A 72,089-nucleotide genomic window follows, 5' to 3' on the forward strand; every position below is an offset into this window, starting at 1 on the left:
GCCTCGTCCAAAAAGAGGAATTTGTGATGGTTTTCATCAGTATCCAGCTCGATCACCCTCTAAAAATATATTTTGGAAAGAGAATTACTGATTACAATTATGTAGAATTTTTTGGGAATTTCTCACAACAGGCATATTGAAAATGAACGTACTCAGTCCTCAGTTGCTTCACTCTGCATTTCTTTCAAAAGGTACACGGTATAGCTGTTTTAGAGACACCTGGTGCCTTTTCAGCATGAGTGTAATAGTCGGCAAACGTATGGTTTCCACATGGTTGAACATGTCATCATTGTCCAAGATGTCCTGCCAAATTTCTGTAAGGTAAATATAATTTCTGGCCCAAGCCAAATTGACCACAGCCCGCTCCTGTTGGTCAGTCAAAATTTGGCCTAGTTTCAATTCTGCAGGGACAATTACAGTAAGAATACATTTAGTCACATCACCTACTCTGTGGTACATACTGCCTTGCAGTAGTCATTTGACAATTGAGAGGAGCCTAATGTTTAGTGCATGCTGAAGACTTATCGGTTCTCATTGCGGATGATGATTGAGGCCACCGTTGATCTTCTGAGGATTGGTTGACTCAATGTAGCTGCTGTAACCTGCTGTAACCTCAGTCATTTTTATTTATTTATTTTATTTCACCTTTATTTAACCAGGTAAGCAAGTTGAGAACAAGTTCTCATTTACAATTGCGACCTGGCCAAGATAAAGCAAAGCAGTTCGACACATACAACGACACAGAGTTACACATGGAGTAAAACAAACATACAGTCAATAATACAGTAAAAAAAAAAAAAAAAAAACAAGTCTATATACAATGTGAGCAAATTAGGTGAGAAGGGAGGTAAAGGCAAAAAAGGCCATGGTGGCAAAGTAAATACAATATAGCAAGTAAAACACTGGAAATGTTTTATGCCATGATTTACTACATGGTCTACAACTATTGCTCGGATTTCATTGGACATTCTTTGCTGTTGCTGCCGCTGTCTTGGTCCATGTCCTCTAACACATTCCCCCACACCTCTCGAACGAGGCCCACGACCACCTCTCAGAAGAGGTGCTTGTCCCCTGCCATTCAGTTGATCACCATGTCTTCCTCGTCTTCCTCCTCCCACTGCTTGACCTCTATTGTGACCTAGATCACCTGCCGGCTCCATGTTATCGCTATGTTGTTGTAGGTGGATGCCACTCATTTCACTATATACTCATTTCACAATGTGAAATCAATCATCAGTAACGAGTTGGCAGTATTGGAAAAACAATTACAAGGGCCTGCATACATACACTCACCAGCCACTTTATTAGGTACACCTGCGCGTTAACGCAAATAGCCTACTCCTTCGAAAAGCGAATCATGTGGCTGCCTGCCACTCAATATATAGAGTATATAGAGTAGAGAACTTTAGTTGTTGTTTGACCAAGATGTGTAATCTAAGCAACTTTGACCGTGGTATGATTGTTGGTGCCGCACATGGTGGTTCCAGCATCTCAGAAACAGCTGCCCTCCTGGGAGTTTTTTGTGCCAAAACACCTTGCTAATGAGAGAGGTCAGAGGAGAATATCCAGACTCATTCACGCTAACAGAAAGGTCACAAATGCTCAAATAACAGCCGTTTAAAACAGTGGTGTGCAGAAGGGCATCTCTTAACGTACAACACCGTGAATAATTCAGGCTGCTGTTGAGGCAAAAGGGGGTCCTACCCAATACTAGATAGGTGAACCTAATAAAGTGTACAGTAATGTCAAATCTAAAAACATGGTCTAGAAAAGAGACAGTGTCTGATAAAGAATGATGATCAAATATTACACCCATAGATAATGTAGTCCAATTGGTTCATGTTCCACTGTAATTGGTGTCAATGGATCTCGTTATCCTGAAACTTTTGTGATCTTATCATGGAATATTGTTTGTCAGTTTAAAACTATGCATTAAGAGTAATGCAACAGTTACTTATCATTTTGAGCAGTTGTATCAATTGATAGATCATTGTAATGAAATGAATAGTCATCTCAGATATAATGTGTGAATTGCATTTTGAAATGGTAATACTTTGATGTTAAGTGTTGTCATTTTGAACAGGTGATTTTAGTTCAATGAACAAATGATCTTAGTTTTATGTGCATTGTATCCAAGCAATTGGAAAAAGTGTTAGAGTTTTGAAAAATGTGCATTTTGATCATTGTTTGTGAGTTTTGTGTCGAGAGTTTTGAAAAATGACACCAAGGTTCCGAAATTAGTGCCAGAGTCATTGTAAAAAACTGCAAACATATCAAAATACATTTTCTATTTTAGATTCTTCAAATTAGCCACCCTTTGCCTTGATGACAGCTTTGTACTCTTGGCATTCTCTCAACCAGATTCATGAGGAATGCTTTTCCAACAGTCGTGAAGGAATTCTCATATATGCTGAGCACTTGTTGGTTGCTTTTCCTTCACTCGGGCGGTCCAACTCATCCCAAACTATCTCAATTGTTTTGAGGTTGGGTGATTGTTGTCACGCTCTGACCTTAGATATCTCTGTTTTCTTTATATTTTGGTTAGGTCAGGGTGTGACAAGGGTGGGTATGCTAGTTTTTGTATTGTCTAGGGGTTTTGTATGTCTAGGGGTTTTGTAGGTCTAGGTAATATGTATGTCTATGGTGGCCTGATATGGTTCCCAATCAAAGGCAGCTGTTTATCGTTGTCTCTGTTTGGGGATCATATTTAGGTAGTCATTTCCCTTTCCCGGTGCCACCTGTAGCAGTCCCACACACCAGGCCTCCAGTGTGCCTCCACAGTCCAGTACATCCTGTTTCTGCTCCCCGCACTCGCCCTGAGATGCGTGTCTTCAGCCCGGTACCACCAGTGCCGGCACCACGCATCAGGTCTCCAGCGCGCCTCCACAGTCCAGAGCTTCCGGCGACAGTTCTCAATCCAGAGCTTCCGGCGTTAGTTCCCAGTCCAGAGCTTCCGGCGACAGTACCCAGTCCAGAGCTTCCGGCGACAGTACACAGTCCAGAGCTTCCGGCGACAGTTCGCAGTCCAGAGCTTCCGCCGATGTTTCACAGTCCGGAACCTCCAATGACGGGCCACAATCCGGAACCTCCAATGACGGGCCACAGTCCGGAACCTCCAACGACGGGCCACAGTCCGGAACCTCCACCGACGGTCCACAGTCCGGAACCTCCACCGACGGGCCACAGTCCAGAACCTCCAACGACGGGCCACAGTCCGGAACCTCCACCAACGGTCCACAGTCCGGAACCTCCACTTACGGGCCACAGTCCGGAACCTCCAACGACGGTCCCCAGCCCGGGGTCTCCAGCGACAGTTCTTAGTCCGGGGCCTCCAGCGAGGATCCGCAGTCCAGAGCCTCCGGCGATAATCAGCCGTCTGGTTCCACAAAGGCGGAAGGATCAGCGTAAGGAGGGGGGACTGTGTCCAGTAACGGAGCTGCCACCGAAGGTAGATGCCCACCCGGACCCCCCCCCCCCCTATAGGTTCAGGTTTGCGGCCGGGAGTCCGCACCTTTGGGGGGGGGGTTACTGTCATGCTCTGACCTTAGATATCTCTGTTTTCTTTATATTTTGGTTAGGTCAGGGTGTGACGAGGGTGGGTATGCTAGTTTTTGAATTGTCTGGGGTTTTTGTATGTCTAGGGGTTTTGTAGGTCTAGGTCATTTGGATGTCTATGGTGGCCTGATATGGTTCCCAATCAAAGGCAGCTGTTTATCGTCGTCTCTGATTGGGGATCATATTTAGGTCATTTCCCTTTTGTGTTCGTGGGTTCTTGTCTATGTGTAGTTGCCTGTCAGCACACATTTGTATAGCTTCACGTGTCGTTTTGTTATTTTGGTTAGTTTGTTCAGTGTTCATTCTTATAATAATAAAGAATTTACGCATACCACGCTGCGCCTTGGTCCGATTCATACGACGAACGTGACAATTGTGGAGGCCAGGTCATCTGATGCAGCACTCCATCACTCTCCTTCTTGGTCAAATAGCCCTTACACAGCCTGGAGGTGTGTTGGGTAATTTTCCTGTTGAAAAACTAATGATAGTCTCACTAAGCGGAAACCAGATGGGATGGCGTATCGCTGCGGTATCCATGCTGGTTAAGTGTGCCTTGAATTCTAAATAAGTCACAGACAGTGTCTCCAGCAAAGCACCCCCACACCATCACACCACCTCCTCCATGCTTCACAGTTGGAAACACATATGTGGAGATCATCCTTTCACCTACTCTGCGTCTCACAAAGACATGGCGGTTGGAACCAAAAATCTCAAATTTGAACTCATCAGACCAAAGGACAGATTTCCACCGGTCTAATGTCCATTGATCGTGTTTCTTAACCCAAGCAAGACTCTTCTTCTTATTGGTGTCCTTTAGTAGTGGTTTATTTGCAGCAATTCGACCATGAAGGCCTGATTCACATAGTCTCCTCTGAACAGTTGATGTGTGTCTGTTACTCGAACTCTGTGAATCATTTATCTGAGGTGTAGTTAACTCTTATGAACTTATCATTTGCATCAGTGGTAACTTTGGGTCTTCCTTTTCTGTGGCGTTCCTCATGGGAGCAAGTTTCATCATAGCGCTTGATGGATTTTGCGACTGCAAATATTTTCCAGATTGATTGACCTTCTTATATTAAAGTAATGATGGACTGTCATTTCTCTTTGCTTATTTGAGTTGTTCCTGACGTATGGACTAGGGCTATCTCCTGTATACCACCCGTACCTAGTCACAACACAACTGATTGGCTCAAACGCATTAAGAAGGAATGAAATTCCACAAATGAACTTTTAACAAGGCACACATGTTAATTGAAATGCATTCCAGGTTACAACCTAATGAAGCTGGTTGAGAGAATGCCAAGAGTGTGCAAAGCTGTCATCAAGGCAAAGGGTGGCTACTTTGAAGAATCTCAAATATAAATACATGTAACAATTGTTTGGTGACTGTATGATTCCACATGTGTTATTTCATAGTTTTGATGTCTTCACTAATAGTAAATAGTAAAAATAAAGAAAAACCCTTGTGTCCAAACTTTTGACTGGTACTGTATGTCTAGGCGTGTGGGTGTGTGAGTGTGTGAGTATGCATCCTCCAGCACTAATGGTCACAGCGGCCTCAACACACACACAAACACCTCTCCCTCGCAACCCACTTGCACCAACCCCCCCACCTCTGTCACATCAGGAATGCACAGGCACGTTCTGCCCTTAATGTTTTGCCCCGTTTCCACTGATTATGCAGCCCACGCACTCATTTAAATAAACTTGATTGCTTTATTTCTACGTGTGTGTCTGTATTTCTCTGCCGAAGATGTGTGTACGTGCGTGGATTTGTGTGCCGCCGTAGCTGTCTGTTTATTATTATATCATAAAGTCTGCATTTATTCTAATAAGGCCTGTAATGAATTGCACCATTAGACCGCTGGGTTCAGGAATGCTCACCGCCGGAACCACAGTGATTGCCCATTCAGGTTGTTCACCCTGTTTCTTAAAAGAGCCTGATTCTCATTATCATTTTTTTCAGTAACTTCCCATTTAATTAAAAAATGGCGATCATCCATACTCAGTTTGTTTCTCTATATGTTTTGCTTCAGGAGTGAACCTTTCCAGCCCAGTGCCCGTTTCCTCTTTGGTTTAAAGACACTGCTCTCTGCCTGTTGTTGGAACTGCACTTCAGGAAGACAAATAGAGAAAGCCACCTGGCTGGCTGAGTGTGGTGCTCCAGTTTTACAGATTAACCTCCTACATACTGGTCAATTTTCCATCAAAGCTGCATTTTAGAACTGTGTCAAATGCAGATGATTAGGAGGAAAGGTTAAGATGTCAGGATATGTTTTAGGATGTCCACTCTGTCTCCAAATCAAACACAGTTATTCACTTCTTCAAATGCATTAGCGACTGGTATAATTTACAACAGGACAACATTAATTGGTACAGTTGTACTTAAAATGAACCTTCTGTGAATGAAGAAGTACCATGCAAACAATCAGATGAATACCAACACAGTCAAATAATGACGGAAGAACGAGAGGGAAAATGAGTAGGTAGGAATGTTCAGAATGTGAGGTCAGTGAAATGCCACAGCATCACCAGCATCTGTCCAGTGTAAAATATGTCCGTTACCTCCGATAGGATCAAAGCAACTGCATCGTTCTATAGACTGTCTGTACTCGATGATGCAACTTTAATCCTTGTTTTTTTCTCTCTTCCGAGGGAGTTTGTTTTCTCACAGTTTTGCAATTAAGCAAGAATCTCTTTTGAAGTGAATGCCCCCCCTCTCTCGTCCTGGCTTTGTTTCTTCTTATTTAAATGAGAGCATAGCGACCTGGCATACCACACCATATTGAGCCCACTGAGTTTATACCACTGCTGCAGAACGTAAACTAAGGATGCTTCATTAGTAGCCTGGCACTTTATTAATCCTTAACTCACACATTCACACACACACACACACACACACACACACACACACACACACACACACACACACACACACACACACACACACACACACACACACACACACACACACACACACACACACACACACGCGCGCGCACACCCACACACACTCACTCCTGTCTCTTTGTCTGGTTAAGGCTTAAGTTAACAAATAATGAGGTCCTCGGTTGTTCAAAGGACACTTAAACCGTAATAAGGACCAACTAAGGAGGGTCTCTGTGTGTGTCCTGGAAGGGGGAGTAATTGGTTAAAAAGGATGAAGAACCCCAGCTTTTGCCAACCGCCCCTTTCTGTCAGGGACCACAAAGAAACAAAGAAATATGCAAAACAAAACAAAATCGAAAAAGAAAGGCAGACAGTAGCCACCCCCATCTTGAAAACATATGCAGGCACATGCTCCGGCATTCTATTGTCTTAACTGCTGGCCCTCACTCTATAACTAACTCTGTCCCTCTGACAACTTTCTCGGCGGGGACATGGAGACGCCCCCACCAGAGGCGTGGGAGGGGCGGGGGTCAGGGGGGTCAGGTTGAGGGATGTGTTTTGGCAAAAGGAGCACGCTTCATTAGGCCTTTTGGCTCAGGGTTCATTAAAACTCCAGGAGAGGAACATTCCAGGATACTATTAACCAAGCACTCCTCCTGAAATGCTGTCAGGACCAACAGATTTGAATCATCATGTGTTAACCCCCCCCCTACACCCCCCCACCCTCTCCTCCTCTACTCCAGCCAGACCCTCTATTCTATGCGCCACCACGGCACTGCACCCTGTCTTACTATCCTCCCCAGACAATAGGCTCCATCTGTTAGGCAGCTCAACTTTCCCTGGCAGGACTCTGGGGGGCTGTGAGGCTGAGAGCTGAGCCCAGTACGGCAGGCGGAGGGGTGACAGTCACCTCTCAGACACCTCGCTGATGACGGAGGGAAGAAGGGAAGGAGTATGTTCTAACGGTTCAGTGAGGCCATGGGGGAAAGAGATAATTATATTTTTGACGGGGTGGGGGTGATGGAGTTAGAGAGGGAATGAGGGAGACAGGGAAGGAGAGAATGTGTTTCTAGGGTGGTGAAGTTAGAAAGGGAGAGAGGAAAGGAGGGAGTGAGCTTTGGGTTGGAGTGAATTGATGCAGGGAGAGAGGAATAAAAGGAGAGAGGGAAAGAGGGAGTAGGTCTCAGGGTTCGGGGTGAGGTGAACCACCAGGGTCCCATCATAGATCCAATAGCCGACAGCTGCTGCTGAGGAGAATATAAGTCATGCAGCTGTAACTGGGACCAACACTGGCACTATAATCACCAGGAACGGGAGTTTACTAGTCTATTCGTTCAGCTATACTCAAAACATATTGGACAGATCATTAAAAAATACACCACAGCACTGTTCTCAATACCAGTGTCAAGGGACTTGATATCCACTTGACGCGGCTTGTTTTTACATTACTATATGTCCTCTATATATGCACCGATATACCAGCTATAGTAGAGATGTAAGGGAATGTAAAGTCCAGGGTATTTAGTTGGCAGTGTGCAGTTGGATAGGTATAGATGCATGAGGCCCTGTGGTGCCATCGGCCGGGCTGATTATGTGGGCTCCATGCCTGGTCAGTTTTAACTGGAGGAGATTAGAGAGAGCAGGAGAAGGGTTTAACCTCGTTTGGATCTCTGATATGTTAATTAAAATGGATTTCTGAAAAGGGGATGGAGGGATGGGGAGGATGGCAAGCTCCACCTCAGCCGACCCAAAACCCATCTGTTGGCTGAGGTAGGTGTGGGTGCACAGGCGCGTGTGTGTGTGTGCACGCGTGTGGCCAGCGGAACAGAGATGATAGGCCATACAGCTTATGTTATTAAAGCGCCATTTTACCTCTTAATCGCTTTTTTGGATCCATTCGACAACGTTTCTGCCCCTGCTTTGTTATCCTCCCCATTTTTAGCTTTCCTGGATTTAACTCAGTTGCATCCATCCATTTCCTAATCCCTCTGTTTTATCAGTGACACTCTGAGAGCAACCCTGATCATGTCTATCTCTGTCTATCTGGGTGGGTTATTGCCTGGCCTGTCAGACCCTGATCATGTCTATCTCTGTCTATCTGGGTGGGTCATTGCCTGGCCTGTCAAACCCTGATCATGTCTATCTCTGTCTATCTGGGTGGGTTATTGCCTGGCCTGTCAGACCCTGATCATGTCTATCTCTGTCTATCTGGGTGGGTTATTGCCTGGCTGTCAAACCCTGATCATGTCTATCTCTGTCTATCTGGGTGGGTTATTGCCTGGCCTGTCAAACCCTGATCATGTCTATCTCTGTCTATCTGGGTGGGTTATTGCCTGGCCTGTCAAACCCTGATCATGTCTATCTCTGTCTATCTGGGTGGGTTATTGCCTGGCCTGTCAGACCCTGATCATGTCTATCTGGGTGGGTTATTGCCTGGCCTGTCAAACCCTGATCATGTCTATCTGGGTGGGTTATTGCCTGGCCTGTCAAACCCTGATCATGTCTATCTCTGTCTATCTGGGTGGGTTATTGCCTGGCCTGTCAGACCCTGATCATGTCTATCTCTGTCTATCTGGGTGGGTTATTGCCTGGCCTGTCAGACCCTGATCATGTCTATCTGGGTGGGTTATTGCCTGGCCTGTCAAACTCTGATCATGTCTATCTCTGTCTATCTGGGTGGGTTATTGCCTGGCCTGTCAAACCCAGATCATGTCTATCTCTGTCTATCTAGGGGGTTATTGCCTGGGCTGTCAGACCCTGATCGTATCTATCTCTGTCTATCTGGGTGGGTTATTGCCTGGCCTGTCAAACCCTGATCATGTCTATCTGGGTGGGTTATTGACTGGCCTGTCAGACCCTGATCATGTCTATCTGGGTGGGTTATTGCCTGGCCTGTCAGACCCTGATCATGTCTATCTCTGTCTATCTGGGTGGGTTATTGCCTGGCCTGTCAGACCCTGATCATGTCTATCTGGGTGGGTTATTGCCTGGCCTGTCAAACTCTGATCATGTCTATCTCTGTCTATCTGGGTGGGTTATTGCCTGGCCTGTCAAACCCAGATCATGTCTATCTCTGTCTATCTAGGGGGTTATTGCCTGGGCTGTCAGACCCTGATCGTGTCTATCTCTGTCTATCTGGGTGGGTTATTGCCTGGCCTGTCAAACCCTGATCATGTCTATCTGGGTGGGTTATTGCCTGGCCTGTCAGACCCTGATCATGTCTATATGGGTGGGTTATTGCCTGGCCTGTCAAACCCTGATCATGTCTATCTGGGTGGGTTATTGCCTGGCCTGTCAAACCCTGATCATGTCTATCTCTGTCTATCTGGGTGGGTTATTGCCTGGCCTGTCAAACCCTGATCATGTCTATCTGGGTGGGTTATTGCCTGGCCTGTCAAACCCTGATCATGTCTATCTCTGTCTATCTGGGTGGGTTATTGCCTGGCCTGTCAAACCCTGATCATGTCTATCTCTGTCTATCTGGGTGGGTTATTGCCTGGGCTGTCAGACCCTGATCATGTCTATCTCTGTCTATCTGGGTGGGTTATTGCCTGGCCTGTCAAACCCAGATCATGTCTATCTCTGTCTATCTAGGGGGTTATTGCCTGGCCTGTCAGACCCTGATCATGTCTATCTCTGTCTCTCTGGGTGGGTTATTGCCTGGGCTGTCAGACCCTGATCATGTCTATCTCTGTCTATCTGGGTGGGTTATTGCCTGGCCTGTCATACCCTGGATCGTGTCTGTCTCTGTCTATCTGGGTGGGTTATTGCCTGGCCTGTGAAGATGTAGATATTCATGTGTCTGAGACGGGCCGCAGCTGACGGGCCACTAAATAAAGAATGGGATACACAAGGCTGGGCAAAACACATCGTCTTCTCTGACCTCAAATTTAAATATGATCCCCCTTCGCTACCTCCATTCCTCCCTCCCTCCAATCTTCCCTCCATCAAACCCCTGCATGGTGATGGATGGAGCGGCAGAGACAGCGAGCGTTAAAGTTTGTGGGCCGTGGACCGACGGTGCTGCATGAAAATCACTGGCGTAGAGTAAGCACTCGGAATTGGATGAGAAAGACAGGGAGAGAGGGGGGGAAAGAGGGAGGTGTCAGCACTTTTCTTTCCATACATTTCACTCAGCTGAAGAGAGTCTTATTAAAAGTGACCTAATAATATTGTGGTGGTGATCCCCAGCCAGCCTCTAACATCGTCACATCACAAAGGAATCTACTACCATACTTCCTCTAAGAATCACTGCAGCGTAGCTTAGCTGGCTTGTTCTGAGACTCTGGCCTGATCATATGCACCACTGGTATCCATATCACTTGAATTGAATTAGCGTTATACTTGGAATGTTCTTTGTTTATTTATAAAATAAGACATACTGTATTGTCCCCAAAGGGATATTTGTCATTTGTCAAGTCATATGTCTTTTAGTTTAGTTTATTAATTCGACCATTTTAAAAAACAAGCACACATAAAACTTAAAAGCCATACATGCACATGAATAAAATCATTGAGGATAACACACCATAAAGTCTGGGACTTATTTCCATTGTGGTCCTCTTGAGACAAGATGGCTGGACAAGATCGAACACAGTATGGCAGTGAAATAATAAAACATAAACATAAAAGAAGAACATCTATCTCATCATTCCAGTTACATCATAGGGGTTATTCATACGGGCACAGAAGACATCAAACATATTTTTACTTTATGTTTAAAGCTGCCCAGAGAGGACGTTGTTTTTATAGACAGAGGCAACTCATTCCATTCTGAGGCTCCAGTATACAAGAAAGTACCTTCCCAGCATTACTCCTGAACCTGTATAACCACACATCAGCAACACCTGATCTGGTGCTGTGATTGTGTGCATCCCTAACATGAGGAAAGTAATCACTTAAATATCTGGACGCAGGACCATAAATACTCCTGTAAACCAAACCTAGTCTAATCTGGGACACCCTAGCCTCAACAGGCAGCCAGTTTAGTTCCTGAAAGCAGCTCCTGCCTATGTGAGTACGTGGACTCACCTTCAATACTACCCTGATCAACTTATTCTGGGCTATCTGGAGCTTCCCCTTCATAAATTTAGATAAGCCCCCAAACCAGGAAGTATTATTATAGTCAAAATGGCATTACATGAGGGCAGTAGCTAGCACCTTCATGGAGTCCTTATCAAGCAACTTGGACTTTCTAGCCAAAACGTAGTCCTGGCATTAACCTTCCCTAGCACCTTATTGGACATGCTCACACCTCCCAAGCTTCCATCAAGGATACATCCCAAGTAGCTAACAGAGGTTTTAGTAGTCAGCACCTCACCCCCTAACTCCACTCTGATTTCAGACGACCTACACAATTTAGGTCTGGATCCAAAAATAATTGCTTCAGTTTTCCCTAAGTGCAGAGATAGCTTATTATCTCCAAGCCATTTGCTAGTGTTAGTAAGCTCTGTGCTAAGTATGCTCTCCAACATTCTGTGAGACACCAGAAGTGTAGAGTCGTCCGCATAAAGAAAAAGAGGGCAAGAACAAGCAGCATCTTTCAAATCATTAATATACAATAATAACAGCAGAGGCCCAAGAACACTGCACTTTTTGTTTGAACCTTTATCTAACTAGGCAAGTCAGTTAAGAACAAATTCTTATTTTCAATGACTGCCTAGGATCAGTGGGTTAACTGCCTGTTCAGGGGCAGAACAACAGATTTGTACCTTGTCAACTTGGGGGTTTGAACTTGCAACCTTCCAGTTACTAGTCCAACACTCTAACCACTAGGCCACCCTGCCGCCACTGTGCATAGCCCATCTGTAATATAGCCCATCCAACTACCTCATCCCCATTCTGTATTTATTTATTTATCTTGCTCCTTTGCACCCCAGTATCTCTACTTTGCTCATTCATCTTCTGCACATCAATCACTCCAGTGTTTTAATTGGTACATTGTAATTACTTCGCCAACATGGCCTATTTATTGCCTTACCTTCCTTATCTTACCTCATTTGCACACACTGTATACAGATTTTTCTACTGTATTAATTGACTGTATGTTTGTTTATTCAATGTGTAAAACTGTGTTGTTGTATGTGTCAAACTGCTTAGCTTGATTCTTGGCCAGGTCGCAGTTGTAAATGAGAACTTGTTCTCAACTAGACTACCTGGTTAAATAAAGGTGAAAAATATATATATTTTCTAAATATGTCACAAGCACAGTCATGCACTCCCCAGCCCAGACCCAGAGCTAGCACATTATAGAAGTGTTTAAAGTTTAGTCCTGCATCTTGGCCCTGCCTCCTACACAACGTCTCAGAAGAGGCTCAATAGCCAGATCTTTCAAAAACAAAGTAAAGTCAAATATCAAAGTATTAATATCTGTATCGTGTTGGTTGGATTATCATTATCCTATTCTACTAATTTTAAAGTTATTCTGTTTGTTTAGTATGTTGTTGGTTCTATTTATGTCATACTTGAGTTTCATAAAAATAACTCCAGTCAAGTTATCTGATGAAGTCTCACTCACTTCCCCCCCACACACCTTTGCATCATGCTCCCTTCACCAAGGTTGCCATCGTAACGTTCTGTGGTGTGTTCATTCAGACGTTTGCAGCCTTGCTTCATACACAGGGTGTCATAACAGGGTCAAAGTGCAAACAAACACTTGACCTTCCTTTTGATTGGTCCACCAAAACGGAAGGTGGTGTGTTATTTAACATGCTGATGTCGAGCATCTGACTCACAATATCAATGTATTTAATAGCTGTTATGCACAAGCTTGTTAGGGGGCTTGGGATAAATGGAACAGATTTGGGGAATAATCCTTCCCCAATCTGGCAACCACAGCTGGATGTCTCAACCTCCCCCGTCGCCCCCCTCGATTCTTCCAACACCGCCACCCACGTAGCCACCACCGCCACCCACACACGCACATGTGTGCGCACACACACATCCTCCTCTTCAACCCCCTGACTCTGACCAACACAGGACAGGAACAGAAAGAGAGATATTGAGAGGGATAGAGAGACAGAGATAGAGGGTAAGGGAGAGGAAGAGGGGTCAGGGAGAGATATAGGGATAAAGAGATAGAGATTGGAACAGGAGTCAGGGAGAGATTTAGGGATAGAGTGACAGAGATAGAGGGTAAGAGAGAGGAAGATGAGTCAGGGAGAGATATAGGGATAGAGAGGCAGAGATAGGAAGATGGGTCAGGAAGAGATATAAGGATAGAGAAACAGAGATAGGAAGAGGGCCAGGAAGAGATATAGGGTTTGAGGCAGTGGATGTCTGATTGGGTTCTCCCATTTCCAAATCCCTCTTAACCCAGATAACCATGGCCCCTCCACCTACTCAAACATGGCTGGGTCACAAAAGGGAATTAGGATGGAAACCCTAGACACACACACACACCCACACACACACACACACACACACACACACACACACACACACACACACACACACACACACACACACACACACACACACACAGACCCTCTTGGAAAGATAAAACAGCTTCAAGTCCCTGATCCCGGCACGTCATACCGAAACTCAATGTCCTCCAAATCCAACAAGAGAATCCAACAAGCTTTGCTACTGCAGATTAACTGACTACCTGTGCCAGATTGCCTACGCTCTGATCCATGTGGTAGGGGAGAGTGGGGTAAGTTAGGCCAAAGGGGTAAATTGAGCCACCCTTGTTTCTGGAAAGCCATACACAAAATTGGAGTCTGTGAAGGAAGAATTCACATTGAAAAGGTTGTAAGTAAGTTAGGTCCAAGGTTTCATGATGCTTGTATCTAAACCAAAGCAGATACTTTTAAGATTGTTCTATACATCAGTTGGGGTCTCTATCAGATTCAATATAAGGCCATAAACCTTCGTAGCATGAAAGTGCATCCTTGTAGCTGTGTGGACTAATATAGTCAAAATGTTTGCCTTGGGTAAGTTGAGCCAATGGCCATGGTGTAAGTTCAGTCAATGGTTGAGCCAATGGAAAGTTGATCAAATTGAAGTGTTTTTTTCCCCAGGCGTAATGCAAGGAATTTTCGCTGGCTCAACTCAACTTGTGCCAAGAGTGCACGTTTTTTTGGACAAGCTATGTTTTCCAAACTGTAATCTTTACATGAATTCTGAATATTTACAGGGATACACAACATCCTGAAATATATTTAAATACCTTTGTTAGAAAGAATACTAAATTTCCCCTGAGGGAGTGATGCTGAATGTAAAAAATGTCTCCACTCTCCCCTACTATGGCATAGTGACGTCTGGCATGTAATCATACTGCCTTCCTCTTTCCTCTCTGGGTTATTTAGGCTGTCTCAAGACCTTTAGCTCCATCTCCTGTGGCTGCTTGGGAGCCAGATTGACCAGGAAAAGCATTGTGACCTTGCCGTCTGACACGGAGCGTAGCGCCACACAGATACGCCAGCTACAGCTGCTTTAGCAGGGCAACAACAGCACAACAACAAATAGTAGAAGCAGGTTAGCCTGTTGTAATTAGTGGTAGGCCAAAAGGGTCGGGATGTAATTCTTTAGCTCAGGGAATGGAGAGACCCAGAGGCCCCTGTGGCGGGCCCTAGGAGACCCTGTAGGGTCACGCGGGGTCGTTTTTCATTAAACAGGCTGCCCTAAGACCTAGAGGGCTGAAAGCGCTATTGGTAGAGATCCCATATTGGATGTTGAACATACTGTATCTGTCTGTCTCTGCCTCGGTCTGTCTTTCTGCTCTAAGCCGATCGGCCCAAGCTGCCGCCGTGTGCATTTCATAATTAAACTTTTTTTTGGGGTGGTGACAAGTGGCACGCTCTGATCTGTTACGTTACAGTCACTGATCAAACTGTTACCATAACACCCCTGTCACACACACATCACACACAGGCAAACACACACACATGCGTGCACACACACACACACATACAACTTTCTCTTTCTCTCTTATTGCCCTCCTTTTTCATTGCAGTGCTTATTGATTTACCCCATCTCTGCTTCTGACCTCAGGGCCGGCCCTACATTTCTGGAGGCCCTAAGCAAGATTTAGTTTGAGGGCACCCAACTTCGCAGGTAAACTATTTTAGTGGTGTCCTTCTTGATGGCAGAGATAAGAAATGTTTTCAAGTGAATTTCCTGCAATTCTACACATTTTGCCATGGGTTGGAGAGAAAATGTTGTATTTTTAAAACTAATTTAATGGAATTCTACCAATTTTGCCATGAAGCGGACAGAAAAAGTTGCAGTTTTAAGGTCCACTGGGCACATGCCCTGCGTGCCTGGTCAGTCATTTGGTCATGATTACTACAAGGTGTAGATAGCTGGCTATATTAACTTACCAATTAAAATATGTTTTGCTGACATGGGCAAATTGAGCGAATGTCAGTGACTGACATTACAAGAGAAAAACTGCTGATGCACAACCACATTTCGAAATTGCACCTTGTGTATTCTATTATTCTAACTCTCAACAGTAAGTTGAGACCCCGACTGAGATCCCATACATATTTTTGGGTTGGGGTACCCCTAGCGGCCGGGGGTCCTAAGCGAATGCCTGCCCTGCTTTGCATCTGAAGACTTCCTGTTCCCTTTTCTTTTTTTAACAACTTGTTCATGTCAATCATCTCTCCTATAGAAACTCCTTTCAGTTTCTCTCTCATTCCTTTCATTCCTTCTACTCCTCTCTCTTCTATCTTGCATTTTCCTCCTTATTTCTCTCTCTCTTTCCATCGATCCCTCGTTTCCCTCTTTCCATTACCTCTTTCCATCGTTCTTGTCTGCCTTCCTCTCACTATTTTCCCTCTACCCCTCCCTTCTGCATCACTCTTTTTTCTCTCCATCTCTCTGTCAGGCCCAGTCTCTCTCTCCTCTCCTTCTGTATAGCTGCAGAGGCTCCTGCGTTAGCCATGTTGCTGACAGTGCTGTTTGTGTGAGCAGTGAGCTCCTCCATGGCCTCCCTCGCCTCCCTGCCTCCTTCCCTATCTACCCCCTCCATGCAGGGGAATTAACCTTTCAGCCCTGGGTTTCTGTATTTAATGACTGTCTAAGGGGCCACCTCCAACTACATGGCCCAGCTGTTGGCATCTGCCCCCCCCCCCCCCCCACGAACACACACTCGCACACACACACACACACACACACACACACACACACACACACACACACACACACACACACACACAGCACACTAGAGGGGCTCCGTGCCGCTGCCCTCTCTTTATTACCTGTAGAAGCTGTGTTAAGCTTATTAACACCACAGACAATGCCTGCTGCAGAGGGTATATTCCTAATGCATGGCTGAGTACATAATGAATGTACTGTACAACGGCCGTAGGTGAGAACTGTATAATGTATGCTGTCTTTACTGTATATGGTTGAATATGGACTGAATACTGCAGATTGTACATAAAACGCACTAAGTGGGGTCTATCCTAAGGTCAAATATAAAATACGTACTGGTAGTAAAGAAATGTGACCTTTGAGTTAGTGTAGAAAGGTTCCAATAAGCCTCCCAATCTCCAGTCACCATTCACTTTCAGGTGTGTACGTTGATATTAAAAGGATTTTATATATAATAAAGTATACACCAGAAAGTGAATGGTGACTGGAGACTGGGAGGCATATTGGAACCTTTCAGCACGAAATCAAATATTCTGAAGTGCAAAATGAATTCAGTGTAAAGTCTCCAACTCTACAGCAGCGCAGCTGAATCCCCCCAGGAGTATTCAGTATATAAAGTAAAGTGGATACTTGCTGTCCGATGCATTATGTATGAGCATAAATGTTACAAAACGGGCTGCAGTGGAGACATCCATGTTGCCTTCGTATCTTTGAAGGTTCCCTTGCTCCCTCAAACCCCAGACACTGAGTTCTGTAGTCTCCCTCGGAAAGGATGAGCAGGGGATTCACTCTCTCCTGCTGCTGCAGCTGTATATTACAACTACATTGTACAGGCATATTGAAGATTTTCATCAGAAATGTAGGATATTCTAGTAGACTTGAAATGATATTGCTTCCGTATGTACCCACCGTCCCTAGGCTATATACTCCCTATCCCTAGCCTATATACTTCCTATCCCTAGCCTATATACTCCCTATCCCTAACCTATATACTCCCTATCCCTAGCCTATATACTCCCTATCCCTAGCCTATATACTCCCTATCCCTAGCCTATATACTCCCTATCCCTAGCCTATATACTTCCTATCCCTAGCCTATATACTCCCTATCCCTAACCTATATACTCCCTATCCCTAGCCTATATACTTCCTATCCCTAGCCTATATACTTCCTATCCCTAGCCTATATACTCCCTATCCCTAACCTATATACTCCCTATCCCTAGCCTATATACTCCCTATCCCTAGCCTATATACTCCCTATCCCTAGCCTATATACTCCCTATCCCTAGCCTATATACTCCCTATCCCTAACCTATATACTCCTATCCCTAGCCTATATACTCCCTATCCCTAGCCTATATACTCCCTATCCCTAGCCTATATACTTCCTATCCCTAGCCTATATACTCCCTATCCCTAACATATATACTCCCTATCCCTAGCCTATATACTTCCTATCCCTAGCCTATATACTCCCTATCCCTAACCTATATACTCCCTATCCCTAGCCTATATACTCCCTATCCCTAGCCTATATACTCCTATCCCTAGCCTATATACTCCCTATCCCTAGCCTATATACTCCCTATCCCTAGCCTAAATACTTCCTATCCCTAGCCTATACACTCCCTATCCCTAGCTTATATACTCCCTATCCCTAGCCTATATTCTCCCTATCCCTAGCCTATATACTCCCTATCCCTAGCCTATATACTCCCTATCTCTAGCCTATATACTCCCTATCCCTAGCCTATATACTCCTATCCCTAGCCTATATACTCCCTATCCCTAGCCTATATACTCCCTATCCCTAACCTATATACTCCCTATCCCTAACCTATATACTCCCTATCCCTAGCTTATATACTCCCTATACCTAGCCTATATACTCCCTATCCCTAGCCTATATACTCCCTATCCCTAACCTATATACTCCCTATCCCTAACCTATATACTCCCTATCCCTAGCTTATATACTCCCTATCCCTAGCCTATATACTCCCTATCCCTAGCCTATATACTCCCTATCCCTAGCTTATATACTCCCTATCCCTAGCCTATATACTCCCTATCCCTAGCCTATATACTCCCTATCCCTAACCTATATTCTCCCTATCCCTAGCTTATATACTCCCTATCCCTAACCTATATACTCCTTATCCCTAGCTTATATACTCCCTATCCCTAGCCTATATACTCCCTATCCCTAGCCTATATACTCCCTATCCCTAACCTATATTCTCCCTATCCCTAGCCTATATACTCCCTATCCCTAACCTATATTCTCCCTATCCCTAGCCTATATACCCCCTATCCCTAACATATATACTTCCTATCCCTAACCTATATACTCCCTATCCCTAACCTATATACTCCCTATCCCTAGCTTATATACTCCCTATCCCTAGCCTATATACTCCCTATCCCTAGCCTATATACTCCCTATCACTAGCCTAAATACTTCCTATCCCTAGCCTATATACTCCCTATCCCTAGCTTATATACTCCCTATCCCTAGCCTATATTCTCCCTATCCCTAGCCTATATACTCCCTATCTCTAGCCTATATACTCCCTATCCCTAACCTATATACTCCCTATCCCTAACCTATATACTCCCTATCCCTAGCTTATATACTCCCTATCCCTAGCCTATATACTCCCTATCCCTAGCCTATATACTCCCTATCCCTAACCTATATTCTCCCTATCCCTAGCTTATATACTCCCTATCCCTAACATATATACTTCCTATCCCTAACCTATATACTCCCTATCCCTAGCTTATATACTCCCTATCCCTAGCCTATATACTCCCTATCCCTAGCCTATATACTTCCTATCCCTAACCTATATACTTCCTATCCCTAGCCTATATACTTCCTATCCCTAGCCTATATACCCCCTATCCCTAACCTATATACTTCCTATCCCTAGCCTATATACTTCCTATCCCTAGCCTATATACCCCCTATCCCTAGCCTATATACTTCCTATCCCTAACCTATATACTCCCTATCCCTAGCCTATATACTCCCTATCCCTAGCCTATATACCCCCTATCCCTAGCCTATATACTCCCTATCCCTGCCTATATACTCCCTATCCCTAGCCTATATACTCCCTATCCCTAGCCTATATACCCCTATCCCTAGCCTATATACTTCCTATCCTTAACCTATATACTTCCTATCCCTAACCTATATACTCCTATCCCTAGCCTATATACCCCCTATCCCTAGCCTATATACTTCCTATCCCTAACCTATATACTCCCTATCCCTAACCTATATACCCCCTATCCCTAGCCTATATACCCCTATCCCTAGCCTATATACTTCCTAACCCTAACCTATATACTCCCTATCCCTAGCCTATATACTTCCTATCCCTAGCCTATATACTCACTATCCCTAGCCTATATACTCCATATCCCTAGTCTATATACTCCCTATCCCTAGCCTATATACTTCCTATCCCTAGCCTAAATACTTCCTATCCCTAGCCTATATACTTCCTATCCCTAGCCTATATACTCCCTATCCCTAGCCTATATACTCCCTATCCCTAGCCTATATACTTCCTATCCCTAGCCTATATACTTCCTATCCCTAGCCTATATACTTCCTATCCCTAGCCTATATACTTCCTAACCCTAACCTATATACTCCCTATCCCTAGCCTATATACTTCCTATCCCTAGTCTATATACTTCCTATCCCTAGCCTATATACTTCCTATCCCTAGCCTATATACTCCCTATCCCTAGCCTATATACTTCCTATCCCTAGCCTATATACTTCCTATCCCTAGCCTATATACTTCCTATCCCTAGCCTATATAGTCCCTATCCCTAGCCTATACACTCCCTATCCCTAGCCTATATACTCCCTATCCCTAGCCTATACACTCCCTATCCCTAGCCAATATACTCCCTATCTCTAGCCTATATGCTCCCTGTCCCTAACCTATATACTCCCTATCCCTAGCCAATATACTCCCTATCTCTAGCCTATATGCTCCCTGTCCCTAACCTATATACTCCCTATCCCTAGCCAATATACTCCCTATCCCTAGCCAATATTCTCCCTATCCCTAACCTATATACTCCCTATCCCTAGCCAATATACTCCCTATCCCTAGCATATATACTCCCTATCCCTATGCTATATACTCCCTATCCCTAGCATATATACTCCCTATCTTTAGCTAATGCAAAAAAAAAGTGAGGCATCACTTTTTTGTTGTCAGCTGGTTTCTTGTGATCTATTTTTCCTTAAGATTACCCCCTAACCCTCATACACACTCCTCTCTCTCTTCCTCCTGTGTCTTTCCCTGTCTATGAAGAGGAGAATACAGTACATGTGGAGTCAGAGAGAGGGAGAGTCCTATTGGCATTCTTTCTCATCCACGCTGCACACTTTTGTTCCAAGCGGCATCGTGAGATCAGGCGAGACATAGAGAGTGGCTCCGGGGCCTCGACGTTGCTCAACAGGTAAGCACACCTCTTCTCTCTCTCTCATGCAAATCCCTACGCATATTCAAAGACAGTGACTTCTTTATGAGAGATGCACTGTCTCTCTTACTCTTTCTCTCTCTCACTATCGCTCTCTTTTTCTCTCTGTACCTCGGTCTCTCTGTGAGCTCTCAGGAGACAGATAAGGATGAGTCAGTGGAGGTTTGAAAGGAGGTCTTCTCTCCTTCTGTCTCTCTTTTTTCTCTCTTCCCATCACTTTGAGAGGTTTAACTTTCTCTCGAGGCAAGTGACATGTGAGGGAGTCAGAGAGAGAGACACATTGAGTCGAAGTTGACGACTCTGCAGAGCAGAAACAGAAACCGAGCCAAGCAGACAAACACTCTGCTCAGGATTGTGAGAAGAGCTTCTCGGAGACATGCTGTTCAGCTGCCACTGTAAATTGCTGGACAAGGCTGATGCAATCTGGCTCGTCCACCTGCCCGTCCTTGACTTGGCTTGAAGTTTGCGCTGTCTATTTGCATCTGGACAAGCAGGCAAGCTCACCCAGGCAACGCTAATCAGACTGTCAGAGGACCACCATGTTTTCATGCACAATTAATGATTTGGATTCGATTTAGCCGTGTGGATAACCTAATCTGCATCTTTGGCCTATAACTGATTCTGCTGGTGAGTGTCACTGGGGTAATGGGTTCACAACAGACCTCCCCTATGAGGCACTGTAATTGGGCCCACAGGTTAATGGTGAGATTGGCGGTGTGTGGGCGAGACTGATATTAAGATGTAGGACCATATCTGAATTGCATGGTTGCATGAGGTTGAGGCTTCATTTTCTGCACATTGAGTGATTTCATGGGGTTTCGCATCAAATTGGTCCAGGATTGAGTGTATTGAGTCGTTTGATGATGTTATGAAAGAAGCCATTAAAAATCTACCTGTCGGGGTCACGCTCGATGCCTCTGCTCTCTCCAATACCCTGGAGGGGAGAAAGCCTGTCTTGTCTCCGAGAGCGAATCAAATTTCGAATCAAACTTTTTCATTTGCATTTGTGGAAAGCTAGTGAGGGACAAGGTCAGAAACTGTAGTAGCAGTGAAGGTAGAATATCTACTGACTTATACAGGAAAGTTACAACGCTTATCCTGGGTGGTCAATCTCATCCTGACTCATACAACTCTATTGTTGTCAGTGAAATACAGATTATATTATACAGTACAAGGTTTTTCTAGACAAATAAATTACTTAGTTTGATAGCACTTGAGTAAATGTGGAAAAATTCAAGGAGTGTGAGTACTTTCTGAAGGCACTGTAGATACTGAATGAATGTAATTGTTCATGTATTCCATTATACTGTGTGCATGCGTGCGTGTTATGAAGCTTGTTGAGGTAGTTCTGGATAATGACAGAGATCTGTGCAAGGACAAAAACTTGATTAGCAGCCAGGGCTGAAGGCCTGCTTTTTAGTTGTTTGTGTCTCATATTGTGAATTTTGAATATGTGTTTGTGTGTGTGCTTGCGCGCATGTGTTCATGTGTGCATACTCGTGTGTATGGTTTTCTCAGGTAGCCTAGTGATTAGAGTGCTTGGCCAGTAACCAATAAGTCTCTGGTTTGAATACCTGAGCCGACAAGGTCAAATATCTTCCGATGTGCCCTTGAGCAAGGCACTTAACCTACCAAAGCTGACCCTGGAAGTCAACACATTTCACTGCACCTATCTGGTGTTTGTGACAATAAAACATTAACTATTTATCTTTTGGATGATTGTTTTCTGCGATTGTTTTGTGCATTCATTTTCATTCTAACATGAGTTTATCAGAGCCCATCCAACAGACACAGCCCAGACCCAACCCCAAAATAAACATTGTCAAGGACAACGAAACTAAACAAAAACACACACTAGAGAATGAACCAATCCTCCATTTTGTGCACGGACCTATTTTCCCAATTAATTAAGCCCTGTGTTTGGGTTAGCAGTGGTGGCGGTAGTGCGGGGAGGGGACGGGAGGTCAGAGTCAGTAGGCTGCAGCTCTTTTCATTAATATGTCCGGTAGAAACATGTTGAGTCATGTAGCCTTCCTCTCCAGACCAGACCTCTCTGCCTCTCTGACACTCAGCCAGACCTATCCAGACCTCTCTGCCTCTCAGCCAAGTTGGGCCCCTGCAGTTCTGTAGTTCTGCCGTCACAGCACCCGCTCCCACAATGGAAGAGGGAAGGCATGGGGAGCTTTCATTACACATATAGAAACCAACCAGCCAGCACTTTACTCTCTCTGGTATTTAGATATTGGATGCAAGGCAAAGGGCAGACTGGGATGGAAAATAATGTATGAGGAAAATCAATTCATGAACATTGGTCGGGGTTGAAATGCGTATGGTGTTTTAAAGGGGAAATCAGCAGGTGAAATTAAAACAAATCAGTTTACATTGATGTTGTTTACATACACTGGAGTAAAACAAGCTTCTATTTTGGTTTCTGAGGGGATACAACAGTTGAACCAAGCTCATGAGGTGAAGTTATATTGAATGAATATATTCTTCAAGAGTCTCTGGGTACATATCAGTAAGCCCAAAAATGTATATACATACAGCAACTGCAGATTGCCCCTTTAAGGGGTCTATTAGAAAGGAGGAAAGGGAGGTAGAGAGAAAGAGTGAGAGAAAGAAAGAGGGAGAGAGAGAGAGTGAAACAAAGAAAGTGGAAGTGTGAGAGCGAAAGAGAGAGAGAGAGAGAGAGAGAGAGAGGCGGGGGGAGGGCAGATTAGTTTTTGAGAGCTCAGAACAGACATCTAATGTGGTGAAGGGGGAGCAAATTGCCCTTGTGTGTTTAAAGTGCATGTTGGGGGCTCTGAAATACACTGAGAGCCAGGAATAATTGAGTGTGAGCTAATTCTTATCAAAGCCTGTTGGAGTGCAACTAATCGACTGAGGGGAGATGCCTCAAAGAACCGTTGCTTTTAATTCAATTTGTTTATTCAGATGAGAAAATGTTTAGTTTTCAATCAAGTAAATCACTATTATTTGTTCCATCCGCGACAGATAAATTGATTGATTGCAAACTAACTTAAAATGCACATCGGATCCCTTTCCAAAAGAAACAGGCAGAGGGGGAGAGTTAGATTAGAACAGAATGTAATGGACGTAGACATAGTGTTACTCATGGATTTAACTCAAAACTGTTGATGGGTTAATTCACTAGTGCATGCAAGAGTCATCCAATGATCAGTAGCCAGGTTAGTCTGTCTTCACCAACATAGCTAGCTACAATAGCTAGCACAATATGTGGCTATGGCTTTGAGAATACTTTGTATGTGCTCGGTAACTCAAAACTTGACATTGAGTCAACTAAGCCTTGACTAACTCAACTTTCACCAACATTGACAAACAGTTCACTGTCTGTCTGCTCTGTGATTTGTCGTTTCAGGATTCCGCAGGGCCTGGATTAAACGATTGGAGCCTGAGGTTTGAGATGGGTTTGTCATCAGCAACATGCTTCCCAAGTCCACTTCTTCTTCTCCTCACTCTGCAATGGGGAAAGAAAAACAGCCACAAAGGACCTATTGTCACCTTTCGAACTCAGCAAGGTCTTCTGTTAAGTTACACACCATTACTCTAGTCTATAGCACTGTGCTCTCATTGACTTTATGAGAGGCATAACCTAGAGCTCTGTTCAACTCAATGGATGAGTTTGCATCAAGGTTTCTGTGGACTGTTGTAGTGTTGTTGATAATTGTATGCAGCACAGGAATTGTTCCTCGCTAATACCCTTTGCTCTTCACTTACCTTGCATTGCACACTTCTGGCATTGCATTGTTACTCATCGACAATCACATTGATACAATTGGACATTGCGCTAAGGCCTCGCCATTACCATTCTAGCCCATTACGCTGCCTTGTCAATGGATCAGCTGGTTCTCAGAAGAGCAAAACCAACTGAATGGGAGCAGAAACAGGACAGCTTAACGACAACACATTGTCAGAAGAGAAGGATGCTGTGACGACTGGCTAATCGTTTTCTCAAAATACACTGTCGAATCACCAAGCTGTCAAAGTTGTTGTTTTTCCAACCGTCTGTTTACTGCTGCTGGACCTCCTCAGACAACGACAATCTGTTCGGATTATTTTGTAAATCATATTAGAAAATGGTGGCCGTCAATCAACAGGAAATCACACAGTACTTGTAAGCCTTTCCTCTGTGAAACAAATACAGTTACAATGCTCATAGCATCATTATGCAGTTACAGCACATTTACTGACACATACAGTAAATCACCTCCAAAATAAAATCTAACAATCACAACCAATATTTATCATCCAAACTAAATCTGTTAATGGAACAGATCCCACTGTACTGCTGGCATAATTATTTCAAGTTAATGAGGTCTGATAGCATGGCTTTACATTTACATTCTCTCTCTCCTACCTTTGAAAGCATCACAGAGAAAAACAGAGAGACAGTGTACAGTAAGTTAACAGGTGACAGGTATCATCTTCGCATGACCTCTACTTGCTTTCTTTTGACCCTGTCCAATGTTTTTATACTAAAAACTTCAACTGCAATTATTACAGATGCTTTTTACAGTTGTTCAGCTTATACTCCAGAGTATGGCTAGCATCTGCTTCTAACTTGTTGCAACAGCGAAAGGCCATAGAGTTTTGTGGGCAGCATCAGCTCTATAGCATAATCCCAAGCCATTATCTAGTTCAAATAGACGCCAAACCCTGGATCGGGAAAGGAAATCAATGGCCTACGGTGTTTGCCTGTCTCACCACTTCCATCCCCCATGCACCTCTCTAGGCAGTGGCAGTAGAAGAAGAGAAGAATCCATTTTGTTCCTGTTTGTCTTTCAACTTCCTTTTACTGCTCGTTGGTACACAAAATTGTTGTGTATTCATTTATGTTAACTGATATGCAAATATGATTTTGTGGCTGTTTGTTTATATGCGACGTCTATAATGCTCAATCTTGCCCTTCACGTTTGATGTGAGGTGACTGATGTCCCCTTGATCTGAGAGTTTTCCCTCTCACTCACGTTGCCGAGGCGCAGCCGAGCATGCAGTTCGCAAACAACTTTGTGATTGGCTCAAAGAGGGTCAAGATTCAAACAACCTTCCAGAATTAGGCGGTGTAAATAGCTGCTCTCCTCTCCACTGCATAGTTTAAAAATAAGATGCATGCTTATATATTAGGGCCCCTAATTAGCATAGGACTTTGCATGCAGAGCTACAATCTCATTACCTTGTGATCCTGGTCGCATTGTTCTAGCCTCCACCTCACTCACTCACTACCAGGCTGGCTGAGTGGCAGTAAGGTTACCTTCCAGCCACCAGTGCAGTGTACCGGAGCGTTTCACTTTATACAGGGAGTGAGGGATTGCCCACCCCTACCTCCTGACACCCCCACACCACATACAGTATGACAAACGAGGGCATTAAACCAAATATCATTACTCTCATCTGTAGGAATTAGCCGAAGGGACATCGACAGTGAAGAAAAAGCAATGGGTGAAAGAGGGCTCGGTCCCCCCCCCCCCTCGCCCTCTCTTCCTTTCCATTCATTATCTCTTGGACCGAGGAGGGGTTTAATTCGTAGTAATTACATTATTGACTCATTTGTAGGGCCGAACTGCTCCAATTTCCCATCAATAAAACATACGATGTGATGAATAAGGTGGCCCGACTACCATGTTTATTTGAGCTCTCATCCCCTGCCTTCCTAACTTTCCCTTCTTCCTCTCCATCCTTTCACCCTCCTCCTCTCCCTCCATCCATTTTACAATCCCCTTAACCCATCCCTCCCTCCTTTCCCTCTTTCCTCTCCATCCTCTCACCATCTTTCATCCTTTCCCTCCCTCTCTTCTTAAGGTGTGGTGGAGTTGGGGGCCCAGCAGGCGTTCAGGACCCAGCCCAAGAACATGACGGTGCGTGCGGGGACTACGGTGATGCTGAGGTGTGAGGTGCTGAGGCCCTCAGGGGCCGTCCAGTGGGTGAAGGATGACCTGCTTCTGGGTCCACAACAGAGTCTGCCGGGGTTCCCTCACTACAGCCTGTTGGGGGACCCTAAGAGAGGTGAGAGCCCAGGGAGGGTTGGGGTTAGAGTTAGAGTTAGGGTTGTGGTTGATGGTTAGAGCTGAACCAGGATGTGGACTTAAAGCTAGGGTTAGAGTTATGGCCAGGGTTGAGCCGGGCTGTGGACATGAAGCTAGGGTTAAAGTTAGGGTTGTGGTTGATGGTTAGAGATGAACCAGGCTGTGGACATGAAGATAGGGTTGTGCTTGATAATTATAGATGAACCAGGCTGTGGACATGTAGCTAGGGTTAGAGTTAGGGTTGTGGTTGATGGTTAGAGATGAACCAGGATGTGGACATGTAGCTAGGGTTAGAGTTAGGGTTGTGGTTGATGGTTAGAGATGAACCAGGATGTGGACATAGCTAGGGTTAGAGTTAGGGTTGTGGTTGATGGTTAGAGATGAACCAGGATGTGGACATGTAGCTAGGGTTAGAGTTAGGGTTGTGGTTGATGGTTAGAGATGAACCAGGATGTGGACATGTAGCTAGGGTTAGAGTTAGGGTTGTGGTTGATGGTTAGAGATGAACCAGGATGTGGACATGTAGCTAGGGTTAGAGTTAGGGTTGTGGTTGATGGTTAGAGATGAACCAGGATGTGGACATGAAGATAGGGTTGTGCTTGATAATTATAGATGAACCAGGCTGTGGACATGTAGCTAGGGTTAGAGTTAGGGTTGTGGTTGATGGTTAGAGATGAACCAGGATGTGGACATGTAGCTAGGGTTAGAGTTAGGGTTGTGGTTGATGGTTAGAGATGAACCAGGATGTGGACATGTAGCTAGGTGTAGGGTTGGTGTTTGCATTAGGGTTGAATACAAAGTAGGGACATTTTAATAGTAGGGGGAAATGGGTGGGAAAAAGTAATATATCAAAATTGGGTAAGAAATAATGACAGGGAAGCAGAAAATGATAACACACATGGGTAGGAGCCCAAGACAAAATGTGCTTTTACAGCTTGAGCAGACGCAGTATACAAGCTACAAAATTAAAACATTGAGTGGTAAACAACCCATAGGACAAGATGAACATGAGGAATATGTCTGCATTATGAGCACAGAGATGCAGTCGCAGAATGAAGGCCTACAAAAGCCACACAAACAGGTCAAAAGGGCCAAGAGTTCAAGCATTGTGTTGTTGCTCTAAGAAGTGTGTGAATTTGATGGTTTTCTTTACTGTGACATATTTCAAATGACAGGTTGTTCGCTGTGAGGGTGAACGGTGCATCTGTCAGCTTTAATTGCATTGGCTGTAAGACAGACATAGTAGCAGTAAGCCTACACTGTTTAGCCTTGATATGCATAGAGGACACAGTGATAGGCCTAAATGAAGTTACCATGGGGACCTGATGGTAGTGGCTTAGCAGAGGACGCCTAAACAGAGGCCATCTGTGACTACAGAGACTATGTGAATGTGAAATAGCCTCGCGTGTACCGCCATTGTCCCCCTCAGAAGTGAATAAAGGGAAAATGAAAGAGGCAAGAGAGAGAGAAAGTGATGGAGATAGAGAGAGATGTCAGCAACACATTTAGACCAACCAAATCAAGAAAAAACAAAAAGATAGTTACTTGACACATTGGAAATACATTTTTTTTTAAACAAGCAAACTAGAATGTTATTTGGCCCGAAACAGAGATTACACAGTGGCAGAATACCTGACCACTGTGACCGACCCAAAATTAAGGAAACCTTTAACTATGTACAGACTCAGTGAGTATAGCTTTGCTATTGAGAAAGGCCCCCGAAGGCAGACCTGGCTCTCAAGAGAAGACAGGCTATCTGCACACTGCCCACAAAATGAGGTGGAAACTGAGCTGCACTTCCTAACCTCCTGCCAAATGTATGACCATATTGGAGACATATATTTCCCTCAGATTACACAGATCAACAAAGAATTCGAAAACAAATGCAATTTTGATAAACTCCCAAATCTATTGAGTGAAATACCACAGTGTGCAATCAAAGCATCAAGATTTGTGACCTGTTGCCACAAGAAAAGCGCAACCAGCGAAGAAATATATTGATTCTTTTGGAAGGAGTGTAATGTTTACTGTTTATTTTTATTGTCTATTTCACTGTTGTTTATTATTATTTCACTCACTTTGGCAATGTAAACATACAGTACCAGTCAAAAGTTTGGACACACCTACTCATTCAAGGGTTTTTCTTTATTTGTATTATTATAATAGTGAAGACATCAAAAATATGACATTAACACATATGGAATCATGAAGTAACCAAAAAAGTGTTCAAGAAATCAAAATTTACTTTGAATTTGGGATTCTTCAAAGTAGGCACCCTTTGCCTTGATGACAGCTTGATGATGGCAATCTTGGCATTCTCTCAACCAGCTTCAACTGGAATGCTTTTCCAACAGTCTTGAAGGAGTTCCCACATATGCTCAGCAATTGTTGGCTGCTTTTCCTTTACTCTGCGATCCAACTCATCCCAAACCATCTTTATTGGGTTGACGTTGGGTGATTTTGGAGGCCAGGTCATCTGATGCAGCACTCCATCACTCTTCTTCTTTGTCAAATAGCCCTTAAACAGCCTGGAGGTGTGTTGGGTCATTGTCCTGTTGAAAAACGAATGATTGTCCTACTAAGTCCAAACCAGATGGAATGACGTATCGTTCCAGAATGCTGTGGTAGCCATGCCGCTTTAGTGTGCCTTGTATTCTAAATAAATTACTGACAGTGTCACGAGCAAAGCATCCCCACACCATCACACCACCTCCAAGCTTCATGGTGGGATCTACACATGCGGAGATCATCTGTTCACCTATTCTGCATCTCACAAAGACACGGCGGTTGGAACCAAAATTCTCAACCAAAAAATCAGACCAAACAACAGATTTCCACTGGTCTATTGTCCATTGCTCTTGTTTTTTGGCCCAAGCAAGTCTCCTTATTATTGGTTAGTGGTTAGTGCTTTCTTTGCAGCAATTTGACCTTGAAAGCCTGATTCACGTAGTCTCCTCTGAACAGTTGATGTTGACATGTGTCTGTTACTTGATCTCTGTGAATCAGTTATTTGGGCTGCAATTTTTGAGGCTGGAAACTCTAATGAACTTATTGTCTGGAGCAGAGGTAACTCTGGGTCTTCCTTTCCTGTGGTGGTTTTCATGAGAGCCAGTTTCATCATAGCGCTTGATAGTTTTTGGATTGCACTTGAAGAAACATTCAAAGTTCTTGACATTTTCCGGATTGACTGACCTTCATGTATTCAAGTAATGACGGACTGTTGTTTCTCTTTGCTTATTTGAGCTGTTCTGGCCATAATATGGACTTGGTATTTTACCAAATAGGGCTATCTTCTGTATACCAACCCTACCTAGTCACAACACAATTGATTGGCTCAAACATACTAAGAAGGAAAGAAATTCCACAAATTAACTTTTAACAAGTCACACCTGTTAATTGAAATGCATTCCAGGTGACTACCTCATGAAGCTGGTTGAGAGAATGCCAAGAGTGTGTGAAGCTGTCATCAAGGCAAAGGGTGGCTCCTTAGAAGAATCTCAAATATAAAATGTATTTTGATTTGTTTAACATTTTTCTGGTTACTACATGATTCCACATGTGTAATTTCATAGTTTTGATGTCTTCGCTATCATTCTACAATGTAGAAATTATTCTACAAAATAAAAAATAAAGATAAACCCTTGAATGAGTAGGTACGTCCAAACTGTGTGTTTCCCATGCCAATAAAGCCCCTTAAATTTAAATAGAGAGAGAGAGAGAGAGAGAGACCGTCGTACTCTAACTGTTGTCTCTAACTCCCAACCAACACTGATAACAAGCTTAAACACCCTCCTTTCCCCCAATCCCCGTCTACTCCCACAGAAATACCTAACTGCAGCTTAACTGCATGAGTAACGTATTCTTAAAAATAGGGAAACATCAAACAAAAACATTTAGAGTATTATTTGCAGGATCCGGATATACAGGCAGGCCTGTGCTTAGAGAGAGAGAGAGAGAGAGAGAGAGAGAGAGAGAGAGAGAGAGAGAGAGAGAGAAGGATAAAATAATGTAGCAGGATCCGCACATGGCGTGTATAAAAAGTAATCGCCAATTAGAAGGCAATCCTAAATAAGAGCATGGCATCTGCTCATGATCAACCAGCACCGAGCCACATGGTGCTATTCCACGGTGCCATGGCTGTCGTGAGACACAGAACACTAGCAGACTGGCACACGTGAGCCGACAGACATTCAGATGCACACATATTCACAGACACTGATAGGCAGACTGGCACGAACACACACACACACACTCACACGCACGTGCACACGCACACACACACGCTCTGCTCTGCTCTCCACTGAAACTGGGTCAATGGATAAAAGAACAACAACCACACACACAGACTGATGAACACACAGACACCTACATTTGCACTCACACACTTATGCATACACACATACACATATTCACACAAACAAAGAGACAGATATATGCTTGTGCCAAACACATACTTAAATACTATAGAAACAAAAACACAAGCGTCAACACTTGACACCACTCAATGATTGTCACCATCAGTGATGTCTGTTGGCGCTGAAAGACCTATCACACTCTCTCACACACACACACACACACACACACACACTTGGCAAGTTGATTGCGGCATTTGTGGTGAGTAATTTCAGGAAAGAGGAAAATGAAGTCTTCCCTCTCCGCTGTATGATAGCATAGATGTGAAAATTGCTGCTGGTTGGTATTAATTATCTTGCCAACTTTGATGATGAGTCCTTTTTTAGGACTGGGAGGTTGTCACACCAAGATGCTATTTTATACATGTTAGTACACTGTGAGTCAGAGAGCGACACAGAGCAGGAAAAAGCCTCCCAGACCCTAAACATCCTATAATACACACGTTTTATGACATCAGTCAACATATTAACCCGTGGATGGTGAAACACTATCAACACTATCAACACTTTTCTGTCCTCCTCAATCATTTACATTTACATTTAAGTCATTTAGCAGACGCTCTTATCCAGAGCGACTTACAAATTGGTGCTTTCACCTTATGACATCCAGTGGAACAGCCACTTTACAATAGTGCATCTAAGTCTTTTAAGGCGGGGGGTGAGAAGGATTACTTTATCCTATCCTAGGTATTCCTTAAAGAGGTGGGGTTTCAGGTGTCTCCGGAAGGTGGTGATTGACTCCGCTGTCCTGGCGTCATGAGGGAGTTTGTTCCACCATTGGGGGGCCAGAGCAGCGAACAGTTTTGACTGGGCTGAGCGGGAACTGTACTTCCTCAGTGGTAGGGAGGCGAGCAGGCCAGAGGTGGATGAACGCAGTGCCCTTGTTTGGGTGTAGGGCCTGATCAGAGCCTGGAGGTACTGAGGTGCCGTTCCCCTCACAGCTCCGTAGGCAAGCACCATGGTCTTGTAGCGGATGCGAGCTTCAACTGGAAGCCAGTGGAGAGAGCGGAGGAGCGGGGTGACGTGAGAGAACTTGGGAAGGTTGAACACCAGACGGGCTGCGGCGTTCTGGATGAGTTGTAGGGGTTTAATGGCACAGGCATGGAGCCCAGCCAACAGCGAGTTGCAGTAATCCAGACGGGAGATGACAAGTGCCTGGATTAGGACCTGCGCCGCTTCCTGTGTGAGGCAGGGTCGTACTCTGCGGATGTTGTAGAACATGAACCTACAGGAACGGGCCACCGCCTTGATGTTAGTTGAGAACGACAGGGTGTTGTCCAGGATCACGCCAAGGTTCTTAGCGCTCTGGGAGGAGGACACGATGGAGGTGTCAACCGTGATGGCGAGATCATGGAACGGGCAGTCCTTCCCCGGGAGGAAGAGCAGCTCCGTCTTGCCGAGGTTCAGCTTGAGGTGGTGATCCGTCATCCACACTGATATGTCTGCCAGACATGCAGAGATGCGATTCGCCACCTGGTCATCAGAGGGGGGGAAAGGAGAAGATTAATTGTGTGTCGTCTGCATAGCAATGATAGGAGAGACCATGTGAGGTTATGACAGAGCCAAGTGACTTGGTGTATAGCGAGAATAGGAGAGGGCCTAGAACAGAGCCCTGGGGGACACCAGTGGTGAGAGCGCGTGGTGAGGAGACAGATTCTCGCCACGCCACCTGGTAGGAGCGACCTGTCAGGTAGATCGCAATCCAAGCATGGGCCGCGCCGGAGATGCCCAACTCGGAGAGGGTGGAGAGGAGGATCTGATGGTTCACAGTATCGAAGGCAGCCGATAGGTCTAGAAGGATGAGAGCAGAGGAGAGAGAGTTATCTTTAACAGTGCGGAGTGCCTCCGTGATACAGAGAAGAGCAGTCTCAGTTGAATGACTAGTCTTGAAACCTGACTGATTTGGATCAAGAAGGTCATTCTGAGAGAGATAGCGGGAGAGCTGGCCAAGGACGGCACGTTCAAGAGTTTTGGAGAGAAAAGAAAGAAGGGATACTGGTCTGTAGTTGTTGACATCGGAGGGATCGAGTGTAGGTTTTTTCAGAAGGGGTGCAACTCTCGCTCTCTTGAAGACGGGAGGGACGTAGCCAGCGGTCAGGGATGAGTTGATGAGCGAGGTGAGGTAAGGGAGAAGGTCACCGGAAATGGTCTGGAGAAGAGAGGAGGGGATAGGGTCAAGCGGGCAGGTTGTTGGGCGGCCGGCCGTCACAAGACGCGAGATGTCATCTGGAGAGAGAGGGGAGAAAGAGGTCAGAGCACAGGGTAGGGCAATGTGAGCAGAACCAGCGGTGTCGTTTGACACGAGGATCGGATGTCGTCGACCTTCTTTTCAAAATGGTTGACGAAGTCATCTGCAGAGAGGGAGGAGGGGGGGGGGGAGGGGGAGGAGGATTCAGGAGGGAGGAGAAGGTGGCAAAGAGCTTCCTAGGGTTAGAGGCAGATGCTTGGAATTTAGAGTGGTAGAAAGTGGCTTTAGCAGCAGAGACAGAGGAGGAAAATGTAGAGAGGAGGGAGTGAAAGGATGCCAGGTCCGCAGGGAGGCGAGTTTTCCTCCATTTCCGCTCGGCTGCCCGCAGCCCTGTTCTGTGAGCTCGCAATGAGTCGTCGAGCCACGGAGCGGGAGGGGAGGACCGAGCCGGCCTGGAGGATAGGGGACATAGAGAGTCAAAGGATGCAGAAAGGGAGGAGAGGAGGGTTGAGGAGGCAGAATCAGGAGATAGGTTGGAGAAGGTTTGAGCAGAGGGAAGAGATGATAGGATGGAAGAGGAGAGAGTAGCGGGGGAGAGAGAGCGAAGGTTGGGACGGCGCGATACCATCCGAGTAGGGGCAGTGTGGGAAGTGTTGGATGAGAGCGAGAGGGAAAAGGATACAAGGTAGTGGTCGGAGACTTGGAGGGGAGTTGCAATGAGGTTAGTGGAAGAACAGCATCTAGTAAAGATGAGGTCGAGCGTATTGCCTGCCTTGTGAGTAGGGGGAGGTGAGAGGGTGAGGTCAAAAGAGGAGAGGAGTGGAAAGAAGGAGGCAGAGAGGAATGAGTCAAAGGTAGACGTGGGGAGGTTAAAGTCGCCCAGAACTGTGAGAGGTGAGCCGTCCTCAGGAAAGGAGCTTATCAAGGCATCAAGCTCATTGATGAACTCTCCGAGGGAACCTGGAGGGCGATAAATGATAAGGATGTTAAGCTTGAAAGGGCTGGTAACTGTGACAGCATGGAATTCAAAGGAGGCGATAGACAGATGGGTAAGGGGAGAAAGAGAGAATGACCACTTGGGAGAGATGAGGATCCCGGTGCCACCACCCCGCTGACCAGAAGCTCTCGGGTGTGCGAGAACACGTGGGCGGACGAAGAGAGAGCAGTAGGAGTAGCGGTGTTGTCTGTGGTGATCCATGTTTCCGTCAGTGCCAAGAAGTCGAGGGACTGGAGGGGAGGCATAGGCTGAGATGAACTCTGCCTTGTTGGCCGCAGATCGGCAGTTCCAGAGGCTACTGGAGACCTGGAACTCCACGTGGGTCGTGCGCGCTGGGACCACCAGATTAGGGTGGCCGCGCCACGCGGTGTGGAGCGTTTGTATGGTCTGTGCAGAGAGGAGAGAACAGGGATAGACAGACACATAGTTGACAGGCTAGAGAAGAGGCTACGCTAATGCAAAGGAGATTGGAATGACAAGTGGACTACACGTCTCGAATGTTCAGAAAGTTAAGCTTACGTAGCAAGAATCTAATTGACTAAAATGATTAAAATGATACAGTACTGCTGAGGTAGGCTAGCTGGCAGTGGCTGCGTTGTTGACTTTGTAGGCTAGCTGGCAGTGGCTGCGTTGTTGACACTACACTAATCAAGTCGTTCCGTTGAGTGTAAAGTTTCTACAATGCTGCTATTCGGGGGCTAGCTGGCTAGCTAGCAGTGTTAATTACGTTACGTTGCGTTAAAAGAACGACAATAGCTGGCTAGCTAACCTAGAAAATCGCTCTAGACTACACAATTATCTTTGAAACAAAGACGGCTATGTAGCTAGCTATGTAGCTAGCTACCATCAAACAAATCACACCGTTGGGACTGTAATGAAATTAAATGAAAATGTGATACTACCTGTGGAGCGAAGCGTAATGCGACCGGAATGCGAAAGTTCTATTCAGTAGACGTTGGCTAGCTGTTGGCTAGCTAGGAGTGACTCCTACGTTAAGGACGACAAATAGCTGGCTAGCTAACCTCGGTAAATTAAGATAATCACTCTAAGACTACACACTCTAAACTACACAATTATCTTGGATACGAAGACAGCAAAGACAACTATGTAGCTAGCTAACACTACACTAATCAAGTCGTTCAGTTGTTGGGGCAGATAACAGACTCAATACACACATGTACAAACAACATGACAGATCTGGAGTCAGACTTCTTACACCACACAGCTATCCCTCTTCGTTGGTTAGTGTGTGTCTGCTACTTTCTAACCCTATGTAGCCTAATGGTAAATCAATAGGGCATGAGATCAAGTTGCAAGCAAAAATGTCCCCGAATTCGGGTACACGATGCTAAAGAAAATATTGAATGAATTGGACTAAAGCCCCTGGTGTTATAAACAGATGGAATTCCAGTGTGGATCTGGTACTAAGATCCTCCTCTGTATGTGTGGAAACCAAGCTCTCTCACAGCGGTCGGTAGTCAATACCACTCTCTCTCTCCTCTTTTTGAAGGGCTTCAACTTGGTGCAGGGTGGTTGGTCATATTATTCAAGACAAAGCATGACAATAATGTACGTATGAAAATCTTCAGGAGCTCAGCCACACGCTGGACCTCTTGGTCCTTGTCCATGATATAATGTGTTATGTGTTGCTATGCAACTTGAGTCTGCTGTTTAGGCTTATTTTGGGCTCAAAATGATCGCGATTAAACTAATTTCTTACTTTTATTCGTACATAAACAGAGTACAATAACATAGTGGTCATTTTTGTTACTTCTTGGATATTTAAGCAATAAGGCCTGAAGTGGTGTGGTACTGTATATGGCCAGTATACCACTGATAAGGGCTGTTCTTAGGCACTATGAAAGCGGAGTAGATACACCCCTTAGCCGAGGTATATTTGCCATACACTACAAACCCCAGAAGGTTCCTTATTGCTTTAATAAACTGCTAATCAACATATTAAAATAATGAGAGACAAATTCATACAATTCATACTATTTCATCCTTCCACCAAAGGAAATATTTTCCCATCACTGCTATGCAGTCGAATGATGTTTTCCATTCAGCCTGGCTAACGTTCTTGTCTTTTGTTAGCTCGCCATCGGCAGAAAACAAAATCACCTCAATCTCTGCAGTTGAAATGACAGCAAACTAGCTGTATTTTCTTAATTGTACTTTTTTTAAATGGAAAATTCTTTGGACATATCCATAATAATCTGAGCTGATGCACGATGTTGCCTGGCTCAGTTGCTGTATCAGGACACCGCTCATTCTCCATGACAGAGGACAGTCTCATTTGTAAAATGCTAAATGTTTGCAGAGTCCAGAGAGGCAGACAGCACGGCGAATACAGTAACCCCAACCCAACAGGTGCACAGTCCATCCACTCCTCCTATGACCATGAACTACAGGACATATCTAAGACTATGGCCTTGTCGCACACAATAGAGAAATATGACAATTGAGATATGTTTTAGATTCTATGGGCCACGCACACACACACACACACACGCAAGCAGACACAAACACACTACAAGCAGTGTGTGAGCCTCCGTCCGTAACAGCCACCCGTGGTGCTCCGTGTCAGTAGCTCCTGGAGAAGTAAATCATAATAGAATGGGAGTGAATGAAAAGTTTCCACACAGACGTGGGAAGGAATGGATGTAATTGTGTGAGTACACCAGGCCGCCTGTTGTCACTTTATGATGAACAGCATACTCTCTTTCTCCTCTCTCCTTCTCCTCTTTCTCTCTCCTCTCTCTCCTATCTCTCTCGTTCTCTCTCTCTCCTCTCTCCTCGCTTCTCTCTCCTCTCTCCTCTCTTCTCTCTCCTCTCTCATCTCTTCTCTCTCCTCTCTCCTCTCTCCTCTGTCCACTGTCCTCTGTCCTCTCTCCTCTCTCCTCTCTCTCTCTCTCACTCTCTCGGCGCTGGCTTGCTCGGCCTCCTTGCTTTTGGGAGCTATGCCATATGTGGAGAGAACGGCGACTCTGAAAGAGCCTTTCTTCTGCTGCTACGGTGTATTCATTTCCCCCTTCTCCATTCATCTCTCGCTCTTTTGCTCTTTCTTTTTGGGGGCCATGGAGTGTGTATACCGGGGTGCTGGGGTGGGGGGGCGTTGCCTTGGTGACTCTCGCTGCCTCTCTCGCTCTCCTGGGAAGGGAGCATATTTTTCTGACATCAATAGGAGAGACTGAGAGAGAAATGAAGGAGGGGGGAGTGAACCCCAGCTCTCTCTACACTTCCCCCTGTTCCAGTCAGCTCCATCTTTATACACCTGCAGATACAGCAGGACTCAGTCCCACATTTATCACTGCAGTGACGTGAAGTGTGTTGTTGTTGTTGTTGTGTGTGTGTGTGTGTGTGTGTGTGTGTGTGTGTGTGTGTGTGTGTGTGTGTGTGTGTGTGTGTGTGTGTGTGTGTGTGTGTGTGTGTGTGTGTGTGTGTGTGTGTGTGTGTGTGTGTGTGTACAAGGCTATCCACACAGATACCTATGAGGCACCAGACCCAGATCAGAGGGCTCAGATCAGGAGATTGTAGTGTAGTAGTTTGTCTGGAGGAGACCTTCAACTCTTCTGTCTGTCCAACATGCGTAGATCCTAATGCTCCCACACTTCCCAGCTGCTATCCCTGCATATTTTCCCTGAATGTTTTCCACCTGATTCCATGACAGATAGATGTATTGATACAATCAGACAGACAGACAGACAGACAGACAGGCAGACAGACAGACAGACAGACAGACAGACAGACAGACAGACAGACAGACAGACAGACAGACAGACAGACAAACAGACAGACAGACAGACAGACAGACAGACAGACAGACAGACAGACAGACAGACAGACAGACAGACAGACAGACAGACAGACAGACAGACAGATTAGCCTGAGGCCACAGACTAATCTAAATCCTGTAACAGCAGTGGTCATCAGTCCTGGTCCTGGACCCAGAGGTGTGCAGATGTTTATTCCAGCACAACACTAAAAAACTTGCTTCAACTAATCACAGGCTTTAATATTAGTTGATGAGTTGAATCAGATGTGTTATTGTACTTGTAATACTGGGTTAGAACCAAAGCCAATACTGTACAACCTATGAGTGAAATGAGTAACACAGCTTGACAGCCTTCCAATGAGTTAAGAGTTCCTCCAGACTACCACAGCTCCCATGATAACATAGACAGACTTCACCAGTCAGCCAACCAAAACACTATCGCACTATCTCCTTTAAGAGAGAGACAGAGGTAGAGATGCAGAGAGAGAGAGAAAGCGAACGAAAGATCATGTAAAACCAAAAGAAAAGCCAGCATTGCTCTCTAGTCGGAGTGGTGGGTTGTGGGTATCATCACCAGCTAATTCAAGACGGATCACCACAGGTAGCGAACAGCCGAGAGGGAGGCACACAAACGTCAATAAGTCCTCTCAGCGGGCCAACAAAGAGACATTTTCGAGACATTTCTATCAGGGGCGACGTAATTCCTGTGTTTTTCCCTTCCTGCCGAGTTCAGATAGGGGATTACGGCAATAGGCAGATCAAGTGGCAGCAAGTAATCCATGACAATAACAACCTCTCCACCACCCCCGCGTCCTCCCGCCGAAATTTATACCCCCGGCCCCCGCCCGTCAGTATACCAGAACACCTGACACATCCACTGTCTTTTGTTTGAAACCATTAGCGTTACCATATAATCCTATTAATTAACAAGTCCCTCTTTCCATTTTCTCCCCCTCTCTCTCTCTCTCTCTCTCTCTCTCTCTCTCACTCTCTCTCTCTCTCTCTCTCTTTCCCGTTATCTCCCCCTCCTCTCTCTCTCTCTCTCTCACTCTAACCCTCACTCTCTCTCTCTCTCTCTCTCTCTCTTTCCCGTTATCCCCCCCTCTCTCTCTCTCTCTAACTCTCTCTCTCTCTCTCTCTCTCTCTCTCTCTCACTCTAACCCCCTCCTCTCTCTCTCTCTCTCTCTCTCTCTCTCTCACTCTAACCCTCACTCTCTCTCTCTCTCTCTCTCTCTCTCTCTTTCCCGTTATCTCCCCCCTCTCTCTCTCTCTCCCTCTCTCCCTCTCTCTCTCACTCTCTCTCTCTCTCTCTCTCTCTCTCTCTCTCTCTCTCTCTCTAAGCACAGGCCTGCCTGTATATCCGGATCCTGCAAATAATACTCTAAATGTTTTTGTGTGATGTTTCCCTGTTTTTAAGAATACGTTACTCATGCAGTTAAGCTGCAGTTAGGTATTTCTGTGGGAGTAGACGGGGATTGGGGGAAAGGAGGGTGTTTAAGCTTGTTATCAGTGTTGGTCGGGAGTTAGAGACAACAGTTAGAGTACGACGGTACGACAGTACGGTGGTAAGGTTTTTGCAGTTTGCTAACGAGTTCAGCACACAAAGAATGTACTGTACAATGAGCCTTCATGTTATGGCACTTCTTTATGAATAATGCAGCAAGTCATAAACGGGGGCATTTACACAAGCAGAATAGAAGGCAGAGTGACTTTGTTCAATGGGTATATCTTTGTTCTATTTGCCTGTGAAATAGGACCTCTTTTTCAGCACAGTGAGCAAACAGGTACTAGCTGCCCAAGGCTGTGGATAAAAAAATGAGCCTTAGCTAGGTATGTGGTGTGCTGCGGATATGAGAAGGATTTTATGAGTTATTACTCAATAATGTCCAATATGTGGCATTCAAGGCCAGGTCAAAAAGTTAGTGAGTGTTCTGTTGTGTTGTCTATCTCTAGTATCCAGTTCTCACTCACAGGGAAGATGCTGTGTCTTTGTGACAGGGGATGGGTTGTTGAGTAAGATGTTATTTCTTATGTAATGTGGCTAAGAGATGAGGGGGAGAAGAACTGACTGAGGCCTATTTCTGTCCTGGACACCTGCTTAGCTTCCTGTTCAGCACAGAGGAGAGGAGGAGAGGGATGAGGAATCAGGGAGGATGAAGGGGGGGACCACTTCAATGGCTTTCAACCTCATGCATGTCTGGTTTGATCATTCCCGAAACGCTATATATCCATTTTCAAAAATGTTTCTAATTGAGCTTTAATTGTTTTAAGAAATTAGGAAATAGATGGGTGTGTTTATCTAATCATGGCATGGGGTTGTTCAATGACAGACATGTATTTGTTTCAATATATAATTTGATCGTTTAATTTCAGAGAGACAAATAATCATGTTTTTGGAGGCAAAATGCTGTATATCCGCCTCACTCTCATAGAAATAAGTAGTACTGCTAGGTTTTACACAGCCAAATGTATGAAATAAGTAGTACTGCTAGGTTTTACACAGCCAAATGTATCAAATAAGTACATTTAAATGTACTGTATGTAAAACAATAAAGTTAGCCTTTTAACTCATTTAGCAGATCGTCTTATCCAGAGCAACTTATAGTGAGTGCATCTAGCTTAAAGATAACTAGGTGAGACTACCACATATCAGAGTCAAATATACAGGTTACGAACATTCCATTCCAGCTAAACAATGGTTAAATAGAGTTTTGCAAAAAAACAACAATTAATAATGTACAAATGTCAATCATTTATGGTTAAAAAACACAAATATGAAAAGTCTGTGGATAATATAGCATTTTGGAAATTAAACTCTTCACATGCGTGTGTTCACACAGGAGTCCATCTGTGTCTGTGTTTTCGTGTGTGTGTGTGTGTGTGTGAGACCGTCAACAATGACACTGATGTAAACGTAGGCTCTCTAAACTCTCTTCTTGTTTATCTGTTTCCCGTTGATCAGATGTTTTATTCAAACAGATCAGAGGAGCTTTGTGTTGTCTATGAAGTTACTGTATGGTGACCACCTGCTGTGTTAGAGACATACAGCTACCTGAATCAAGAAAGATCAGGGGGATTCAGTCAGGGTCTGTGTGTGCAAATGTGTTAGACTGTCTGTCTGTCTGTCTGTCTGTCTGTCTGTCTGCCTGTCTGTCTGTCTGTCTGTCTGTCTGCTGTCTGTCTGTATTCATGTGTGTGTATGTGCTTATCGATGTGTGTCTGCGCTAATCTGCTTCTTATCTGCCTCATCCATCCATCCGTCTGTATTTGTCTAATGAATCGAATTTTGCGGCTCGTTGTCTCTCGCCTTCATGGCAGCAGCATGTCTGCGTGTTTGTCTGCGTTGAGAGTGCATGGGTGTGTTTGTGTGTGTGTGTGTGCACATGAGTGTGTGTGTGTTTATGCATGACTGTGCATGTTTGTGCACATGTGAAAATGCATTTGTGTGTGTGTGGGGAGGGGGGAGGGGGGGTGTATGTGTGTGTTTTGGGAGGTAGTAGGGGGAACTCAGGTGGGGCTCATTGGGGTCACATGGTCCACCTGAGTGGCTGTGGTGGATACGGGGCTCTCATTCTCAACACAAGCTACAACACACCCTCCACCATACTGCACCTCCCTCTGCAGATTAAACCGCAGTGATAGAGAAAGAGAGGGAGGGAGGAAGGTGGTTGGCTAGGGCTGGGGGAAGAAAGGGATAGGGGATGATGGAGTGAGTGAGAGATAGGAAGAGGAGGCGAGCATGAGATTGAGAGGGAGAGGGAGCGAGAGAGAATAAATGACATACCTGCCCAGCTCGTTTGCGAACATCATTATTCTTATTTTAGGAGATTTGTTAGGTGGCGAGGCTCTCCTGGAGCACAACAAGTGATGCAGCCGTGTGAATCATGTGGGCTTGAGTAGATTGAGCGTGCAGGGGCCTGTCAATAGACACATGGCCCAGTCATCGGCCAAGCATCCCGGGGAGTGGAGACTGGTGAGGGAGAGGAAAAAACACACAAACAAATGAATCTCATTATTTCAGTGCTCGCCTCTGCAGTGCTCCGGGTAACCCATCACAGTCCACACAGATCCAATTGCTTCCTTTAAATCAGTTTGAAGCTGCAGCCAGATCTCATCTGTCTCAATAGCAGGGCTGAAGCCAATAGGACTACTCTACTGCACACAGCAACAGCTCCACCCAGTGGCACTAGGTAAATTACCCAGATTTGGAGGAGAGCAGAGAAACTATCTGGCTGGCTGACTGACTGACTGACTGACTGACTGACTGGCTGACTAGCTCGTGTTCTGTTTATCCAGCCATAACCATTGGATTTATGTCAGCATTCAGCAGCGGATGACGGAATTACCCCTTGATGAAACATATAGCTCTTCCCCTGGGTGACTCGCATGATAAACAAACGATAGCTGCTTGTTTGTCTTTCTTTCTTTCTTTCTTTCTTTCTTTCTTTCTTTCTTTCTTTCTTTCTTTCTTTCTTTCTATTTTTCTCTTTCTTTCTTTCATTCTTTCTTTGTCTTCTCTCTCTCTCTCTCTCTCATCATCCTCTCTCTTCTTCTCTATATCCCTCTCACTAAACCATGCTGTCAGTTGATATATGTTGAAAAGTAGCAATGACCTTTGTGTCTTGTGTGCTATGCTGGCTCTCACACACTCACAGAAATATATCTTTCCTCTCCTCGTTCCATTTCCCTCTTTCTTTCTACTCCTTTACCCTATTCTGTGACAGTTTGTTGTGGAGTAGATGGTCATGTGTCCAGAGTAAATGACAGTTGTGCTGAAGCCTGTTTGTTGATTAGCACATCTGGTGACAGTTTCCCTCTGAATTCCCGTCCAAATAACTTCCACTCTCTTCAACAAAAATGTTCTTTCTCTGAATTCCCTGCATGGTCCGAAATAAATGAAAGAGAGGGGGGAAGAGAAAAGGAGTGGGTAGTGCTTTGATCTGCTGTGTAAGCACGTATTCAGCTGGGGGGGTGATCTGAGAGGAGAACTGTTTGGCGCTAACACAGATTATCATCTGTCTCCTTTCATCACCAACTCATCTCTGTATGCAGATCCCAGTCTTATCTACTGTACACCACACTAATGATATGGCCCCACTGATTCTCCAGGAATATAACAGAACCTGCCTTATTAGCTTGGTACAACTGTCTTTCTTCAATATCTAAGGATCTCAAATGTTTTGAATGCATTAATTACCAAAAGCTTATTTTTCTGTGATCTGTAAACAGAATCAACAATTCTGGTCAAAGCCAAAGTCTGTACTGTATATGTCTTAAGGTGACCCAGAACCACTTAGATAGATACCAGTCCTCTGTTCTCCCCTCAGTTCCTCCCTCTAAACCTTACTTTGAGCTGGAGACCACAGAGCCATGGGTAGCAGGGAAAAGCTACACTGTCACATGACACTGTCACAGTGATCACTCTGTTTAAAGGTAGGTCACCAAGTACGCTATCAACCCACTGCACACAAACTTAATAATGCTAGTACATACATGTTTTTCCATTAGGAATAGCAGAGACGTTAAATGTAAATCAGTACTGAGTTGAGGGAAAAACATGTTTGCAAAGACATGTTTCAACCTACACTATAATTGTAGTACACTATATCTCAATGTCCTGTTTTTACAATGACATTTTAAAACTATGGCCGTGTCTGAAATTTGTCTTGCCTACTACTTACTAAAACTACATACTGTGTACTAATAGTACTACATACTAGTTAGAATTGACTTGTTAGTAAAACATATGCAGTAAGCAACAAATATCATAACACTTCTCATCCATACTGAGAAGGCGTCATCTTTTTTTAATAAATGTTGTACCTTTATTTAACTAGGTAATCTAATGCACAGTCGTGCTTGTTCCCTGCCATTCGTTCATTTTTGTAGAGCACGTCCCCTATTCTGATTATCAGCTGTCGTCAAACGCACGTGAGTGGGGAGCTGCCCCTCCCTACCTTCAAAAATAACACCCTTGCCTTGTTTGCACTAACACTCACACTCGCTTTCCTCCTCCCCGTCCTTTCTCTCTCAGATGGAGTTGAGCTGACAGGTGTAGAGTCTTTCCCTATGTCTGGCTCTGAGGAAAAGCTCCAGAACACACACGCTACAAAAGAGTATGTGTTCCTGTTCTCTGTTTCCTGTGTGTGTGTGTGTCTCTCTCTGTGTGTGTGTGTCTCTCTCTCTCTCTGTGTGTGTGTGTGTGTGTGTGTGTCTCTCTCTGTGTGTGTGTGTGTGTCTCTCTCTCTCTGTGTGTGTGTGTGTGTGTGTGTGTGTGTGTGTGTGTGTGTGTGTGTGTGTGTGTCCGCGTGTGTGCGCGCGTGTGTGTGTGTGCACGCGCGTGTGTGTGTGTGCGTGCATGTGTGCGCGCGTGTGTGTCCGTGTGCGTGTGTGTGTGTGTGTGTGTGTGCGCGTGTGTGTGTGTGTGTGTGTGTGTGTGTGTGTGTGTGTGTGCACGCGCGTGTGTGTGTGTGCGTGTGCGTGCGTGTGCGTGTGCGTGCGTGTGTGCGTGCGTGCGTGTGTGTGTGCGTGTGAGTGTTATCCCTAATTGAAGAACATCTGTATTCCCACAGATACACAGTACAGTGTAATGAATTGATGCCGACTGTGAACTGTCACTCGGTGCCTTGTGTCAAATCAAATGAGTTTTTGTCATAGACACAGAATTACATTTCAGTTGCTAGACAGATCCAATACTATCTGATTCACCTGGTGGTGCATACGTACCTAATCCAGCTCCAAAGATAATAACCCCTTGTCATCTGCAAAGATAACACGCTGTAGAGGGTATTAAGGATATAGTTCAGCTCTAACGCAGAATAGCCCGGTCTCCAACTAATTCCTCTATGTGTAGATAGTGGGTATAAATAGCAACATTATTTTGTATCGGAGCTTATAAATCTGGAGAGGAATGTAGATAACATGGTGGACTTTGGGTTTGTCATGGGTCTGGAGGTATACTGCTCACATTGTTATGATGTTCAGGGGGGTTATGTGGCTCTTGATATCCAGACCCCACAGATTGCATAAATCTGTCTGTTCTTATGGAGGTCTCAAGGGCTCAATTAGAGTGTTAATAAGGGGTGATGTGTCCTATGTTAAGCCATGATCTTTAATGTTATCCATCATCTATTCTTCTCTTCCATCCAATCCTTCCTTCCCCATGACCCCCTTTCCCCCATGCTCCTCACACACACACAAAAGCACACAAAAGCACACACACAAAAGCACACACACACACACACACACACACACACACACACACACACACACACACACACACACACACACACACACACACACACACACACACACACACACACACACACACTCCCCACCTCCTGCAGGTTCATGTTCTTAAGCAGTTCGGACAACGGTAGGAAGCTGGCGTGTCGTACGAAGAACCCGGTTCTTCCTCAGGCCCTGGAGACCAGCCTGGTGATGAATGTATATTGTGAGTGTGTGTTGTTCCTTACCTCATAGACTCACAGACACCTTTTTACCTTTCCTTATTCCCTTCTCCAGCCACGTGTGAACCCTGACCCCAGGCTGGCATTGGGGCAAACATCCTCACACACTGATGAACTCACACCTACTGGGGACTCAATCCCAACGCTCAACCTGGAGTGTTAGAGGTCGACATGAAAGCATCGACGTCTCTACTGCTGTCACATTCAACCCACTCAACTATGTCAATTCCTCTGGTATCAGTGCAATCCAAACTCCAACTCAAGCCTGCTACACTCTGATAATACTGATCAGAGGAGCCTGGGAATGAAACTCAAGCCCAAATTCTAAACTCTACTGATGCTAAATATTATTGTCAGGACTGTGAAACCATAACATCTCCAACGGTGTAGGAACTACAGTACACAACATAATAGGGGTGGGTGATTTAACATCTCAAAGGATCGTTTCCTTGTTTACTCTTTGTCTAGGTTTGGATACACAGTATATCTTTGAAACAATATGGCAACCCAGCCTATTGTTTGCTAGTTTTAGTTGTTCCTCAATATTTTGTAGATCAGTTTCAGTAATTGATTGTTCTGGAGTCCACCCACCTGGTTCTGTCCCAGGTCTAAATCAGCTGCTGATTAAATGCTACTGTTACTGAAGACACCCAATGGGGAACATTCCCATTCTACTCTTTGTTTTCGTTTCACCCACGCCATATTATCCACACCCGTCCATATGAAATACTGTCTCTATCTCTCTCCCTCTGAATTAGACACTGTCCGATTCTATCTCTTACACTTTAACCACCGCCCAGAACTGGAAATGCTTCTACACCTCCCCTCTCTCACTCCCTCTTTCTTTCTTTCTTTCTTTCTTTCTTTCTTTCTTTCTTTCTTTCTTTCCCTCCCTCCCTCCCTCCCTCTCTCGCTCTCTCTCTCTCTCTCTCTCTCTCTCTACACTGTATTAAACAACATCTTTCCACAGTAAGTGCTAATGTAGTCCTTACTCAGCACACCAGCCCATCAAAGCCTGGAGCACCGTGTCCGTTTTCAGTCAGACAGATTGTTAGTGAGGTAGCAATTTGTCACGCCGGCCCAGGGTCCACATACAGCCGCCTGCGCTGCCTGCGCTCCCAAACTCATTGCAGCAATAACAAAGGCTGGCCCTCCCTTAATTTATTTTACGCTGTATATTTTATTCAGGGAGGCTGTAATTTATTCATATTTCCAAACGTTACTTTATTACTGTTTAAACATCTGTTATTTTGCTTTATGGAGTCGATCTAGCTGGCTGCTCCCTTAATACTTAATGCTTTCATCAGAGCTAGAGCCCTTACTCTGCAGTCAGGATAAATGTTGCCAATTTATTGGCCCTGTCTCAACAAATAGAAAGGATGCTCCCTTGCTCATAAAGCCAAGTGTCCGCTCATCCCAGTGCATATTTCTCACCCTCTCTATTCTCTCTTTCTGTCATCTTCTCTGTTTCTGGTGCTTCATCTCTCCCTCTCTCTTTCTATTGCTCCCTCTCTTCCTCTCTCTTCACTTTCTGCCATTCTTTCCCAAGATGTTGCTTCATCTCTCTCTTTCCCTCTCAACATCAGTCCCACCCCAGCATCCAGTAATCCAGGGTCTGGACAGAGAAGGCCCGGTGAAGAGGGGGACCATGTTGAAGCTGGTTTGTGTGTCCCAGGGAGGGAACCCACTGGCCACCCTACACTGGACCAAGGTTCGGAGACTACACTCGGCTAAAGCTTAGAATCAGTAGTTCTTGGTGTTTTCCCCATCTTCTACTTCTGTATTCTCTCTTTCAGAACTCACTCCCTTCCTACTGCAGCCAGTCAGTCACCTATTATGTTAGTAAATAACCCATAGCCCTGTCCTGTCTGCTTTTTACTAACTCATAATTCTGTCCTGTGGATCAGAATGGGGAGGTGATTTCCACCAGCTGGGAGGTGGACACAGAGTCGCGACGGGCCATCAGCCACCTGGCCCTGCAGGTTAAACCACAGGACAACCAGGCCCGAGCTGCACTGTGAAAGTGTCAACCAGGTGACCCCTGTCCCTCTGTCCGACAGCCTCAAGATCACTGTCCTCTGTGAGTCCCCGACTGCTAAGAGATACACACACACAGACACAAAAGCGATGGAATGTTTGTGTTTATTCAAATGTTTGCTAACCCAATCATTAAAGTTATTTTCAATAGCATTCATCCCAATCACAATGACATTAACATTAGTCCTAGCTCCAATACTGAAACTAATTCTGCATTAACACGAACTCTAATACCAATATCATTAGTGAAACTAATGGCAATTATGACCCGGGCCCATATTTCACACAGAAACTCATTTGAATCCCAGCTTGGTCTTTTACAGTGAGCTAATTTAACTGAATTGCTTCAATGCACAATCCAAAGGCAATAAAGCTGGCACTTTCTGTGGCGATAGTAATGCCAGGTAATAAATGATGCATTTTCACTTCACTGCATTGGAGATTTCTCTGCTACCACGACTGGAAAACAAAAAGAGAATGAAACTTCCTTCGCATCACACCAACTCTTCCTTCACGCCAACACTTGCTGTCTTTCTGCGTCAGTCAACGGTCAAAACCCCTCTCTTCTTCCTCTCCTATCCCATGTAAATGCCATGTTTCCTCCTACCTATTCCTAGAGAGGACAATACTTCTTAAAGTGATGTTGATGGACTAGAGATCGTTTCTTTACTTCTTCCTTTACCTTCAAATCCAGTCTTTCCATCCTTGCTATAAAATATTGATCCTGAGACAGAGCACTTGATTGACTGAATTTACTGTGTGTGTGTGTGTGTGTGTGTGTGTGTGTGTGTGTGTGTGTGTGTGTGTGTGTGTGTGTGTGCGCGTGCATGTTTCAGTTGAGCCAAAGAAGGTGCTGGGGTCGTTCGAGGCAAGAGAGGGGGAGGAGGTGACCCTGTGCTGTTAAACCTACACCAGTAACCCACCTGTACACATCCGCTGGTGGCTGGGCTTCAGGGAACTCAACACCACCGTGGTAAATGTGGAAGAGGTAGGGGCCACCATTTACTTCGACACCCACGACACCCCCCCTCACACACACAAAAAAGCACCATTCTGCACTAACTGTCATTTTTATTCAGACATTTGGAACAACACAAATAAATAAGCACAACATTTAAAACCATATAAATATAAAAAATATATACAAAAATAAGACTCGTAAATATCAAAAAAGGTAACAAAGACAAATAGAAACAAATGGTAGTATATAACTACAAATAGAAAGACAATCCAATCATTACACTGTACCCTGTTGCTAACAAAAAACACAAATAAAACTAAATTGCACAAATCCTATATCACACAAATACACAAACAGAATAACACATGTATAAAGAAGAGAACCTGATTATTACACTATTGAACTTCAAACAAGAAACACACAAACTAAATTGCACAACTGCCATCTAAACCCTTGCTTGCCTTCCTTGATGCAAAGTCATCAATTACATCATCATAAGAAATCTGCCCAGGAATTGCATGGTTAATACTGATGAGAGCAAGGCCACTCCTGTGACATGGTGGACCTTAGGCAGGATTTGATGAGCTTCAGCTTTGAACAGCTCCTCTCTGCTTCAGCTACGGTCAAATTCTGAGAGCAGTCCACAAATGTGGATACATTTCTGAGAGCTCCCTTTCGTGTATGAATATCAGCAGCTCAAGCAGGTTCATGGACTTCAATGGCAGGTCAGGCAAGTTTTTCAGTTCCTGTGCAAGCTCTATGCCATCCAAGTCTGAGTCATGAAGAGGGCACGACAAAGCCTATTCCCCATCAGGAAACTAAAATGATTTGGCATGGTGTCACGCCCTGACCTTGGAGATCCTTTTTATGTCTCTATTTTGGTTTGGTCAGGCCGTGAGTGGGGGTGGGCATTTCTATGTTTTGTGTTTCTATGACTTTCTATCTTTATGTTTTGGCCGAGTATGGTTCTCAATCAGGGACAGCTGTCTATTGTTGTCTCTGATTGGGAACCATACTTAGGTACCCTTTTTCCCACCTGTGTTTGTGGGAAGTTGACTATCTTAATGGCACTTAGCCTTAAGCTTCACGGTTATGTTTTGTAGTGTGTATTGTTTTGTTCGGCATCTTTCTTAATTAAAGAACATGTACGCTCACCACGCCGCACCTTGGTCCGCTTCTTTCATCAGCCGTGACAGAACTTCCCACCACCAGAGGACCAAGCAGCATAGCCAGGAGAGGCAGACCCCCCCAAAAAATTATCTATGAGAGAGCTGCTGTGTTGGTGCATGAGGCACGACATTCGCGAGTTGATGTCACCTGAGTCAGCTCTCCATACTCGTCCTGAGGTGCGTGCTAGCCGTCTGGTGAAGACTGTGCCAGCCCCACGCACCAGGCCTCCTGTGCGCCTCCCCAGCCCTGCACGTCTTGTGCCTGCTTGGCGCTCCAGACCTCCAGTGCGGTGAGTCCTGCGCCGGCTCTATGCACGGTTTCCCCAGTCCGCCAGGAGAACCCAGTGCTGCCTGTTCCAGCTTCCCGCACGTGCCGGGCTAAAGTGGGCTTGCAGCCAAGAGGAGCGGTGCAAGTGCTAAGCACCAGAGCTCCAGTGCTCCCCCACAGCCCGGTTCGACCTGTGCCTGCGCTCTGGTGGTGCCGGGCTAGAGTGGGCATTCAGCCTGGAAGAGTGGTGCCAAGGCTACGCACCAGATCTCCAGTGCTCCCCTACAGCCCGGTATATCCAGTGCCTCCTCCATGGACCAGGCCTCCAGTAGGTCTCCCCAGCCTGGTAAGTCCCGTGCCTGTTCCCAGAGCCAGGTCTCCTGTGTGTCTCCCCATCCTGGTGAGTCCTGTGCCTGCGCCCTCCAGTCCGGAGCTTCCAGCGACGCCCTCCAGTCCGGAGCTGCCAGCGACGCCCTCCAGTCCGGAGCCTCCAGCGTCGTCCTCCAGCCTCCAGAGGTGCCCTTCAGTCCGGCGCTTCCAGCAACGCTCTACAGTCCGGAGCCCGAGGGTGCCCAGTCCGGGGCCCGCTACGAGGGTCCCCAGTCTGGGGTCGGCACCAGAGCCACCACCGTGGAGAAATGCCCACCCAGACCCTCCCCTAAAGGTTCAGGTTTTGCCACCTTTGGCGGGGGGGGGGGTACTATCACGCCCTGACCTTGGAGATCCTTTTTATGTCTCTATTTTGGTTTGGGGTGGGCATTGGGGTGGGTTGGGGTGGGCATTTATATGTTTTGTGTTTCTATGATATTCTATCTCTATGTTTTGGCCGGGTATGGTTCTCAATCAGGGACAGCTGTCTATCATTGTCTCTGATCGGGAACCATACTTAGGTACTCTTTTTCCCACCTGTGTTTGTGGGAAGTTGACTTTCTTTATGGCACTTAGCCTTAAGCTTCATGGTTTTGTTTTGTAGTGTGTATTGTTTTGTTCAGCGTCTTTTTCTTAATTAAAGAACATGTACGCTCACCACGCTGCACCTTGGTCCGCTCCTTTCATCAGCCATGACACATGGGTCCTGAGATCCTCAAAAGGTTCTACAGCTGCAACATCGAGAGCATCACTGCCTGGTAAGGCAATTGCTCGGCCTCTGACCGCAAGGCACTACTACTAAAAAATCTGAAACTTTCTGTCCAAAAATGACGCAGAAAAATTAATCCATGCTTTTGTCACTTCTAGGTTAGACTACTGCAATGCTCTACTTTCCGGCTGCTAGAATCCTGACTAAAACCAAAAAATTTGATCATATTACTCCAGTGCTAGCCTCTCTACACTGGCTTCCTGTCAAAGCAAGGGCTGATTTCAAGGTTTTACTGCTAACCTACAAAGCATTACATGGGCTTGCTCCTACCTATCTCTCTGATTTGGTCCTGCCGTACATACCTACACGTACGCTACGGTCACAAGACGCAGGCCTCCTAATTGTCCCTAGAATTTCTAAGTAAACAGCTGGAGGCAGGGCTTTCTCCTATAGAGCTACCCATGTCAGAGACGCAAACTCGGTCTCAACCTTTAAGTCTTTACTGAAGACTCATCTCTTCAGTGGGTCATATGATTGAGTGTAGTCTGGCCCAGGAGTGGGAAGGTGAACGGAAAGGCTCTGGAGCAACGAACCGCCCTTGCTGTCTCTGCCTGGCTGGTTCCCCTCTTTCCACTGGGATTCTGTGCCTCTAACCCTATTACAGGGGCTGAGTCACGGGCTCTCTCATGCCGTCCCTGGAAGGGGTGCATCACCTGAGTGGGTTGATTCACTGATGTGGTCATCCTGTCTGGGTTGGCACCCCCCCCCCTTGGGTTGTGCCACGGCGGAGATCTTTGTGGGCTATACTCAGCCTTGTCTCAGGATGGTAAGTTGGTGGTTGAAGATATCCCTCCAGTGGTGTGGGGCTGTGCTTTGGCAAAGTGAGTGGGGTTATGTCCTTCCTGTTTGGCCCTGTCCGGGGGTGTCCTCGGATGGGGCCACAGTGTCTCCTGACCCCTCCTGTCTCAGCCTCCAGTATTTATGCTGCAGTAGTTTATGTGTCGGTGTGCTAGGGTCAGTTTGTTATATCTGGAGTACTTCTCCTGTCCTATTCGGTGTCCTGTGTGAATCTAAGTGTGCGTTCTCTAATTCTCTCCTTCTCTCTTTCTTTCTTTCTCTCTCTCTCGGAGGACCTGAGCCCTAGGACCATGCCCCAGGACTACCTGACATGATGACTCCTTGCTGTCCCCAGTCCACCTGGCCATGCTGCTGCTCCAGTTTCAACTGTTCTGCCTTATTATTATTCGACCATGCTGGTCATTTATGAACATTTGAACATCTTGGCCATGTTCTGTTATAATCTCCACCCGGCACAGCCAGAAGAGGACTGGCCACCCCACATAGCCTGGTTCCTCTCTAGGTTTCTTCCTAGGTTTTGGCCTTTCTAGGGAGTTTTTCCTAGCCACCGTGCTTCTACACCTGCATTGCTTGCTGTTTGGGGTTTTAGGCTGGGTTTCTGTACAGCACTTTGAGATATCAGCTGATGTACGAAGGGCTATATAAATAAATTTGATTTGATTTAGATTTTTGATTTACAGAGGGTAGTGCGCACGGCCCAGTACATCACTGGGGCTAAGCTGCCTGCCATCCAGGACCTCTGCACCAGGTTGTGTCAGAGGAAGGCCCTAAAAATTGTCAAGGACGCCAGCCACCCCAGTCATGGACTGTTCTCTCTACTACCGCATGGCAAGTGGTACCGGAGTGCCAAGTCTAGGACAAAAAGGCTTCTCAACAGTTTTTACCCCCAAGCCATAAGACTCCTGAACAAGTAAACAAATGGCTACCTGGATGATTTGCATTGTGGTCCCCCCAGCCCCTCTTTTTACGCTGCTGCTACACTCTGTTTATCATATATGCATAGTCACTTTAACTATACGGTACATTCATGTACATACTACCTCAATTGGGCCGACCAAACAGTGCTCCCGCACATGGGCTATCTGCATTGTGTCCTGCCAACCACCACCCGCCAACCCCTCTTTTACACTACTGCTACTCTCTGTTCATCATATATGCGTAGTCACTTTAACCATATCTACATGTACATACTACCTCAATCAGCCTGACTAACCGGTGTCTGTATGTAGCCTCGCTACTTTTATAGCCTCGCTACTGTATATAGCCTGTCTTTTTACTGTTGTTTTATTTCTTTACTTACTTATTGTTCACCTGACACCTTTTTTGCACTATTGGTTAGAGCCTGTAAGTAAGCATTTCACTGTAATACCTGTTGTATTCGGCGCAAGTGACAAATAAACTTTGATTTGATTTATTTCTATTAGAATACACCAACCAACTTCTAGGGATTTTTTCACCACTCACCAAAGGTCTTCCTGAAATACTGGTGGTGGCAACTTCGTCCATGCCTTTCATTCCTTGGGAAAACAAAGTTAGGTGGTACCTCACCTGCTCCTCTGCAAACTAGTTGTGTCTGAATTCTGCCAGTCAGAACTGATTGCCAGTCAGCAGGGTCTGTAGACAGTGGTTCATCCTCAGCAGTAGGCTCTGTAGACAGTGGTTCATCCTCAGCAGCAGGATTTGGTGGGGATGCTGCCACAAGGCATTTCTAATGGAGAGCACATGGGCATTAGTTTACACACGTTATTCACAGCATTTATAGTGGTGGAGATTCCCGCATACATAACCAGTTATAATAAAATCACCATTGTCACCTACAATGCGAAAACTTAAAACTTTGCAAAAGGGAAATTGACTTTGTTTATGTTATGCCAGGATGCACTGTCAGAATGTGAGTGTAGCTGGTGCATGAAGTCGGGCGCAGAAGAGCAAAATGAGTGAGCAACGTACTTTACTAAAAAAATAAAGGCACAAGAAACAAAGACACTTGACCAATAACCAACGGTAAATATTACGCACGGGTGAACACAGCACCCGTCGAAGAACCAGCCATCATGAACCGAACTGAACATAGAAATAATCACGCACATCAAACATGGGGGAAACAGAGAGTTAAATACATGAACATGTAATAGGATAATGAAAACCAAGTGTGTAGAAAATAAATACAAAACCAATGGAAAATGAAAGATGGATCAGCGATGGCTAGAAGACCGGGTGACGTCGACCGCCGAACGCCGCCAGAACAAGGAGAGGGACCGACCTCGGCGGAAGTCATGACATGCACACAAAAACACATGTGCGTGTACCCACACACACATACACACGTGCGCCCAAACACACCTGAAGAATCCTGCTGGGGACAAGTGGGAGTAAATGGGTCTTCATCCTCATCCTCAGGCTCAGACAACATTTGTGAAGACACCTCCTCCGGCGCTAACAAGATGGCGCCGGAGGAGATGGCCGTCGTTTTACAGTCTCCTAACGAATTGTGCTATTATGTTTGTTTTTTTGTGCAATATTTGTAAATTATTTTGTACATAATGTTTCTGCAACCGTATCTTACGGCAGAAAAGAGCTTCTGGATATCAGGACAGCGATCACTCACCTTGGATTAGACAAAGATTTCTTCAACAACAACAACAGCAGCAAGCAGGACTCACACGATATTCTCCAAACAACCCACAGAGCAGACATCCCAATTATTCGCAAAAGGAAGCGACGCAGAGGACGAAGAGCCGGATGCCTCATCTGGACCCGCAGAAGACAACTAGGAAAGCTGCCGTTACCGTCAATATCACTCGCCACCGTGCAACATTGGACAATAAACTAGACGAGGTAAGATCACGAATATCCTACCAACGGGACAAAAACAACTGTAGTATCCTATGCTTCACGGAATCGTGGCTGAATGACGACATGGATATTCAGCTAGCGGGATACACGCTGCACCGACAGGATAGAACAGCACCGGCAGGATAGAACAGCACATCTAGAGACTTCCTTAAATTTCTTGCACCAGCTGTTGTTTACAAATATGCACAGACGAGGGGGGGCGGTTTAAATTTAAGGAAGTCTCTTAGCTGGCACTAAGACTGCACTCAGTCAGCTGTATAAGGAAATAAGCAAACAGGAAACCATTCACCCAGAGGCGGCGCTCCTAGTGGCCGGAGACTTTAATGCAGGGAAACTTAAATAATTTCTACCAAATCTCTATCAACATGTTAAATGTGCAACCAGAGGGAAAACAATTCTAGATCACCTGCACTCCACACACAGAGATGTGTACAAAGCTCTCCCTCGCCCTCCATTTGGTAAATCCGACCACAACTCTATCCTCCTGATTGCTGCTTACAAGCAAAAATTAAAGCAGGAAGCACCAGTGACTCGGTCTATAAAAAAATGGTCAGATGAAGCAGAAGCTAAACTACAGGACTGCTTTGCTAGCACAGACTGGAACATGTTCCGGGATTCTTCCGATGACATTGAGGAATACACCACATCAGTCACTGTCTTTATCAATAAGTGCATTTAGGACGTCGTCCCCACAGTGACTGTACGTATATATCCCAACCAGAAGCCATAGATTACAGGCAACATTCGTACTGAGCTAAAGGTAGAGCTGTCGCTTTCAAGGTGCAGGACTCTAACCCGGAAGCGTACAAGAAATCCCACTATGCCCTGCGACGAACCATCAAAGAGGCAAAGCGTCAATACAGGGCTAAGTTGAATTATACTACACTGGCTCCGATGCTCGTCCGATGTGGCAGGGCTTGCAAACTATTACAGACTATAAAGGGAAGCACAGCCGCAAGCTGCCAAGTGACACGAGCCTACCAGACGAGCTAAATCACTTCCATGCTCGCTTTGAGGCAAGCAACACTGAGGCATGCATGAGAGCATCAACTGTTCCGGACGACTGTGTGATCACGCTCTCCATAGCCGACGTGAGTAAGACCTTTATACAGTCAACATTCACAAGGCTGCGGGGTCAGACGGATTACCAGGTCGTGAGCTCCGGGCATGTGCTGACCAACTGGCAGGTGTCTTCACTGACATTTTCAACATGTCCCTGATTGGGTCTGTAATACCAACATGCTTCAAGCAGACCACCATAGTGCCTGTGCCCAAGAACACAAAGGCAACCTGTCTAATTGACTACAGACCCGTAGCACTCATGTCCATAGCCATGAAGTGCTTTGAAAGGCTGGTAATGGCTCACATCAACAACATTATCCCAGAAACCCTAGACCCAATCCTATTTGCATTCCCCCCAAACAGATCCACAGATGATGCAATCTCTATTGCACTCCACACTGCCCTTTCCCACCTGGACAAAAGGAACACCTATGTGAGAATGCTGTTCATTGACTACAGCTCAGCGTTCAAGACCATAATACCTTCAAAGCTCATCACCAAGCTAAGGATCCTGGGACTAAACACCTCCCTCTGCAACTGGATCCTGGACTTCCTGACAGGCCGCCCCCAGGTGGTGAGGGTAGGTAGCAACACATCTGCCACGCTGATCCTCAAAACTGGATCTCCCAAGGGGTCTCCCATCCTGTACTCCCAGTTCACCTACGACTGCATGGCCAGGCACGACTCCAACACCATCATTAAGTTTGCTGACGACACAACAGTGGTAGGCCTGATCACCGACAACAACGAGACAGCCTATAGGGAGGAGGTCAGAGACCTGGCCGGGTGGTGCCAGAATAACAACCTATCCTTCAATGTAACCAAGACTAAGGAAATGATTGTGGACTACAGGAAAAGGAGCACCGAGCACGTCCCCATTCTCATCGGCGAGGCTGTAGTGGAGCAGGTGGAGAGCTTCAAATTCCTTGGTGTCCACATCATCAACAAACTAGATTGGTCCAAACACACCAAGACAGTCGTGAAGAGGGCACGACAAAGCCTATTCCCCCTCAGGAAACTAAAAAGATTTGGTATGGGTCCTGAGATCCTCAAAAGGTTCTACAGCTGCAACATCGAGAGCATCCTGACTGGTTGCATCACTGCCTGGTGTGGCAATTGCTCGGCCTCCGACCGCAAGGCACTTCAGAGGGTAGTGCGTACGGCCCAGTACATCACTGGGGCAAAGCTGCCTGCCATCCAGGACCTCTACACCAGGCGGTATCAGGCTCTAAAACCACATTTTAGGGACTCTCATTCCTACGCCACGAGAGGCAGTGCCATGTCGATTTAAGAGCAGTACTGTTCAGAACGACAGAGGTAGAGTGGAACAAACTCCCGGCTGAGATAAAAACTGTTTATGCCAGTCTTAGGTTCAAACACTACCGCAAGGCTTGGCTAATGTTGACATAGCCTCCTAGCAAAGTGTAAAGCCACTCTGCACTGGTGAAGTGATTTGGTAGATCTGCATATCTGCTTTTTTGGTAAATACGTAAATATGTGGACATTGTGTATAATGGAATGTATGGTACAGAGTGCCCATGTCACTTGTATTGCCCTGCAGCCACTTCAAATCAAGTCAAATCGTATTTGTCACATGCGCAGAATACAACAGGTAGACCTTACCAGGAAATGCTTAGTTACAAGCCCTTAACCAACAATGCAGTTCAAGAAATAGAGTTAAGAAAATATTTACTAAATTAACTAAAGTAAAAACATTTTTTAAAGTAACACAAGAAAATTACATAACAATAATGAGACTGTACACAGGGGGTAACGGTACAGAGTCAATGTGCGGGGATACAGGTTGTCGAGGTAATTTGTAAAGTGACTATGCATAGATAATAAACAGCTTGGGTGACTGGAGTCTTAGACACCTCTTAGTACGATCCTGGATGTCAGGAAGCTTGGCCCCAGTGATGTACTGGGCCATACGCATTACCCTCTGTAGCATCTTACGGTCAGATGCCGAGCAGTTGCCATACCAGGCGGTGATGCAACCAGTCAGGATGCTCTCGATGATGCAGCTGGAGAACTTTTTGAGGATCTGAGGACCTATGCCAAATCTTTTCACCCTTTTCAAAAGGGTGTTGTCGTGCCATAATAGTTTGTTGGTGATTTGGATAGCAAGGAACTTGAAACTCTCGACCGGCTCCACTTCAGCCCTGTCGATGTAAATGGTCGCCTGTTCAGCCCTCCTTTTCCTATAGTCTACGATCAGCTACTTTGTCTTGTACACATTGAGGGTGAGGTTGTTGTCCTGGCACCCCACTGCCTGTTCTCTGACCTCCTTCCTATAGGCTGTCTCGTTGTTGTCAGTGATCTGGCCTACCAATCACTAAATCAATCAATCAAATGTATTTCTAAAGCCCTTTTTACATCAGCCGATGTAAACCCCAAACAACAAGCAATGCAGATGTAGAAGCACGGTGGCTAGGAAAAACTCCCTAGACAGGCCAGAACTTAGGAAGAAACCTAGAGAGGAACCAGGCTCTGAGGGGTGGCCAGTCCTCTTATGTCTGTGCCGGGTGGAGATTATAACAGAACATGGCCAAGATGTTCAAACGTTCATAGATGACCAGCAGGGTCAGATAATAATAATCAGAGTGGTTGTAGGGGATGCAACAGGTCAGCACCTCAGGAGTAAATGTCAGCCGATCATTCAGAGTTAGAGACAGCAGGTGCGGTAGAGAGAGAGAGTCGAAAACAGCAGGTCCGGGACAAGGTAGCAGGTCCGGTGAACAGGTCAGGGTTCCATAGCCGCATGCAGAACAGTTGAAACTGGAGCAGCAGCATGACCAGGTGGACTGGGCACAGCAAGGAGTCATCCTGCCAGGCAGTCCTGAGGCATGATCCTAGGGCTCAGGTCCTCCAAGAGAAAGAGAGAAAGAAATAGAGAGAGAAAGAGAGAGAAAGAGAGAGAGAAAAAGAGAGAGAGAATTACAGGGAGCATACTTAAATTCACATAGGACGCCAGATTAGACAAGAGAAAAACTCCAGATATATCAGACTGACCCTAGCCCCTCGACATATAAACTATTGCAGCTTAAATACTGGAGGCTGAGACAGGAGGGGTCGTGAGACACTGTAGCCCTGTCCGAATACACCCCCGGACACTGTTGTGTCATCAGCAAACTTAATGATGGTGTTGGAGTCGCAATCATGGGTGAACAGAGAGTACAGGAGGGGACTAAGCACACACCCCTGAGGGGCTCCAGTGTTGAGGATCAGCGTGGCAGATGTGTTGTTGCCTACCCTTACCACCTGGTGGCGGCCTGTCAGGAAGTCCAGGATCCAGTTGCAGAGGAAGGTGTTTAGTCCCAGGGTCCTTAGCTTAGTGATAAGCTTTGTGGGTACTATGTTGTTGAACACTGAGCTGTAGTCAATTAATATTCTCACATAGGTGTTCCTTTTGTCCAGGTGGGAAAGGGCAGTGTGGAGTGCGATTGAGATTGCGTCATCTGTGGTTCCGTTGGGGTGGTATGCGAAGTAGAGTGGGTTTAGGGTTTCCGGCATGATGGTGGTGATGTGAGCCATGACCAGCCTTCTAAACTTTTGTTATTGACCAAATACTTATTTTCCACCATAATTTGCAAATAAATTAATAAAAAATCCTACAATGTGATTTTATAGTTGAAGTGTACCTATGATGAAAATTACATGCCTCTCATTTTTTTAAGTGAGAGAACTTGCACAATTAGTGGCTGACTAAATACTTTTTTGCCCCACTGTATACCAGTCTCTCTTTTGTGGCTGACCTCAGTTTACATTCCTGTCTTTTGGAGTTATACAGTTCATGTATGAGTCTTCACGAGAAAGGTAATCTCTTGTCTTTGCGAGAATAAGGATCAGCCTGTCTTTATGTTTGATGTTTTGGTTGATTTATGTCATCTCTATGACATGTCATATCTGTCATTTCAAAATGTATATGGTCATGCCTATATTTGGCGTTGGTAAACATGGTAATTCTAGTTGGAGCTTCATCGCTCGGAAGACCTCGGACACTTCACATGGACGAAAGCCTGGTTTAGGGGTAGTGAGTTTTAAAAATGTTGTATGTACATTTCTTTGTACCCTGTTGTGTTGGGGGATGTTTATGACATATTTGTTCTATGGAAAGTTTGGTGTTCTAGGTGGGGGGTAGTGCCAGTCGTTCGCTTTCATTGATTTGCTAAGCAGTGGCTATCAGAAACGCATCGATTTAAAATATTCTAACACTCGTCATGTTGTGGTAGTAATATATTTACAACCTTTCTGATATGACCAATGTGATTAAAGTTACGTTGTGGAATGTGAACGGACTAGGTTCATATTTAAATAGACTGGTATTCACTCAGACGTGATTATGCTCCTAGAACCACCTACTGGAAAAGGATGCTCCTAGGGTGGGAGACAGATGGATGGCTAGTGCTTACCATAATACATTCAACCCCCCCAAAAAAATAGGTGTTTCTATTCTATTTTCCAAAGGTATACATATTCAAGTGGAAAAATAATTTAACGACAAAGAGGGACGAATCTTGATTTTACTTTCAGGACAAAATATAATATTGGGAAATATTCATGCCCCAAATTCTAATGAACACAAGGGGAGACAGAGAGCTGGTTTCAAGCACAGGGTGCAGCAGGTGTTTATTGTAAAGGACCACAGGAGGAGGCAGGTAGCTGGGTCCAGGGGCAAGCAGAAGGTCATACACAGGGGTCCAAAAGGGCAACAGTACAGGCAGGGAAAGGCTAGTAATGTAGTCCGGGAGATCAGGCAATAGGTAGACAACAGGAAATCCGATAGGCTAAAGTACAGGTAGGGTAGAGGCAAAAGGTGTCGTTATTGAGGCAGGCCAAAACTATCATACATGGGAGGTGGTAAATCACAGGAAACCCATCACTCTGAAAGATGTCACAAAACAAACAATACCTCACAGTGATGGGGTGCAAAGAACTGAACTAAATAGTATGTGATAATGGCATACAGGTGTGTGAACAGGTGATTAGAATTCAGGTGATTGGGATCTAGAGAGTGAGCTGCGTTCAGGGTATCTAAGTGTTTGATAGTGTGAGCTGGAAAGTGGGCTGGAAAGTGAGCTGCATTCAGGCGATCTACGTGTTTGAGGGTGTGCGTTGGAAGCAGACGTTACACAAATGAGGAGGACCCAGACTTCTTCCTTCAATTTAACAAAATAATACTGCATTTCGGTGATTTTTGTCTGATACTATGGGGGGATTATAATCAGGCTCTGATGCTTATTTAGATAAATAAAAAACTGGTCTAACCAGGGCCTCAAAAACTCAAGAAGCAATTAAAACACTGTGTAAAGATGTTGGTCTTTATGAAATATGGAGATTGATCAATCCAACCGCTCACGATTACACATTATTTTCAAATAGGAACACTGTTTATTCAAGCATGGACTACTTTCTGATCTCACACTCTGTCTGAGATAAAGTGGGTTCTTGCAATGTGGGCACAATAGCTATAACAGATCATGCAATCATTGATCTGACTGTTGGAATAGGAGAAGAAAGAGAAAATGGTAAATATTAGCGAATGAACACCAGCCTCTTATAGGACAAGGTGTTTTGTGAATTCCTTAAAACACACATTACCATATTATTTGAAACAAACAACGATAGTGTGAAACAGATACATATCTGGGAAGCCTTTAAAGCGTACATACAGTACGTGGAGTAATGATACAACAATCCGCTACTATTAACAAACTAGATAAACAGAAAATGTATCAACTTGAAACAGAGCTTAAAACATGTATCTGGTAAATCTGACGAAAACCAAATACGAGCTGAATATTTTATTCAGTAAAAAAGCGGAATATTCCCTGTACAGGCTGAAGCAGAGATGGTACGAATCTGGTGTAAAGGCAGGAAAATTGTTTGCCAGTCAATTGAAATCTAGAGAAACAGATAGGCAAGTAGGTGGAATCAGAAATCAGAAAGGCAAGCTGATTACCAATCATAAAGAAATAAACAGTGTATTTGGAGACTTCTATCAGGAACTTTATACTTCAGATGGCCCTTTAGACATGCCGAAAGCAGAGGCATTCTTTCAGAATCTGAACCTTCCTAAATTAACAGAGGAAGACAGGATCTGGCTCGACCGCCCTATTACTTTGGAGGAATTGACCGAAACTATAAGACAAGCACCCAGTGGTAAAACTTCAGGGTTGGATGGGATACCCAGTGATTTCTATAAAAGGTTTGCAGAGCAGCTTAGCCCAGAAATATTGAAAACATTGAACACATCGATTGACACAGGTGAGATCCCACCTTCTATGAGTGATGCAGTAATCACCCTATTCCTCAGAAAGGGAACAGATCATCCAATTTCTTTGATAAATTGTGATGGAAAATTGTTTACAAAAGCTCTGGCTATGAAGGTGAATCATATCATTATGAAAATCATGAATCCAGATCAGGGAGGATTTGTGAATATGGCAGAACTTCATCTGATAATCTTAGACGCCTATTGCATGTCATCTGGAAGGCAAAATATTTTGATACTTCAGTGGCAGCCTTATCCCTAGATGCAGAGAAAGCCTTTGATAGGGTGGGCTGGGACTACCTGCATTATACTGTAAATACATTTGGATTTGGACAGGGCTTTCAAAATATTATTACACTTCTGTACAATGACCCCAAATCCACAGTAGTCACTAACGGATTACGATCATCTCAATTTTCTGTAGGATGAGGCACGAAACAAGGTGACTGTCTCTCACCCCTCCTATTTATTATAGCATTAGAACCATTAGCCGAAGCCATTAGTAAGTCAATCAAAAGGATTCATATGGGAGGTAGGGAGAATGAATTACTGCTTTAGGCAGATGACATATTACAAATAATATAAGACCTCCAACTCTCCATACCGCCTTTACTGGACCTGGTAAATGGATTCTCAGAGATATCGGGCTATAAAGAAAACTGGACCAAATCTGAAGCAATGCCTCTATCAAAACATTGTCTGAGAAATGACCTCCTCAGCTGGAGGTTTCAATGGGTCCCTAAAAACTTGAGGTACCTGGGGATCGTGTTAAATCCTGATCTAGAGAATATGATTTCTGAAAATCTTGACCCACTATTGAACAAAACAATTCAACTCCAGTTTAAGAGCTGGGATAACCTACAAATCTCATTTTGGGGTAGGATACAGGTTATAAAGATGGTCATAGCTCCTAAACTGAATTACGTCATCAGCATGTTACCACTATCCATGCCTGTCTATACTTTTAAATCCATAGACAAAATGATTACTGAGTTTGTTTGGGCCGGTAAAAAGGACAGGATAAAACTAGTGATATTAGAGGCAAATAATGAGAAGGGAGGATTAAAGCTCCCTAACATGCAATTGTGTCAAGGAGCCTTTGTAGCTTCCCAAATAGACTCTCTCTTTATTGAGAACTAGACTAGGTCAATCTTGGTTGACACCTTTCGGAGCATCAGATTATTTGAGTAGACAAAATGTGGGACCCCAGAATCCAATAATGTCTCATACTAAAAATCTATGGAGCCAGATTCATAGGAGAGAGAGATCTTCACCTTTCTTGTTAAGCTATGCTTCGTTATGGAACAACCCTAAATTGAAAATAGTTGGACACATGGTTTTCTGGAAAGATTGGTATAGAAAGGGGATAAAGAACATTGGTTGTGTTAATCAAGAAAACACTTTTACCTCTTTTGAAGAGCTAAAGTCCAAGTATAATTTACAGAAACAAGACTTTTGGAGGTATCTCCAGCTTAGAGATTGTTTGCTAAAGGTAGAACAAAACAACAACAAATTCCCAGAAGGATCCTCCCTCTTATAAGGAATGGTATGTGGCCTTGGCAGAAACAGCTTCATATGACAGATTGATTTATAAAATGAATGGTAAACTTGAGATAGAAAATGATAACAATATGTAATGGCTTGATAGACTACAGACATACATAAATCAAATCAAATCAAATCAAATGTTATTTGTCACATACACATGGTTAGCAGATGTGAATGCGAGTGTAGCGAAATGCTTGTGCTTCTAGTTCCGACAATGCAGTAATAACCAACAAGTAATCTAACTAACAATTCCAAAACTACTGTCTTATACACAGTGTAAGGGGATAAAGAATATGTACATAAAGATATATGAATGAGTGATGGTACAGAGCAGCATAGGCAAGATACAGTAGATGGTATCGAGTACAGTATATACATATGAGATGAGTATGTAAACAAAGTGGCATAGTTAAGTGGCTAGTGATACATGTATTACATAAGGATGCAGTAGATGATATAGAGTACAGTATATACGTATACATATGAGATGAAAACAAAACACGACCCAGCTAAAGTTCTCAGCTAATTCAATTGAAATAGCCAATCTTAATTTCCATTTTTTTTGCGTGAAATGTTGAAGTTGATTTCTTGTCAGAACATTATCTTGTACCTACACATCCCTCATTGAGCAACTCGCAGTGCTTTTTGTTTGTCTTTCTACTTTTTAAGAAACCTGTTTTAAGTGTTGGCACCTGCCTTCCCTTGCCATATCATTATCATATAATGTGTAAATAGTCGTGGTTATATTTGGTTAGTTTTAATTGGTTATGAGAGCGATCTAAGAAGGATTTTATTTGAGATTTTTTGGGATGTTCAGACTAGAGTTAACCTAGATTCTGGTCTTTAAGTGTTACACATAGGTGTATAGAGTTGTGAACAATGGTATGGAGCAGGGTTTCCATTTGGAAAACGTGGTGCTGAACATTTGACTGGCAGCATTTTAATTGGCCAGACATTTGAGACATTTTCCCGACCCATATGCATTGTGTGCGTGACCTGATCAGGGCGTACAGCCACGGTGCTCAGAATGACAGCTCACATTTTAGATGATGGTAATTCATTTTAAAAGAACGTGCAAATCGAGGACGCAACAGCGTGCGTCCTTACCGAATTCCGATGTGCACTTTGAAGAGGTTAGAATAACTGTCCACATTTACTTTTCCTCAGCCAACAAGATGAGTAACGAACAGCAAAAATCTCTAGCCTATGTCAATATACTATTCCCCATAGTAGAACATTTGACCTATATATTGGTCAGCTTGTCGTTCTGTGCGAGAAAGAAATGGCCTACTCCAGACAGACTCTGGGACAACAGATCCCAAATGCATACAACCAGTAGGCTTAGGCTACATAACATTTTTTATAAAAATAACCTTCAAGCAATGAAGTTGATGCAACCGATCAGAACATTTGGCTTAAAATGTTGATTAAACTATTATTTCTTCACATACAGTGCCTTGCAAAAGTACTAATCCCCCTTGCCGTTTTTTTCCTATTTTGTTGCATTACAATCTGTAATTAAAATGTATTTTTATTTGGATTTCATGTAATGGACATACACAAAATAGTCCAAATTTGTGAAGTGAAATGAAAAAAATGACTTGTTTCAACAACAACAAAAAGCTGAAAGGTTGTGTGTGCATATGTATTCACCCCCTTTGCTATGAAGCCCCTAAATAAAGATCTGGTGCAACCAATTACCTTCAGAAGTCACATAATTACTTAGATTGCACACGAGTGGACTTTATTTAAGTGTCACATGATCTGTGTGTGTATATATACACCTGTTCTGAAAGGCCCCAGAGTCTGCAACACCACTAAGCAAGGAGCACCACCAAGCAAGCGGCACCATGAACACCAAGGCGCTCCCCAAACAGGTCCGGGACAAATGTGGAGAAGTACAGATCAGGGTCGGGTTATAAAACACATCCCACAGAGCACCATTAAATCCATTATTAAAAAATGGAAAGAATATGGCACCACAACAAACCTGCCAAGAGAGGGCCACCTACCAAAACTCACGGACCAGGCAAGGAGGGCATTAATCAGAGGGAACAAAGAGACCAAAGGCGCCAAGCTCCACAGCGGAGATTGGAGTATCTGTCCATAGGACCACTTTAAGCCGTGCACTCCACAGAGCTGGGCTTTGCGGAAGAGTGGCCAGAAAAAAATCCATTGCTTAAAGAAAAAATAAGCAAACGTTTGTTGTTCGCCAAAAGGCATGTGGGAGAGTCCCCAAACATACGGAAGAAGGTACTCTGTTCAGATGAGCTTTTTGGCCATCAAGGAAAAATGCTATGTCTGGCGCAAACTCAACACCTCTCATCACCCCGAGAAGACCATCTCCACAGTGAAGCATGGTGGTGGCAGCAACATGCTGTGGGGATGTTTTTCAACGGCAGGGACTCGGAAACTGTTCAGAATTGAAGGAATGATGGATGGCGCTTAATACAGGGAAATTCTTGAGGGAAACCTGTTTGTCTTCCAGAGATTTGAGACTGGGACGGAGGTTCACCTTCCAGCAGGACAATGACCCTAAGCATACTGCTAAAGCAACACTCAAGTGGATTAAGGAGAAACATCTAAATGTCTTGGAATGGCCTAGTTAAAGCCCAGACCTCAATCCAATTAAGAATCTGTGGTATGACTTAAAGATTGCTGTACACCAGTGGAACCCATCCAACTTGAAGGAGCTAGAGCAGTTTTGCCTTGAAGAATGGGCAAAAAGCTCAGTGGCAAGCTAATAGAGACATACCCCAAGAGACTTGCAGCTGTAATTGCTTCAAACGGTGGCTCTACAAAGTATTGACCTTGAATAGTTATGCACGCTCAAGTTCAGTTTTTGGTCTTATTTCTTGTTTGTTTCACAAAAAAAATATTTTGCATCTTTGAAGTGGTAGGCATGTTGTGTAAATGATACAACCCCCCCCCCCCCAATTTTTTTTTATTTTTATAAAAGCACGTTTCACTCCAGCAGCAACAAACAGGTGGTTTGAGACGCTTTACCAGCAGCTCCTCCGTTGTCTGACCAATTTTTTTTTCCCACTCAAATTAGCCTCTGCATCTGTATGCTGTGTGCTTGTGATAAATAAGATGCATAAAGACTAACAGAAATACCCATGCAGCAATGTAATTATGCAAATTAACCTATAGACAGATCAGCTTGACCGGTCAAATGTATTTGCATCGACTGGTATTTCCATCAATGAATAAGCTAAAGAGCATTATTTTGCAATGGGATGTTTTTCCTTCTTCCTCACAGACAATTGGCTAGCGGCAATTTTATTTATCGGCTTTTCACTTTAAAAAAAAAAATCTGACAAAAACAGGTCTTATTACCGGCTAACAGAAACCCTGGTATGGAGCTACTAACTTTGTTGTGGAGCACCAGTATGACCTATGTAACCTGAGTTGTTTGTGGTTTCGTACCCATGGTTAATTTGTAAGTCGCTCTGGATAAGAGCGTCTGCTAAATGACTTAAATGTAATGAATAATGTAGGGTATGTAACATTATATTAGGTAGCATTGTTTAAAGTGGCTAGTGATATATTTTACATAATTTCCCATCAATTCCCATTATTAAAGTGGCTGGAGTTGAGTCAGTGTCAGTGTCAGTGTGTTGGCAGCAGCCACTCAATGTTAGTGGTGGCTGTTTAACAGTCTGATGGCCTTGAGATAGAAGCTGTTTTTCAGTCTCTCGGTCCCTGCTTTGATGCACCTGTACTGACCTCGCCTTCTGGATGATAGCGGGGTGAACAGGCAGTGGCTCGGGTGGTTGTTGTCCTTGATGATCTTTATGGCCTTCCTGTAACATCGGGTGGTGTAGGTGTCCTGGAGGGCAGGTAGTTTGCCCCCGGTGATGCGTTGTGCAGACCTCACTACCCTCTGGAGAGCCTTACGGTTGTGGGCGGAGCAGTTGCCGTACCAGGCGGTGATACAGCCTGCCAGGATGCTCTCGATTGTGCATCTGTAGAAGTTTGTGAGTGCTTTTGGTGACAAGCTGAATTTCTTCAGCCTCCTGAGGTTGAAGAGGCGCTGCTGCGCCTTCTTCACGATGCTGTCTGTGTGAGTGGACCAATTCAGTTTGTCTGTGATGTGTATGCCGAGGAACTTAAAACTTACTACCCTCTCCACTACTGTTCCGTCGATGTGGATAGGGGGGTGTTCCCTCTGCTGTTTCCTGAAGTCCACAATCATCTCCTTAGTTTTGTTGACGTTGAGTGTGAGGTTATTTTCCTGACACCACACTCCGAGGGCCCTCACCTCCTCCCTGTAGGCCGTCTCGTCGTTGTTGGTAATCAAGCCTACCACTGTTGTGTCGTCCGCAAACTTGATGATTGAGTTGGAGGCGTGCGTGGCCACGCAGTCGTGGGTGAACAGGGAGTAGAGGAGAGGGCTCAGAACGCACCCTTGTGGGGCCCCAGTGTTGAGGATCAGCGGGGTGGAGATGTTGTTGCCTACCCTCACCACCTGGGGGCGGCCCGTCAGGAAGTCCAGTACCCAGTTGCACAGGGTGGGGTCAGGACCCAGGGTCTCGAGCTTGATGACGAGCTTGGAGGGTACTATGGTGTTGAATGCCGAGCTGTAGTCGATGAACAGCATTCTCACATAGGTATTCCTCTTGTCCAGATGGGTTAGGGCAGTGTGCAGTGTGGTTGAGATTGCATCGTCTGTGGACCTATTTGGGCGGTAAGCAAATTGGAGTGGGCCTAGGGTGTCAGGTAGGGTGGAGGTGATATGGTCCTTGACTAGTCTCTCAAAGCACTTCATGATGACGGAAGTGAGTGCTACGGGGCGGTAGTCGTTTAGCTCAGTTACCTTAGCTTTCTTGGGAACAGGAACAATGGTGGCCCTCTTGAAGCATGTGGGAACAGCAGACTGGTATAGGGATTGATTGAATATGTCCGTAAACACACCGGCCAGCTGGTCTGCGCATGCTCTGAGGGCGCGGCTGGGGATGCCGTCTGGGCCTGCAGCCTTGCGAGGGTTAACACGTTTAAATGTTTTACTCACCTCGGCTGCAGTGAAGGAGAGTCCTTCACTGTATTGTCCTCAAAGCGGGCAAAAAAGTTATTTAGCCTGCCTGGGAGCAAGACATCCTGGTCCGTGACTGGGCTGGTTTTCTTCTTGTAGTCCGTGATTGACTGTAGACCCTGCCACATACCTCTTGTGTCTGAGCCGTTGAATTGAGATTCTACTTTGTCTCTATTCTGACGCTTAGCTTGTTTGATAGCCTTGCGGAGGGAATAGCTGCACTGTTTGTATTCGGTCATGTTACCAGTCACCTTGCCCTGATTAAAAGCAATGGTTCGCGCTTTCAGTTTCACGCGAATGCTGCCATCAATCCACGGTTTCTGGTTAGGGAATGTTTTAATCGTTGCTATGGGAACAACATCTTCAACGCACGTTCTCGCACACCAAATCAGCGTATTCGTCAATGTTGTTATCTGACGCAATACGAAACATATCCCAGTCCACGTGATGGAAGCAGTCTTGGAGTGTGGAATCAGCTTGGTCGGACCAGCGTTGGACAGACCTCACCGTGGGAGCTTCTTGTTTTAGTTTCTGTCTGTAGGCAGGGATCAGCAAAATGGAGTCATGGTCAGCTTTTCCGAAAGGAGGGCGGGGCAGGGCCTTATATGCGTCACGGAAGTTAGAATAACAATGATCCAAGGTTTTTCCCACCCTGGTTGCGCAATCGATATGCTGATACAATTTAGGGAGTCTTGTTTTCAGATTAGCCTTGTTAAAATCCCCAGCTACAATGAATGCAGCCTCAGGATGTATGGATTCCAGTTTGCAAAGAGTCAAATAAAGTTCGTTCAGAGCCATCGATGTGTCTGCTTGGGGGGGAATATATACGGCTGTGATTATAATCAAAGAGAATTCTCTTGGTAGATAATGCGGTCGACATTTGATTGTGAGGAATTCTAAATCAGGTGAACAGAAGGATTTGAGTTCCTGTATGTTTCTGTGATCACACCACATCTCGTTAGCCATAAGGCATACGCCCCCGCCCTTCTTCTTACCAGAAAGATGTTTGTTTCTGTCGGCGCGATGCGTGGAGAAACCCGCTGGCTGCACCGCCTCCGATAGTGTCTCTCCAGTGAGCCATGTTTCCGTGAAGCAAAGAACGTTACAGTCTCTGATGTCCCTCTGGAATGCTACCCTTGCTCGGATTTCATCAACCTTGTTGTCAAGAGACTGGACATTGGCGAGAAGAATGCCGGCTGGGATCCATTCCATTGTTATGGTTGAAAGGCGAGCAGGCCTTTCTAATCGACCTGGCCCAGGTATCCTGGAAGGAAATTGACCTCATTCCATCAGTAGAGGATGCTTGGTTATTCTTTAAAAGTGCTTTCCTCACCATCTTGTATAAGCATGCCCCATTTAAAAAATGTTGAACTAAGGACAGATATAACCCTTGCTTCACTCCAGACCTGGCTGCCCTTGACCCGCACAAAAACATCCTGTGGCGTACTGCATTAGCATCGAATATCCCCCGCGATATGAAACTTTTCAGGGAAGTTAGAAACTAATATACACAGTCAGTTAGGAAAGCAAAGGCTAGCTTTTTCAAACAGATATTTGCATCCTGTAGCACAAACTCTCAAAAGTTCTGGGACACTGTAAAGCCCATGGAGAATAAGAGCACCTCCTCCCAGCTGCCCTCTGCACTGAGGCTAGGAAGCAATGTCGTCACTGATAAATCTGCGATAATCGAGAATTTCAAAAAGCATTTTTCTACGGCTGGCCATGCTTTCCACCTGGCTACCCATACCCTGGTCAACAGCTCTGTACCCCCCACAGCAACTTTCCCAAGTCTCCTCCATTTCTCCTTCACCCAAATCCAGATAGCTGATGTTCTGAAAGAGCCGCAAAATCTGGACCCTTACAAATCAGCTGGGATAGACAATCTGGACCCTCTCTTTCGAAAATTATCTGCAGCAATTGTTGCAACACCTATTGCTATCCTGTTCAACCTCTCTTTCGTATCGTCTGAGATCCCTAAAGATTGGAAAGCTACAGCGGTCATCCCCCTCTTTAAAGGGGGAGACACTCTAGATCCAAAGTGTTATAGACCTATATCTACCCTACCCTACCTTTCTAAAGTCTTCGAAAGCCAAGTTAACAAACAGACCACCGACCATTTCGAATCCCACCATACCGACTCTGCTATGCAATCTGGTTTCCGAGCTGGTCACGGGAGCACCTCAGCCACGCTCAAGGTCCTAAACGACATCATAACTACAATCGATAAAAGACAATACTGTGCAGCCATCTTCATCGAACTGGACAAGGCTTTCGACTCTGTCAATCACACCATTTTTATCGGCAGCCTTGGTTTCTCAAATGACTGCTTAGCCTGGTTCACCAACTACTTCTCATATTGAGTTCAGTGTGTAAAATCGGAGGGCCTATTGTCCGGACCTTTGGCAGTCTCAATGGGGGTGCCACAGGGTTCAATTCTCGGACCAACTCTTTTCTCTGTATACATCAATGATGTTGCTCTTGCTGCTTGTGAATCTCTGATGCACCTCTACGCAGACGACTCCATTCGGTATATTTCTGGCCCTTCTTTGGAGACTGTGTTAATAACAAACTTCCAAACGAGCTTCAATGCCATACAACTCTCATTCCATGGCCTCCAACTGCTCTTAAATGCAAGTAAAACTAAATGCATGCTCTTCAACCGATCGCAGCCCGCACCCGCCCGCCCATCTAGCATCACTACTCTGGATGGTTCTGACTTAGAATATGTGAACACCTACAAATACCTAGGTGTCTGGCTAGACTGTAAACTCTCCTTCCCGACTCACATTTAGTATCTCCAATGCAATGTTAAATCTAGGATCGGCTTCCTATTTCACAACAAAGCATCCTTCACTCATGCTGCCAAACATACACTCGTAAATCTGACTATCCTACCAAGCCTTGACTTCGGCGATGTCATTTACAAAATAACCTCCAACACTCTACTCACCAAATTGAATGTAGTCTATCACAGTGCCATCCGTTTTGTCAC

General features: G+C 45.0%; 1 long non-coding RNA gene and 1 pseudogene across 1 annotated transcript; both read left to right on the top strand.

Annotated features, from left to right (window-relative positions):
- Window positions 1-20,935: 20,935 nt before the first annotated feature.
- On the top strand, window positions 20,936-27,084 carry LOC115102008 (uncharacterized). Its single transcript, XR_003859391.2, has 3 exons — window positions 20,936-21,045; window positions 24,446-25,201; window positions 26,887-27,084. It is a non-coding gene; the product is annotated as an uncharacterized LOC115102008 (long non-coding RNA).
- Window positions 27,085-45,015: 17,931 nt separating this feature from the next.
- LOC115101999 (nephrin-like) lies at window positions 45,016-51,121 on the top strand (annotated as a pseudogene).
- The last annotated feature ends 20,968 nt before the right edge of the window (window positions 51,122-72,089 follow it).

The sequence above is a fragment of the Oncorhynchus nerka genome, linkage group LG3 (assembly GCF_034236695.1).
Source record: "Oncorhynchus nerka isolate Pitt River linkage group LG3, Oner_Uvic_2.0, whole genome shotgun sequence".
In the NCBI taxonomy this organism is placed as follows: Eukaryota; Metazoa; Chordata; class Actinopteri; order Salmoniformes; family Salmonidae; genus Oncorhynchus; species Oncorhynchus nerka.